The following is a 72,089-nucleotide window of genomic DNA, read 5'->3' as shown; positions in this document are numbered from 1 at the left end:
GTCCTTTTTATTGTATTATCTAAAGCAACTCTGAGCTTTATTTCTAAAAATTTATGTGTTCAATCACTACAAGTTCAAGTGTCTGGATTCTTGAAGATTTGACATATGTTGTACAGGCAGGCATAGAACTGGGTATTAACATTTTAACAAATGTTGCATTTTCTAGTCCAAATACTGGCTTCCTATTTTCCTTCCTGAGGTTTTATTTGTCTTGAGATCATGTACAGTATATGACAGAACAAATTGCCACAGGACAACCGGAGACAGTAATTTTCTTTTTCACAGATAGGTGAGTTTAAAAGGGATCACAGCGGTCATTCAGCCTAATCTTATTTACTGCTTTCAGAAAATGATTCTTGCATCTACCTAGACTGTTGCCCAGATTTAAAGGCTTTTCCTGCCTAAGATTTAGCCTGCCCTCTGGGAGTTATGTTTGATATCTTGTTATTCTCACTTAAAAAAAAAATAAAAGGGAAATTTGATTTCCATTTTGAACTCTGACTTTAAATTTTAGACATTTTACACTTTTTTTTTCTGTTAGGTCATTGAATCCTTCACATAAGTTAATGATCTAAGAAATACACCATAAAAAATTCTTCCCCTATGTCATGGCCCATCCATACAAAAAGTTTATTTGTGTACATCAAAACTATAGTTTTAAGAAATTTGTGCGGTATACAAAATAAGCAGAATTCTAGTAGATTAGGAAGCCAAGTGTACTTCAAAACTGACAATGTCAAATGAGTTAGTTTTTACTATCAACAATAAAGAGTGTGTCTCCACCTAATTTGATGTGAGAGAAAATTGTGTGAGACATGTTTAGTGGGCAACCATGGTTGAAATAATGAACACAAATAACAGACCAGCAAACACTGAAGTGAATATACCCATTTAGAAGTTTAACAATTTCTTTCTTCTTCAATAAAACCACATGGGAACTACGAGTCCTGTCTGAGAAAAGGTAATTTGAATATAACACACAAATTTGAACACAACTAGCACAACGCTGTTTTCAATGATAGAGATGTTCTTCATATGAGCAAATAAAATACTATTGAATGAGAATCCCTAGGTCACCTCCTTAGACTAAAATGACATTAGACCTCCAACATGAGCAGTGATAATACATTCGTTGTATATAAAAAGTTAAGTAATGGGTATCTATAAGGTGGTAAGATTAGAAATTAAAGAGAGTGCAGAAAGTAGCATATAACAAATATCACATGGCCAATGGCCAGAGCTTAATATAGGATCACTCATTTCTTTAGGGAGTTGATTGAGTAATGTGAAAACAAGTAAAAGTTGTCTGCCTTGAATAACCTTTGCTTTAAACCAAGAAGATATACAATTGCTTAGCATTTCAGAAAAAAAAAGTATATATACATACATATATATTGTCTATACATATGTGTATATGTATAGATAGCATTTTCTATCTTATATGAATTTCTGTATTTTGAATTTTATGTCTTTGTTTGTATTTTATATCATATATGCATCACAAAAGCACTTCTGTTGATACGACTACTCAGGGCAGATTTTGTAGAAAGTGACAAAACTCTGCAAATGCTGAGCTTCAGACTCCTCAAACTATTCAGTGTTTTGCAAAACAAGTCAAAAAAGGTTTTGGCTATGAAAATATTTTCCATTGGGGTGGCAAGCAGACACAAAAAATCTTACTGTTAAAGATGAAGAGAAGATGATCAATAGGTCAGTATTAAGTCAGTAATCTAGTAGAGGGAACCATAAGTCCTTAATAGTATTTATGCACTTGGGAGAGTTAACAAAATAAATCCTTCTGCAAGTTGCATGCAATAACTTGAAAATTGCAGGATAAGAATTCAGCTTCAGTAGGATATTGTCCACTACTGAATTGAAAGCTCACTAGCATAGACAAGGTTAAAAACATGCAAACATGATATCGAAAGAAAATCAGTCAGAATTAAACAACTCTTTGCAAGTTGTGCACAGCTACAGCAGAACAAAGGACCCATTATCCTCTGTTTACTTCTTTGAGCCCTTTAGCATACATTATGCACTCTGCTGAAACTAAAGTTGCAGATGAGCAATCTGTGCTTTGTCCCAGCTTCAGGACTGGTGGATGGAAACAGCAGCCTTGAAGGTGCTGCTTGCTACCCAGCAGAATTATATTATATATTGTATATTATACATGGGCACAGGTCTGATTCTTCTGCAAAGATTCAGCCTTGGCTTGGATGATATGGGAGCTGTTGCAGACAGTTGGAATAAGATTCCACCAAGTCAATTTTTAATGAAATGCTAATAGGGTTCAGTAAGAGAGGAGAATTTTTGCAAATATTTTTTTCTATTTTTGTTGGGGTTTGGCAAAGTGTTCAGGATAAATGTTCCACTTTCACACAGACCATCTCACAAAATTTAGGTCTATCACTGTTTCCTCGAAGCTGTACAAGTTTCTGAGTGTTCAAATCTGTTGATCAAGATGGCTGACAGTGTGGCAAAAAGTAACAGATGCCTGGAGTCTCAGTCTGCAGAGATCATCATTAAGTCATAAGCAATTATCTCCAAATAATTTCTGATAGCCTTAGAAAGAGGTTTTATCATCACTTAAAGCAAATTGGCAGGATCTATAAACTGCCAAGATTTAGTTCATCTTCATAAATTTTCCTGATGAAAAATATTCGCAGATTAGAATAAGTACAAATAATTCACTCCCAGTTTTAAAAATTAATATTGTACATACACATTTTTGAGACTGCTGTGTGTTTTTCTGTAGCAAAAAATATGCTTGACACTTTGCTTTAGAAACTCATAATCAATTTATGATATATATAAATATTATATATATATATATATATATATATATATATATATATATATATATATATATATATATATATATAATATCTGTGAGGGTAGTTTTGGCCTTTTTTGGTCTTTGCACTGCAGCAGATGTAATCCCAGTCCCTTTTCTTGTAGTCACTAAATTTCCCAAATATATATTTCATAAATATAGTAAATATACGAGATAAAAATCTTTAACATTTTTCTAATAAACTGAATTATTTCATTTGTTTTATGGAGGACTGGACCATCAGATTTATTTTTCAAAAAATAATATTAATTAAAAAAAATAAAGTAGTGATCAGTATTATTCTGTCCTATTTTTAAAGTTCTGAAATGAACTCCAGCTCTGTGATAAAATTATGAGCTGCCTTGGTTTCCCCTAATATATATTTCACATAGACACACTCATATTTATACTTGCTTATTGATCAGTAATTACACTCAAGCTTTAGAAACATCATTTGAAGGAAGATATAGTTATGAAGGAAAGCTTAGAATTTAAAATGCCTTATTTTTTTCCTAAGCATTTAATTTTCTTCCTCATCTACCAAATAGCCAGTGATATTATTTAGTGAAAAGGACAGAACTAGTCACTCTGAATAAGCAGATCAATACATATTGAAGGCAGATGAGACGTGATTTTAATTCAGTAAGGTATAAGACCAAATATTTTGATCATTCATCATTTCCCTCTACATCCATGTAAAAAATAAGAATTAAGTTTTGTGGAGTGATCAATGTCTTCTGTTCTCACTTCTGATTCACACTAATTTCACCTTTAAGGAAAAGAGGTTAATTTAGAGGGGGAAAGAAACTGTCCAAGAACGATTGGGTGGGGGTCAGGTTGTTACTTGCTATTTCAAATGTATGTTTACCACTAGACTGGTAAACAAAAACCATGCACAGCTTGAACAGATGTGAAAGAACTGAGACGACCTACAGAGGCAACAGGAAATAATTCATGTTAATGTGGCTCCTTCTCATCTCCCCAGCCTCTCTCTGTACCTGTAGTTATTAAGAGAAGCAGAGATTTGGGATCAGAATATACTGTTTCAGAAATCACACACATTGATGACTGGGGTCCAAGCAGGAACCCAGGGTCAAATCATGTCATTTCAGCAGATTGATCAGATACTAATGAGGATTGTCAATTTTTCCAACCAAAAATGTCTATATTTCAACCAAAAATGTCTATATTTCTATAAAGTCTGAGGAAAGGGAAGAGCTGGTATAAGTATCACTGCTGCATTTAGAGGTTTTATAGACCATGAAATGTCTCTGTGCCATTTTTCAGAACACTGTAATGAAATTATAGCTCTTGTCTCCAGGGAGAGGGATATCTAGAGCCATATATAGAGCTATCAAAATGCCATCTGCTAACAGGGAAAGTGTTCCTACCACTTTTATTCACTTATGAAGGGTTTTACTCCTTAAATAGAATGATTTTTTTCTGAGCCCAAATTTGTAGGAGTAAAGGAGGGACAACCTGGCTTGCCATAAGCCATTTGTCACCCCTGAAACTGCATTTACATTTTCCAGGGTATGATTAAAACCAGAATTTTTGCCAGAGACATTTGAAGTTTAAATACATGTTATTGCAGTTTGGTATTTGTGGAGATTACTGGGGTGTATAACCTTTAAAAGTGGAAAAAAGCCAACATTTTCAAGTTGTTTAGATTGTAAGCATTTAAAGATTACATACTCATGTAACCAAAAAAAAAAAGAACTTTATTCTATTTACATAATCAGCCATTAAATATGTTATAAAGAAACCTCTTCAAGCTGATGTTGTGCAATCTTAAAAATTACTGCAGTGTTGCACACATTATGTTGCTTTTTATAACAAATACCTTTAGGCACAGGGCTGCATTAGAAGGGCAAAGGAGCAGAACCTCCACAAGGGAACCCTGGGGTATGAATAAATGGCTTTAGAAGTTAACACACTTCCCTCTCTTTCCTCTTATTCCTAGGAGTGTGGGCAGCTGTGGGAATTGGCTGACATCTAAATATTAGTGCCTTCAAACCATCTCTTTTTGTATCACTTCAGAGGCCATTTCCGAGGTTCCCCCAGCCTGAGAACACAAGTACATGAATCAGAGATACAGAAACACATAAATCATAGAATCATAGAATAGTTTGCATTGGAAAGGACCTCTAAAGGTCATCTAGTCCAACCCCTGCAAGTGAGGTTTCTCAGAGCCTATTACAATCTAATCGTGAATGTTTCCAGGGGTGGGGTATCTAACATCTCTGTTTCAGTGTCTACCATTATCAAAATTTCCTCCTTACAAAAAATACCTTCTTCCTTATATCTAACTTAAATCTACCAATCTTTGGCTTAAAACCATTGCCCCTTGTTCTTTCACAAAGGGCCCTGCTAAACTGTTTGTCTCCATTTTCTTATAAAGTCTCATTGAAACCTTCACTTCTCCAGATTGGAAAATCCCAGTTTTTATAGTCTCCACAGTCCTAGTTTGGACCTGCTTCAACAGAATGCCTTTTCTAGGCAATCTCAAAAAAAATTGGTCACAATCTTTATATACTTTAGAATAATTTCCACTGGAAGTTAAGTTAAAGTCTGGAAAATATTTAGTAGTGCAGGACATAAATGCAGGAGGCAATTTAAGCTATAAATGTTCTTTAATGGGTGTGAGATTAACAGTTCCAAAGAATGCATACAGTAGCTTCCTATTCCTACAAGGAGCTTATGGTCAAGCAAACAGACATTCTCTTTTATATGATCAGAACAAATTACAAGCTGCTGATCTCACTATCAAACAAGTTACAAGCAGGTAGATTTGCACAAAAAGTACTATTTGTCCCTTACTTTTCTTGTAGAAGTTCGGGTTAACCATAGACTGAACCTGTGCTCAATATTGCAAGCCCAAATCTAGCAGACAGTTCATTGCATAGCTCAAGGCACTTTCTGTTTCCAAACATCTAGATTAACTAAGTCAAGCTGACAAGAACACTTACTGATGTATTTTTCTCTCTATGTTGTGCTCAGCCCACAGCCATGGGGTCAGGGAATACTTTCCATTTTGATTTAGGCTTTCTTGCCCTTTTATATATGGTCTAGTTGATCTGTTTATGCAAATTTTTAACTAAACCATGCTTCAACTAAGCTTTTTCCATCACTTCTGTTCCTATTGCTGCTTGTCTTGGACATAAATCTGGTCACAGAGGGCATCCCTTCTACCGGATGTCTGAAAGTGGCTTCCTCACTTACTTGTTACTGTGGACAATCTTGTACCTCCATCTCATGTATTGTTGAAGGAGTGTAAGAGGCAATTCTCTGGAGCCTAAAAATAATCTTTGTTTGATAAATAAGAATTGTATCTTTTCTATAGAATCCTCATCTTCCCCCATTTTTAACCATGTGGGGGTTTTTTCTGTCTAACTTTTCATTAAAAATGTCCCTTTTGTCTGCTTTTTTTTAACACCCACTATGTTTTCAAGAGGACCAATTCTCTTGAAGGATAAAAGTATACTGTAATAAGGAACCATGGGAACAAGGCCAAGGTATTAGACTATCAAATAAAATCTATCTGAGGAGATGCTGAGCTTTTTATTTTGAAAAGGACTGAGCTTTCTTTTTCATTTTGCAAATGGAACTAATCGTCTAAAATAGTGCATCTTCATTACAGTGCAAAGGACTACATCAGAACTCTCCCTAGAAGAGCAAAAGTGACCGTTTGCTACATATACATAGAAATTTGAGCAGCTTTTAAAAGGAGTTTCTCTCTAAGAGATCTTCACCTTGCTGTGGAGATGAGGGTGGATTAAAAGAGGTGAAAATGTTCAGGGAAAATAAAGGATTTCATTGCCAGGCTGTTAACCCCTGACTCTGGTGAATTGCTGTACCCTGCTCATGGCAAAAACTAAGCTTGTACTAAATTATGGGCAGACAATAAAAGGGAAGGTTGTGTCAGTGCAGGCTGCCAGACCAAAGCATGTAAGCACTTGTGTGTACACATCTGTCTATGTTTGTATGGCCCCAATATAGTACTGACTCAAAGGGCAAAGTGTTGATCCTTATGGTGTACATGTCAGGAGCTGGTTTTATAAAATGTAGGGGGAGAGCACTTCAGGCATTCTCTTGTTTAAAGATTTGAATAAGCAGGTTTTTCATTTTCGTAAGATGAATTTGTATCCTACAAAAAGGAGATGCAAATGCAGACGTATTATATCACATCACATTACTGATTAGTTTGTATTTCAGAATATTAATATGGACAGTAGCAAAGACACTGGGTTGTCCCAGTTAGATATGGTGCATATGAATGGCATTTGCCCCAGGATTTAGGCAGGACTTGAAGCTGAACAGCAGAAGAGTTAATTTATGGCACACAGTAGGACTGCAACGCCTGGAATTCTCCATCAAGAGAAGAATCGTTGGAATAATTTAACTTAAGGAAACTGGGCATGCAACATGATCCTGGGGAGCTATGCAATTAATGTTCTGTCTGCCACATTAAAGATTTACCACCGAGATGGTCCATTTGCATACAACATACCCCCAGTGCCAAGAAAAGCTTCACTTGCTTTCACCACCCAGTACGACACCAGACAGCAATAGTGAGATGCTGTTTTGATTCAGTTACTGCTCAGCTGTATATCAAACATGTTAGAGAGGCAGGCCTTGACTTCAACATGTTTGGTTTGGATCAGTGAATTGAGTACTTGCTGAGCTCTGGAATACAAATGATCAACCTATCTGTCCGAGCACTTTCCCTGTTGGTGCCATCCTCTCGCTGCCTATGGCTAATGCAGTAATATGTATGCAGTGCACAGCATCCTCTGTGACTGCCACTTGACAAAATGTGCCAGATCATCATTGTCTCCAGACGAGACAGATTTATTATAATTCAATATGTTCCTCGTGAGCACTTTTTTCTGTCTTATGTTACAGTCTGCATAGCATTCAGAATAATAACTACATGCTCTTATGACATTGCCGCACTGAATTCTTGTGGCTGAAAAAATCATTTCCTTGGCTCTGACAGAAATTCACCCACAGCAATACCTTCCTGTTGCTGAAAATTAATGTGGGATTTCCCTGCTCTATCCCAAAATAATAAGTTCATGAATTAAAGCTAAGCAGAGTGATTTCTAATTTTTTTTAATAAAATGTGTTCAATATTCAAAAACTGGAAAGCCAGTTTTTCTGCGTCGCATTGCAGATAAAAGCCCATTGTACAAGGGAGTGAAATTATGAGATTCTAGATGCAATTTTGTGTGATCTCAAAGTCAAATAAGGCATAACAAGAATCAAGAAAGGCTGGGCAGGACTAACAGCTGTTCTTGCTAAATTAAAGCTACTCTATATGTTGAGACTGTCACTTGATAATAGAAACAGAAGTGTTTACAAGTGGTCCACATAGACTACTCAAAAATGCACAGGTTTCACACTTTCTAAGAGAATGGTGATCTTTTACAGTGAATCAGTCATTTCCGTTGACTTTAGATGCCAGGATGACCTTTACAAAGTGGTATAGACAATAACATTGAATATGCAATACGCCAAACATGAATATTGGCACAATTTGGCTCATGAATATTTACCATCAAGACTGCTGCTGACAGCATCTCAGCAGCCCTAATCTGCAGGCTGGCAGTCAGCCAGGTTTCCCTCTTTTCCCAGACATAAGGAGGAATTTCAGCCCTACTGGCCAGGAGGCAGAAAAGGATCTGGCATCCCAATTTGATTTGTACTCCATCTGTTATAAAAAAATAAATCTCTTATTAGAGGTAATGATGAAAGTAAATTGTCTAGTATGCACCACACCCAGGATTCCCCTGCAAAGCCTGTTAATGCCATAGCAAGCATTGCAGCATCAGGCAAAACTGTACTTTGCATCCCTTTGAAATTGCCCTAAGGCACCAACTGTATTTTGAACAGATCACGGAGATTTTTTTGGGTGTGGGTGATCAAACCCCTTTGTGATATCAGGCCTAGACATCCCTGTCATATGTTCCTGACTGCATATGACACTTGGTTGCTGTGCTTCCCTAACAGTTGTTTCCTGTATCCACCACAGCCATCACCCCCTTTTCTCCCTGACCATGGTTCCCAGCCTGGAATTGATGGGAGTGATCCAGACAGCTTGCAGTTGGGTCACACCACCTTGGACCTTGGCTCAGGGACAACTAGCCACCTCACTGTTTCACAGCTCCTGCTCTTACCCACTTTCTTCTGTCCTTTACCTTTGGTTGATAAACAAGCCACTTACTTTTCCCACTCTAATGAATGTGAAGGGCAATGAAACTGGTGATTAGTTAATTGACTAATTAGTAATTATTAGTAATATTCAAATTCTTTGTCTCCCTCTGAAGATTGTGTTGGGTTTTTTGTTTTTTAAGCACCCCGTCTTCCATCCCCCTACACTGTTCTCACTGTTAACCTTCCTTCACAAGTCATTTTATTTCTGTTATTGATGCTCTTTGATCTGAAGCCCAGATCTTGGGTCGTCAGCTGAGACTGCACTTATTTGGTGACAGAATTATCTGCTGGGTGAGGTGTAACTGAATGCTGGATATTTTACTGAGGCATCCCAGCAAGGTATTTGCCCCTTTGAGAGAGCACTGCATTAATAAGCACCTGTGAGTTCAGATCTGATGGCTCAGTTCAGTTTCTGCAGCACAGATCATTAGCTGGTTATTGCCCATTTTGTATTTGCACATTTTGTTTGTCCTACAAAAGAATCATTCTGCATTGCTGTATTGAATTTCATCTCATATATTAGAAAGCCTTTAACAAATTTCCACAAAATTTTAAAATCTTAACTTGTATCTCTCTCCTCCTCCCTCTGCTAATTTTAACCTGCATTGTATTGGCATTTTAAAGGTTATTTCCTATTATGCCATTCATGTAACAGTGAATTTTACTTATGATTAAGTAGAATTTTACTTATGATTAAGTAAAATTCAATGGGTAATAGATCCATCAAAGTCCTCATTTAATTTCTCCTCCCATATTAGGCCAAAAGCTAAGGATAGCTGCATAGGTTTTTAAACAGCTCTACGCTTATTTCCCACAACCATGTCTTCCTATTTTACATGTGCAGGGTCATGTCAGCAGTCCTACTGAAGTCAAAATAAATCTCATCTCTCATTTTCCTCTAACCTGCTGGACTAATTAATCAGTCAGATAGAAAATGAGACTGCTTGACTGACCAATTTTGGCTTTTTATAACCATATGACTCTTTAGACATACACAGGTAGATCATACCTTTTGTTTTGGCACTTCTCTGGTCAGGGTAGATTTCTGTCTAAAAGGCTAGACTTGTCCTCTTCTTTGGAACAGTTAATTTTTTACTCTTCTCTACTCTTCAGCCATTTGTTCTCTAAAAGTTGTCAAAGGTCATCACTAATGCAAAAAATACACCATCTTGTTTCATTGATGCTTAAAGGGGAATGTCATTAGCTTAGCCATACTTCACATTTAAATATTCTTTCATTTAGTGATTTTACTTGTATTCTCTTTGCTTTACAAATTGGTATTAAGCCTCTAGTTACACTCAATAGTTTCAGTGGTTTGAGAAACTGAATATTTTACTTTTCTCTGTCACTCATGTTTTTCTTACATGTATAATAATAGACCTTAATTGTTGAAGTCCTTCTGCAGTAAGGACTACAAACAACATCAAAGGCTGAGTTAACATTTGAAAGCATCACTACTAACATACCTTCATTTGGTTCAGAATACTCAGAAAATTATATTAAGCTTTCCAGTGCATTGTGAGCTATTTTTTTCCAAGGCAAGTATGAGTTTTAAAACTTAACATTTTAAAACTTGCCTTAAAAACAGTTGATTTACTAAAGGAAGGAAGAAAAGGATTCCACACATCAGGGAAGCATGCAATAACTGGTTCCTAAAGTACAGCTACATTACTTTGAAATCATCAGATGCAACCACTGGATGCAAACACAGCAGCTACTTTCCCTTTTCTGCAGCAGTATCACATTCAGCATAATTAGTAAATCCTGCTGGGTAGCAAGATCTGATTTAAGCTGCCATTGATCTTGCAGTGAGCCTTTCTTCAACAGCCACTCCTGTTCCTCATGAATCTTCTTGTTCCTAGTCCTTCCACTGCTGGACCTTTCCTTGCCTACCCCCAAAGCCTCTCCTGCTACTTGTGCATCTCTGCTCCCTGCCCCACTAGCTGGAACTTGGATTGTAGGTTTTTATTTTCTTTGTTGATTCTCCTGACAGAGCTACCACTGAGAAAACAATATTTAGCACTTTTCTTTCCATCTTTTCATAGCAAAGGCAAAGAAAATAAACTTGAAAGTTGAAACCTTTATGAATTGTATTTTTTTTTCTTTTTAGGGCAAGTCCTTATGGCCTTCTTCCTAAATCTGTACCAAATAATCACTTAAATGGGTGTGTAATGAAAGCAGTGATCACAATGGCCTTACATCACTTATATTTGTCTATTTACTTTTGCCCTAAGCCACATACAACACTCAGAATTGCTGATTTAAAATGGTTGAATCCCTCAGTATACATTATAAAAACCACAAAAAATTTTAGCAGAAATGTCACAAGAAAATAGGTTAGGTTGGACGTACAATAGTTTAATAATTAATCATTTATCATTTTTTTCCCCTGAGAATCACGAAATTCTATTGAAACACAAGTGGGTCTCTGAAGTAAACCTCTGAGGTCAGATATGGTCATATATTACATAACACAAGCACTATTTCTCTTCCCTTTGTCACAATCCTCATCCCTCTCTTCTTCAACTCAGTGAATATTTTTTCTTTTTTTAAAATTTGTCTATGTTTTTAATAATTAAGATGAAACTGTATTCTCCTGCTTTCTCTTACAAAGCAGAGAAGAGATTTCATTTTTATAAGGAGAGATATTGTTGTCCATCTAATAGAACAATGGCCTTGAAAAGTAAACAGGATTTCTATCCCATAGGAAGTGACAGTATTTCAAGATCATCTGTTAAACCAAATTCAGGAGAGAAAAAATTGCATCATTTTAAAACTGATACATGTCAAAACTTACTTTTAACTTCAACATGAACATCCACAGCACTGTTCTGATAAGAAAGAAGAAAACCAACTGAAGGACAATTGACACTCTTAAAGATAAAGTAAATTACAGAGTGGAGAAATTTCTCTTGCTCAGCCTTGAATCCTCAAGAAAGCTGTCCAATCAGCTGGAGAGAGTTCAGAGAAAAGACACTCATGCAGAAGGGGTTAAGCACTGAAAAACATGGTCTCTAAGGGAGGATTTCAGGAGTTATCAGAAAAGAAAAGGTTCAAAGTGATTACTCTGCAGAGATATTTTACATTCAAAGAAAAAAAAAAACAAGCTTGTGACAAAAAGAGGGACTCTTCAGCCTTGCTGACAAAAGGCATAAGTAAATAAATGAAAGGAAGAGCTGCATAAATTCAACCTTGAAAATCTTACTCATAAAGACAGACATTGTATTATAGAGGCAATGAAAGAAAATGCATCTGCACGTATAGAAAACTTGAGCAGAGAAGGTGGTTTTAACAAAAAAAAAAATCTTATCCAGTTTCTAATATCAGTTTTTGTACTGTGTTTGTGCTACTCTTGATTGTCTCTATCTCCACCGCCTTCAAGAAAGTACAACTTTGAACTGAACTGAGATAAACATAGTAAGGATCATGGTTGAAACTCAGTCAAATAAGAAAGCTCATGAACTGACTTTTTCCTCCTGCATCAGAAATTCAATTTATGAACAAAAAATCACTGCAGGGCCCCTGCATTTTAGCAGCTTACCAAATATGCTCTTGTGACTTAATCAGTAATTTTACACAGCACAGACTCCCAAGATCTTTCCAGAGAGCAATGACTGTTCACTTCCTCAGATCTTAGGCCCTCAAGCCCTAAAGCAGTGTGCTGCCAAGATGGGACCTGATAAGAGAAAATAAATAAACTTCACCTCTTCTCTTCACCCTTTCCCAAAAAGCAATCATTCTCTCTAAGGCTCCTAAAAGAGGACATAGAATGGAAAAGCATAGTTCCAACCTTTTGCTTTCAGCTGGGATTTTTTTTCCTAAGAATTGCAAATATTTCCTAGAAGATGGAAATTCCAGTTTCCACTTGGTTTAATATAAACACATGCAATGATGTAAGTAATGAAATAATTATCCATGTGTGCAATTGTTTAAAATTTACCATGAAATTTCGGTTACCCACTTTTAATCAAGTTTGACAAGATTGGCAAGACCTTCATCTTTCCTGAACACTGCATATGTCTTCAAGTCCAAAGTAACTCTGAGGAGCACAGATCAAAATATTTAATTAAATGACATCATAATTATCTACTAGTTAGAAACTTTGTGATGAGTGACTGCAGAGCTGACCTTTGGCAATGGCCTGGGCATCAGCACTTGTTAAGAGATGGATATATATCCAATATCCAATGCAAGTGGTTCAAATGCTCAAAACTATCTGGAATAGCATTTCCCCCAAAACAGATCAGATTAAAGAGAAGAGAATTACAAATATTATTGAAAAAAAGGAGGAGTCAACTAGAAAAGAAGCATTAAAGTGTGAACATTTGTAATGGGGGATAGAGATCTTTACCAGAGTCAGCAGCAGTCAAACTTGGATTGACACTGGGGCAAGCTGCCTCAGCATCTCAACCTAAGCCTGGATCAGGCAGGGCTGCTGCTCTGTTGGACACTATTCACTGCTTACTGGCTAATTGCTCGTCATTAGTAGATCAATAACCTGCTTTGATACTGTTTTAATTTGAACTACATTATTTCAATAGGTTTTCCTTGCAACAAGAACTAATAAAAATCAAGAAATATTTCTTGTCTTCCAATTCACTGAAGCCCTCCATAACCTCTGTTTTCCAGTAGTCCCATACTTAGGGGGACTCCCTTAATTCCATGACTTAACAAGTGCAACACCTGCTGCACTTACCCCTTTTTAGGTTGGAATATAGAAGTTCAGGTGCTAGACCTTGGAAATGCAGACAAAGTTGTTTTTAATAATATCCTCCTTTGGGTGATAAAAATCAAGAAAAATTATGGTAGATTTGGAAAAATAACTCTACAAACCATTGGTTAGTCTGGCATCTATTCATCCCTAATACACCTACACTTTAATTCCAGACTACTTTCGTCTTTTATTTGTCCATCCAGGATGTGTTTCACTGTATCATTGTTAGGCTGTTAGAGAAAATGTTTATTTCTCAGACCCACAGTACCCTTAATTGAAAGAGCTTACTTGAATGACACAAAGCTGTACTAAAACTTGGCACTATGCAACATATCACCCTAGCCATTTTCTTTAATATCAGTAAATCATCTAGTTTGCTGTGTGCATCTCTGTGGGAATGTGCTCATATACTGCCTCAGCTTTCAACAAATTACATTCCAGCACAAGTAAGGGAAGAAACAGTTTCATTTAGAGACAACTTTAAGACATCCTGACATTTTGTGCATCAGATATCTGCTACTAAGATATTATCTGATAAGTAAGGATGACCTGACCACCAGCTAAGAAGCAGGAGAGAATAATGTCATGAGAGAGAATATATCTATTTTTATCCTCCAAAAGTTCTTTCATTACACTCACAGATCCCCCATGCATTCAGTGGGGGTCTTTTTTGTAGACAAGCTGCCTCTATTAAGTTTTTGTCTAGACATTCTAAACTAGACTTAAATTGTGTCTCCATATATTTTAGAAAGAAAGCTTTAGCTTTACATTAATCTCCTCCCCTTTCCCACTTCTTAACCAAGTGCTTCCTACGTTTGAAGCACAACACTGACCATTTCTCAGCCCAACGAGTCAAGAACAGCTGCTTAGCACACCAAAATATAAAATGAAATCTATATTTCATTCATTCAGGTACATTTCTATATATATACATGAAATATACCTGTCACAAAGGCTTTCAGAGCAAAAAATATAATCCTACCAAGCCCTGCCAGTATCACGTCCTTTTCTCCACTGCAGCCTTGAGCTGTATTCCCTCCTTTCTGACCCAGCCAGGAGGAATGTCTCATAGCATAAACCATGGCAGTATTCATCTTACAATGTGATGACCACAAAATATATGTCAAGTCCTCACTCAGTTTAGAGCAGTATCTTCCTCGTGCTTGGCAGGTCACCTTGTCACAGTAACTGCTACATTGGTATGACAGATTGTCTTAGAGTATTTATAAATTTAGAAGAGCACTCTCAGTGGGAGAAAAATTTCAGAATTTCTTTTTTGTTAGGTATTCATTTAATTTATTTGTTGTGGGCTTCTGATACACAATTTTTTTTTTTTATTCCTTTTCGAAGACACCAACTAGAAAGAGATGGAGAATATTGTGAGTCTCTTACAGAATTTAAAGTATTGACAAATCCTTGCTGAACTGGGCAAATGTGAGAGAGGGCTGCAGGAGCTGAAAACACAACAGTGCTGCAGAGTTAGCAGCCACAGAACTTTTGGCAGCACTGACTTATTTGTCCTGTCATCTAACGGTGTTCAATTTAGAGTCTGAGATTTTTTAGACATAACAACTTTGAGTGGAAACAAGTATTATTAGGAGACTAGTGTATATCTATTATAGGACAGAAGTATTAACCTTTCACCTAGTAAACTGGAATACTCTTTAATCATGTATTTTATACTGTATGTATGCCCTCTAATGGTAAATAAGAATAATTCCTATTGTTTTAAATGGAGCAGTATCCACTTTTTCACCCTTTTCTTCTCCCATCTCAGTTACAATGTGATTGAAGACTTCTGACAGACTTATTGCAACTTGTGAGGTTTTGTTGCTAATGCAAGTCCTGCTGCTGAAAAGGCCTGAGTTGAATAGAAGCAGTGCTGTATTGCAGTGAAACAGGCTGTGACCTGAGGGACTCTAATCAAAGGAATCCTTCTAGTAATTCTCAGTGTCACACTGCACTGGGAATAAACCAGCACAGGCTGGGAAATTCAGCATTTCAGCACTGAAACCAAAATACACCTGAGGAACTGGAAGTTCAGAATGACAATATTCTTCTCTTTGTGTAAATTACACCACAATTGCTCCATTTGACTTAATTTCTACTCTAAATTAATCTTCAAAGATAAAGCGCTAAGGTCAAGTTAGTTATATTTAAAGTACAAAAATATTTAAAGCATGAACAATAATTTTTTTCTGCTGGTGTTATTACCTTAAAACTGAAAATTTCTGGTTTTATTATATCAGCCTATCATGCCTTTGTAAATGTCTGAATATTATTTCTGCAAAGGAATCCTTCCAGCACATTATATGATATTACATCATGTTATTAAGAACCCAGTTTTTCCTCTTACTTTCCTCAGTATAAAATTAGGGTTGTACTGTATGGGATTATTTGAGTTTAGCCTCAAAGTTCCAAATTTCTGTATTAATGATAGGGTTATGCATGAAAATATTAAATTAATAATAAATAAATAAATAAAGCTAGTATTTTAATGGTTAGTAAAAATTGAATGGATTTCAGACCAGTTTTTATTCTGAATTTATCCACAGAAGGAATGATTCTCAAATAATGCAACTGAGCCTGAATTCATTGTCTCCTGTATAAATCTGCCACTTTACACATTCTTTAAAATACTATTTCTCACTTACAAAGATAAACGCCATAAATATTCCACCTCTTTGCAACTGAGAAGGTTTAGGAATTATCTATATTATTCAACTGTCTTAAAACTAGATTTTTAGCATTTTAGTGTAGCAATAGAACCAATAAATATTTTCAGATTATTTTCACTGGCATTACAGACCACTGTGATCCATGTCTTTTTTTTTCTTTCTTTTTTTTTTTAAACATTTTCATCCTTAACACATTTTTACCTTTTAAGAACAGTTTTCCTCTTTGGTAGCTGTGTTTTTCACTTCATGATGCTGCCTCCATAACTTCCTACAGGACAGGGAGGACACATGGTAATCTTTTCTTCTGTGCAAGCTGTTGTCCAAACATGAGTTTTCAACACAAATAGAAGAATAAAAAATAAATAATTGAGTTAGATTGAAATAGAGACATGATAAAAACTTCAAACATCAAAAATATTGAAGCACTGCAACAGCCTTAGAAGGTGAGGGAAATCTCTGTCATAGGAAGGCTACAGAGGCAGGTTAGACACACTCCTGGGAAAAGTAATATCAGTGGGCTTAAAAAGCTTTTGAGATAATTCTGTCCTTACAATCTTCCTTTTACTTGTTTTCCCTTTCTCCAGAGTAATTTCTTTCCATATCTTTGTGAATCAGTCACTATTTAGTACACTGTAAAGAAAGTGGAAATGAAAGGGTGGCTAGGTGGATGGAAGAATAAAATAGATGGAGTGTTGTATGCATGTTGCTGGATTTCAGACAATAGATTCTAAACTTGAGAATCTCAGTTAACTCCCGTCTCACAAGATTAGGTAATTAATTTAGCTATGCTTCAAACTTCTCTCTATAAAGTGCCATTATATTCATTTATTTTTCCCTTTTCAAGGAAATTGCATGTTTATATTGATATTTGGACTGAAAAATTATATTGTATCAACTGGGAATGTTTATATTGTTTCACTAACTTTATCATACTATTAGGCATGACAACTAAATACCATAGTAGCTATGCTTTATTCTTATAATCAGATAATTTACAGTTCTGTAAATATGAAATGAATAGTGAGAACTACAGAATTATTTAACTCATAAACACAAAATGTTTGTGTGGAATATTTCAGTATCAAGTTCTGCTAAGAATAAACTTGTTACTCAAACATTGAAGATAATCTGTAGGTCTAATACTTTAGACAAGTTCATTTGTATTTTTTGATCCTTTATGAAAGGTGTGAAAAGACGTCTGACCCGAAGGCAAACAAATCTGAAAGCAACAAACATATTTTCCATCATTTGAAAACAGAAATGTCATTACTGTCAATAAAACCACAGCTGCAGTGAGCGTCTGCCACAGATTTCCTCTGAGCTGAAAAGAGCCAGCTCCGAGTGAGCTGACAGCAGTGGCCTTTCCTGCCAGGGGACCTGGGCTGCTGACATTACAGCTGAGTGCTCGCCCTCAGCCCTGACTCCTCTAATCTGTTGGATTCTACAGAAGAGAATTTCTGAAAGATTTGGAAAAATCAATTATTCCAATGAACCCTTTCAAGCAGTATATGAAATCCACAACAGAGAATTTGCATGTGGGAAAGATTGTACATATAAATTGCACTTTCCACAGGTAAGTTATTTCTTAAAGAAAGAACAAATAGTTTTCAAACAGTAATATTTTCTTTCCAATTAAAATTGTTCAACTAACATCTGTTCATGGAATTTGAGTCAAAATGTATTGAACTGGATGTGAGCCAATCATGGTATGAGCCAGTCAACTTACAATTCATCGGGATTTTACTAATTTCTATTTTCCTGACAATTTAGAATTTTTTTCTCTCTTTTTCTGTCCTGAGAAGCTCCACTGCCCTTTCAGCAGCTGCTTCTGGAGCAAAACCTGCCTTTGACCCAACAGGTCTTGTAAGAATTTAGAGCCAGATTCTAATCTCTGACAGCTGCAAGTATGGATAAAACAAATTGGTTTCAGGAGAACAAGTTATATTTTATGGAAGTAAAAGAATAAAGTCCATGAACTTTGAAAAATATTATTCATGCACTGTCCACCTATATAGCTTAAACTCCTAAAGATGAAAGAATGGAAGATATTGATGCTTTAGAGACAACATTGTTTCAGTAATGTCAGTGTTTTACCATAAGCCTTACTTGACTCCATGTTAGCAAAGGGTATTAAGCCACATTTCTTACTATTCTTGAGTTTCAATATATTTTACATTACATTTCTGTGACCATACTATATTTATGACTATGCCTTAGTTACATCTTGAAAAAACAAACAGTAACCAAAAAAATTAGATCCATAGGAAGAGAAAACGCATCTGTGATAAGCTGGTCTGTGCCCCAGAAATGATCAGCCAACATGAGGAAAAATAAGAAAGAAATCCATATTTTTTTAAAGACATTTCATTCCTCATAGAACTACAGTTAGGGATTAATTCTCATTTAGTTTGATAACATAAAGACACCTGATATTTCAAGGTCTTTAAAGCTGTCATGACCCTTAATAAGACTTAGATAGAATCAAAACAGGTAGAAGCAAAATTTGTATGCATACCCAGCACCTGAGATTAGAGAACAAAGGACCAAAATGGAAACACAACTAGTCTTTAGACTCAAAAGTACATTAGAATGACAGTGAGGAGCAGTGTTATTCTTGTGCTCAGGTCAGTAGTACCCTACCAGCACTGACCCCATTGATTACTGCACCAGCCAACTCTGAATACCAGTCATACACATATTCACCATGCAAAATATAATTTGAAAGATACAAATTCATATTTAATGCATGTGCTAATGATAAATAATTGTAATGTTAGGTTTCTTTGTTCCTCTAGAGCAGTTCTACTTTTAAGAAAGAATGTAAAATATAATTATAACCTGACAGTGAACAAATGAATCCATGCTCTTCTTAGTCAATGTGTGAGCATTAATTCACTTTTGCAATCTGTCATCATAAACATCTACATACGATTATATAAGAACAGCCATACCATAACAAGTTAAGCACTCAGCCTGCTATCTCATGTTCAAAAATAATTAGTAATGGATTCTTAAAGAGGAGTATAAGAAATAGACAGGTAGTCAGTGATATATTTCAGGCTACAATCTCTTAGGTTACAGGTACAATCTCTATTCTGCAGTTTAGGAGGTGTCCACACCAAATTTAATACTCTTCTGTTCAACTACCTTTGGTGGATTTTTTTCTCCACTCATTTATCATATTGTCTTTTAAATCCATCTAAACTTTTGGCATCTTTAGTTTAGAGTCACAAAGAGGTTCACCATTTAACCAAGTGCTATATTTATGGCACAGATTCCAGAGTTGGGCATACAGCCCCCACAGTTCATATAATGCCTCTATAAAATGATTTTATGAGGGTCCTCAGCTGCAACAGTAAGCTGGAGAGATAGAATTAATAGTAGAGAAAAAGGAAAAAGAAAAAAAGAAGAAATGAAATTATTCTGGAGGAAAAAAATTAAAACCAACACAGATAATAAAGCTTGATGTGGTGAAATTGAAAGGAAGAAAAGATGAGTACGGCACAAGCAGAAGACTAGAACATGTTTACAACCTATGGGGAATTAATACAATCCTGAGTATCTGGGTTTTGTTCTATACAGAGAATAATGTATAGCATGTTTTCATGTCCACAGATATGATGGCTATTTTGCTCTCTGAATTAAGAACAAATGTAAATTTTTAGCCTCCCAAAAATCCATAGTTACAAAACACAATTTACATCAAATAGGATTCAAGCAAAACAATATCTGAAGGGGAATGTGAGATTTTTTCATTCAGCTTAATTATTTTACAGCTTCTTACAGTATTTTATGACTGCTATTGCATAGATTCAACACAGCATCAATAAGTATTTGTGCACTTTTTAATGGACACAGCATTAAAATGTAGTCTCCTCTTCTATTTTTTACAAAAATAAATGGTAGTTGGATAAGACCGTAGAAAAATGTGAAAGACCAGAAAAAGAATGAAATCTAATATCAAGGTGCTAAAGCCATGGTTTCCACATGAGGAACTTTTACTGGTACCTATTGTCCCTGGACACAGTTGCCAACACTGCAATTTTGTTAGAGTACACTTGGCTGCCTTTGTGCCTTTGCCAAGCCAGCACATTTCACAGCTATAAATATGTGGGCACCCCAGCATAACTCAGCATTGTTGCCTTTCTTTTTTGTATATTTTGCATCTCCACTCCAATGTCAGATTAAATGTCTTTTTTTGGCAGGTATTCAATCACTGGGTCAGGTCTGCTCAGGGAAACCCAGGATATCTTTCACTTCCTTTGGGGCTGGGGAGGGGAACAAGAAGTTAGCTGAGTTTTTTTTACTGAACCACATTTGTGTGATCACAGGGACTGAGTTGCTAGAAGCATTGAAAACAGATTTGATGGCCAGTCACTGACATACTAATGCAGCTAGTCCAGTCCTGTAGCTATAATGATCAGTTTTTCCAGCATCAAAGGTTCTGTTCCTACAGCAGAACTGGTTCTTTGTCATGGGGAAAAACAGCTTAACTTGCATGGTTTAAATGAAATCAGGATGGAAGCAGTTTATTGATTTACTAATGATGAAATTAATCAATGGGGGAATTCTACATTCAGGAAAAGAACCAGTAACAGAAAAGACATTGCCTGACTTACATAGTGTGGACAGTGCCTGCCCACCTTGTCTGCCCCACTTGCTTCCTGGGGTCTCTCTCCTGTTAGAGAACTTCATATTTCTCCTGTGCTGCTTTGAAAGCTAACTCTTTTCCTGAGAGATTTATTGCTAGTCCCTTGATTACTGTTTAGATACTGGTCAGTTTAATCCAATTGAATAATCCAAATGAAATTTTTCATTGCCTTTTGGCATCATCAGTTCTGGGACAAAGCCCTTTTCAGAACAAAAAGTTTGGAGTGCTCCTCACACACACCTAATGTTTTCATTCACTCTTCCTACCCAGGCCATGTTACTTTTCTAAAATACACCATTGTACCAGCTCAGATTGATTGATTAGTACAGATTTGCTCTTCCATGGGTCAAGTTTAAAAGAAAGTAGTATAATGCCCTGTTTTCAGTATACTTTCATAGCATGGATATTGTCAAACAGCTGCTTTCAGAGAGCAAATATTGCCAGAAAACTGTGCAGAGTATACCGGCTCAAGAAAAATCATGGCATATATTCATTTATAGTCCCCTGGTAAAGATGGATAAAGCTTAATATTTTTTGAGTAATTTTTGGCAGTGCAGCTTGAATTTCAATTAGGCCATTGAACAGATGCAAAGCTTTGGCTTTGTGGTTGGGCATCAACATGGGACTCAACATTTTGAATATTACACAGTTATCTTCCTTGCACAGCATCTGGCAAGTCCAATCATCTGCGCTACTAAGTAAAAAACGGAAATAAAGTCATGAATTTAGATTCCTTCGGACAGATTTCAATTCTGTGAAACAATGACAGTACATATATTGGAGATTTTTTTCCCCACAGGTTTTACTCCTTTATTTTAACTATTTCTTTGAGAAACTGGTTAGATTTCAGCAAGCACAACTTGAATGGTGTAAAACTATTTCTGATTTGAAAAAGATATATAATTCTATTGACCTATTGACTATGAAATTAAATTAGTCATCTGTTCGTAGAGTAACAGTTTTAGGTCTGAGAGGTTGTGGGGGGAAAAATATAACAGATGCTACATTGGCGAATGACATAAGACAGGAAGAAGTAAGAAAATTTTTGTCCCTGAAAGCTTTATGAATTTGTAATTGAAAATGTGAACTGTTGTACTGCTTTGCTTACTATATCAGTATGCAAAATTCTCCCTGAGAAACAATGGAAGCAAGTTCATTCTGATTGAGAAATCATTGATGTATTTTGAACTGTCATTTCCATACAAGACACCTTAGCTCAAAGGATGTACAGCTGGATTGTAAACTTCAGTTTTGAATGCCACCGCATACCTCTCAGTTCCTGACCTCCATGCACTTAAAAATTTAAAAGCCACACATTATTTTAGACACAAATTTGTACAGAAGATTGCACAGTATTTGGAGAAGCAACTGTCAAGCAATCTCAAAAGTGGGAAAGGCTAAAGGAAGATATATTCATATAAAAATGCAGAAGGAAGTAAACACATGAAGCCAAATGAAGACCTAGAAGAAATTCAAGGATTTAGACTAGATAGGGACAGGATTTAAAGAAAAAAAGGACCAGGCTATGCTGGGGATAAGCATTGCAACCTTTAATGAAGCCTACTTAAGTACTTTTCTGGATGTAGCTCTTATATCCCTTTTGACTACAGACTTCTCTAGTGATCAGATCAGCACAATCATCAAGAAAAATATGCAACTGAGATCACTGCAAATGGTTACAAACCACTTGCCTGACACTGCTCCATCTCAGTGAATAAAACCAGCCCATCCTTGAAATGTGGCCATTTTTTAAATTAAAGCATTTATCAGAATTGGAGTATTGTATGAGATACTGATTTCTCACACACAGGGTGAGAAGTATTTTGTCCTTTCTCTTTTCTTCCATAGTCCTGCAATCTAGCAGCCTTTTATAGCAGTGACACTGCATGGAAAATCAGCCTCCCAACTAAACAACCTTTACCAGCTCCCACCACTGCCTGGAAGTGTCCTGCATTGAGGTCACAGTCTTGTGCTCAAAGGGATTAAAAATCCTTTGATTTGTGTCCACTCTTACACAGTGGCATGACTGAGGGCTCTGGGGTGTCTGATTTTCTTTGCTAATGAAAGGGCCACTGAATACAGAAAGTGAAAGGGGGAAAGCACAGCAGCAGCTGCTGTGGGAGGGAAACATGACCCCTCTAAAGTGGTGTTCAGTCCCCTGAGTGGGACTGACAACCCAACCATGCAAAGGAAAGGAAGTGCTGTAGGGAAAGGAATGGTGCCACCACACAGGGACACCATCGTATTTTCACTTGCCACACGGGCATAGCAAAAAAAAGGTTTCATCTGCTGCTTTAGCTGAGTGCATTGGAGTGTGATTTCATTTCTTGGGTGCATGTGTGAGTGCATGTGTGCAAGACAGCAGGAAGGAGCACTTAGTTTGATTGCACTCTAACCATTTGCTGATAATGTGGTTGAAAGCAATTGTGTCTCATAATTTACGTTTTTAAAAGCCTGACTTGCAGTAACTGCTTTAAAAACACTGAACAAGATTAAAAGAAAAAGGTGGGGATTGGAAAATTAAATCTGTAAATGGAAGCTGGAATTGGTAATCTATCATGCAGTGAGTGGGATGAAATTACATACAAATTGTTTTGTATGTTAAAACTTCATGTGAAAACAAAGATCTTGGCTTTTATTACATAGTTACCTAATAGTCTCAAAAGAGGGATGCCTTTCCACAGGGGAGAAAAAAAAAAAAAAAAAAAAAAGTGGTTTGGAGGTTTGCTTGTCAAGTTGTCTGAATATCTGAATACAAGTATTTAAGATTTTTATTGTGAGGGTCATGAGGCAAGAGGTTGCCCCCAGAAGTTGCAGATGCCTCATCCCCCCATCCTTGACAAAGTCAAGGCTTTGAGCAACCTGGTCTAGTGAAAGGTGTCCCTGTCCCCCTGCACAGGGGTTGGAATTAGGTGGCCTTTAAAGTGCCTTTCAGCCAAAGCCATTCCAGGATTCCATGATTCCATGACATTCTCTTTGACTGCACTGTACCTAAGTCACACTTCAGACAGCCGTGGGATAGATAACAGCTTTCTTAGGGACAGGGTCAAGTTCATATATCAGCTTGCTCTGTACAAGACCAAAAGGAAAGACCTTTTTCTTGAGAAAGGAGAAGCACAGAGAACAAAACCTCCCATGAACTGGAACAAGTAAGGAGACCTGGCTTTCTCACAACCCACAATTTTAGGGACGCATATTTTCCTAGAAATTCCATCTTCTCAGTTGCTGTCAGAACAGCACATTAATCATCTCTAATAAATACATGCAGAGTCAATTCTACTGTCCTGCCCACTTTCTTTGCAAATATGGGCTCCTGCATGGAAACCAGCAAAATGATTCTTATCTGTGCAAGACTGCACATTCCTTACCTCAAAAAGGGAGCTTCTAGATGGGAACAAATGGTCTGCACATACACTGGTCCCAGGACTACACATTTCTATTTAGGATTTGTGCTTCAAATGAACACCTCAATGCACTTTTTTTTTTAGAAAAGAAAAAGATATTTAAGTGGTGACACTGAATCTATTTTCAAAACAAAAACAATGTCTATTGTTTCACTGAGCTTCTTATCTGTATTCAGAAAACCTACCATATTTCAGATATCTCTAGTAATATAATTCAGGTTCTAAAAGCTCAAAATATAGAAAGCCTTATGTCTGTACCATTTGAACCTTCCAAATTTAAAAAAAAATTAGTGTTTGAATTCAGAGGCTACAATGCTTAAAAGTTTCAAGGCATATGTTGTATTTCGTTGAAGAAATAAAGTTTAATTATAAGGGAGAAAATATAGGGAACAGAAAATAAAAGAAAGCTGGGCAGTGCTTGTGGATATTGTAATGATTTTCTTCCATTAATAAAAAAGTTTAAAAATTTAATTCTAAAAGGACTAGGTAGCCAGTCCTTTTACTTACTTTTACACTTACTTGGTGTCATATATCTATATTTTGTATTGCTTTTTAGTATTAAGTAATTTAAGATGTGTTTTTAAATTCTGAAATGAAAGCACTGAGAAACCCAAAACCCATAATGGATCACCATTTGTTATGAACATCACCTCAGAAATGCTTAACTGAGATTACAGAAGAGCCTCAAAAAATAGTTTCCTTAAATGCTCATAATTTTGAAACATCTTTAAAAGCAACTTCCTGACCTATGGGTTTCTCTGGGAGGAAAACCCTGAGAGAAAACTGTATATTACACAAGTGCTTTAATCCCAGATATTTCAGTCAGAACCTTTTCCTGTGCTACTTGGGATGCAATTCTCCAAGTCTATTCTTAATGCCATTTTTGTCTTGCACAGATCCCAAACTCAGATTCATAGAACATCCTTGAATGACCAAAGTTCAGAAAATTTCTTCTTTACATTCGGACACCTTATTAATAAAACTTTACTTCTTCACTTTTTAAAATTATAGCAGTGACCTAATAGCTGGACATTTACAAAAATTAGCTACCCTGTTAATTTCATCAGCTATATGATTTAACAACAAGCTGTTCAAATTTAGCAATAAAATCTAGGGTTGGGCAGGGGGGAGGAGAGGGGAGAAAGAAAAAGAAAAAATTAATACCATTCTATCTTTATTTTATGAGTTAATGGATGCCAATAAAATTATGACACATCCACACTTCACACAGGTGTAATATCTCTACAGGATTTTTTTGTCTCAGATGTTCAATGATCAGAGAGGAATACCCACAAGTGAGTGAGGTCTGGGCTATGTTGTCAAAGTACAAAACCTAAAATAATATCCTAACTTTCCTGTTTACTGGGGAGGATGTCCAAGTTTCAAATTATATTGAGTGGCCTGGTACACCATACAGATGAGACAAATACTGCTCCAGTGTTATGACTACAGATTTCTTTATACTGTTTCAGCAGATGGTTTATAGTGACAGCTATTTATCATCCTGACCAATGTTGCCTATTAATTGCCTTTTGTTTCATCACTTTCTTGCCATCTCTACCTGTTGCCTGCTTTTGTGTGTTTGGGATTTGTCAGGAGCATTCCTGCACTGTGCAAAGCAGGTGTTAGTGCTGTTCTCAGTGTAAATCTGCATTCAATAGTCAGGGCTATTTCCCCTGTTCTGGAAAATCAAGGTGGACTATTCCCATCAGCCATGGGTTAATTCTCCGAAGATTCTGGATGCCCATAGGAGAAGGCAGGAGGGAACAGTTACAACACATCTGTGTAATAGATTTCTTTTTTTTCTCTGCAGGCAGACAAAGCAATCAAAGACATTTCTCAGCTCTACATTTGCTCAGTGAGGACAACAGTGGGGAAAGGTCTGCTTCATACGTGGGATCCTTCATTCATTTAATGATATATTTGCCATGGATAGTTTATAAAGGACAAGATTTATTGATGTGTCAAAAGACAGCACAGGACCAACATCACTGGCCACTTTTTCTCCTGCAGAATTACTGGACATTGTTATATACTACATAAAGATTTAGTTTAACATTTTCATCACTCAAACAGTTTATATGTTTGTGTATCTATAGCAGTCAGACCATTGACCATATTAATGACTTTTCATCAGGTTTCACAGTGTGCTGGGGGAAAATGTATCTCCTGCAGGTCACTGCTAATACCATTGCAATGAAATGTATGTAATCACTTTTTGCTGTCAACAGTGTAATAGCAGAGGTGTTCACTCTGTAGATGATCTATTATATTTTTATGGGTCTTTCTGGGAGGTTTTATAGGACTGAACATAATCCAGGTTGCTGAATCACATGAAGCTGGTCTGAGTAGACAACTTTAAGTTTGAAAAGATTCAAAGAAAAGATGTAATTAACAAACACATCAATTTTGATTAGTAAACATGTCAAATAAAAATTACCTGACTAATCTTTCCTTTAAATTAAAGAATTCCCTTATTTAAAATATAAATAAATATTTTATTATCATATCACAACTAGGAAGTTGAATTATTCATTACCATTTTGTATGTGAAAATATTTTTAAACAAATGGAACAATCTATAAACATACTGAAAAATTTTATCCTACTAAAAATTAGTGTATGGCTTTTTTGTGCATATCCTGTGAAGCTTTCTAATCTTGGCACATGTGTATGCTGTACATTAATCACTGCACATTATATTTCAAGATAGGCATTATCCAAATTCTAAAAAAAAAGGGTTTTTTTAATGTACAGACAGGATTGAAGTTAACACAATACAAAAAATATAGAAAAAGAAAAAAGAACAAAAAGGGAAGGGAAGGGAAGGGAAGGGAAGGGAAGGGAAGGGAAGGGAAGGGAAGGGAAGGGAAGGGAAGGGAAGGGAAGGGAAGGGAAGGGAAGGGAAGGGAAGGGAAGGGAAGGGAAGGGAAGGGAAGGGAAGGGAAGGGAAGGGAAGGGAAGGGAAGGGAAGGGAAGGGAAGATAGCCCAAGGAGCATTAGTCCTGCCATGGATGATGTCACCTAAAATAAAGTAGGCAAACTTTGTGCTCTAATATTTTAAAGCACCAGTTTTGCTTATGTTTAAATGTAGTTTATTCAATTTAGTGTAAGCTGAATTGAGTCCCACACACTTTTGAAGCATCAAAAGTAAACACTACTTTGTATAAATTAATTCATCCAATTTCAAAAGAAAAAACCAGAACATAGTTAGGCTCTATTATTTAAAAAGTTCCTTATTTCGAGTTGTCTTCAGCAAAGGTGCTGTAACTGACAGTGCATCAGAGGCCCAGAGAACTTGTTCCCATAATAAATATCCATATGTTCTGCTTTTCAAACAAGAGAAAATGCAGGGACTCCACAATCAGAGTGTGGGGTTAATATTCTCTTCTTTATTTATCCTGCTGAGGGGAGGAGTAGCTTCAGTGCATCCTAATCAAAACTAGTTGGCTTTCAAATGAATGGAGCATGATAAAAGATAATTATAGAAAGATGAGAAGCAGCTGTCAGCCAAAAACTGAATGGAAAAGGTGGCCATTTGTAAAATCAAGAAATCAAGAAGGAAGGCATTTACTGAACTTGGTAACTTTCCACTGGGGTTACCAGGAGATAGGATAGAAAATTTTCATATAATGCAGTAAACGTAGACTTGGATCTGAGGGTTGGGCCTTCTAGGAAAGTGGGGCAGTACAGTCAGGGCAGTGACTCTGAATAAGCTACCAGACTAACAAGGATTATGGTTCATGTGCACATGAACTTTACAGGACACCCAGGGAGTCCAAGGTCTCAGACATACTGAGTACACACCACACAGGTGCTCTGTGCATGAACAGTAAGAGCAGTATGCCAAAGATCTCTTGAATTTACTACATGTTACCTATGAATGTCTCTCCAGAAAATAACAGAAATAAATGAGGAAACTGAAATGCCAGTAATGTGCCATGGTTTTCTCCAGAGTTGCTTTTACTGGAAAGCAGAACCTTCATTGATGGCAGACAGCCTCACCCACATGTATTGCAAGAAAAACTGGGAGAAAAAAAAAGAGGAAACAAGAGTATGGAGGAGGGGAGATAAAGGTGAGAAGGGACATAGGTTAATGTCATAGGTTGGTCCTTGCTGAATATTTGGGCCCATATCGTCTTTATCAGCTACAGAAGGACCAAAGAGCAGAGTCATCTAGGTTTCAACAATGGAATGACAGTAGAAATCTGTGTTAATTCCAGAATTCTTGAATCTCAGTATCCATCTATGGGGTATTTTATACTTTAGTGTAAAGTTAATTAAATCAGTATGCATTTACATATTTTAAGGAACAGCTCAAAGTTTCCAGCATTCAGATAATTATGTTAGAGAATGGTTGGTCAGATGACACAGCAAGCTTATTCTAAGCTTTTCTAAAATAGTTTCACCAAAATTTTCAGTATACTTACTACATCAACCCCTTAGCACTTGTAAAGCAGTGTGGCTGTTTCCAGTCCTATGAACTTGCAGTGATTTATACCAATGAAAGAGTAGGCACTGTTGTAAATTCACAGAGTTCTTTTGAACTCCATGAACTTACATCCTTTATGCAAACCAGTAACCACATTATGCAGAGCTGGTTGTTTACAATCAGTCTGTGTTGCAAATATCAATCAACTTAATGCATTTCCAAGCTAGATCTCAAGTCTAAGCTAATCATCTAAGCCCCTGGATAATGAATGCCAAGAAAGAGTATTTTTTTCCTTGCACTAGGGCATATTTCTTTTCTCCTAATGTGGATTCATCTGATCTGTTTTAGATGCCTACTCTAGGAGATATGAATCTTACCCTAAAACTGCCTATCTCTGTGGAGATTTACAGCCATCTGAACTGATTAATTCCACATCTAGCCTTAAAATAAGGTGACTCACCTTTTGGAGGTGTTTGCAGTTTTTACTGTGAGAATATCCTAGGATATGAATCAGATGAGTAATTTTCAGACACATTTGGGACAGAAGAACTCTTGCCACAATTCCAGAAGCTTTCGAAAAATCAGAAAGCCAAGAGCTCATCAATTTGTTAAATAATTGCTTCTTCTTTCAAACCTACATGCCACCCAAGAGGATACCAGAGTCATTAATTATATGGGAAAAGTGCTCAAAACATTACCTTTAAATAGTACTAAACAGCAAAAGTCCAGTGGCCAGAAGTTCAAATGTACAAAAATATATGGGAAACCAAATGGATATCCTGAGGGAGAAGTACCACTTCATCTTTTCTTCTCCACACTCACCATCAACTTTAAAAAATTTAAAATATTCAGTAAATGTTCATAATTATGAATGACAGAGATTGTGATCCAGTCACTTTAGGCACTCTGTGCTCATTACCTGCTCTATTGAACATATTGAAAATGAGTATGGACAGTGATTAAGCACACAGGCATAAAAACAAAGCCTAAGAGATTTATTTTATTCCTACGATGTGCTCTGATTTAAAAAATAACAAACACAAAAAAAAAAACCCAAAAAAAACACCCACTAAAAAAAAAACCAACCAAAAAAAGAAAAAATCAAAACAAACTCATTATATATAAAAGAAATTAAATTAGTAAATTACATCCCTGTAAAAGATGGATGAAATTATAGTGTGTATATATAGAGATGCTTTTAGGATAAAATGCTTGAAAGTAACAAAAAACAAACAGAAAAAAATAGTCAGCAAAAACCACTGACCCCAGTGCAAGAGAAATTTGTTATAGTTGAAGATCTCTCCCACATTCTCCCACATCTCTCCCACATTCACACAACAAAACCCAGTGTGGTAGGGTTAACACTATCCCATTGCTAGTAATCATCATCAGTAGGAATGCAGTACTGAACAACTATCAGTTGCTGCCTTCTGTAAAAGGCTCCAATAATTTTATATTAAAGAAACATTTTTATGTCTACCCAAAATATTTATAGGATTCTCTCCAGGTATTGAATTAGGAGAAAAAGAGATTTAAATGAGCCATGTCAGAACAAAGAATAACTATTTTATGAGTTTACTGCTCAGCTTATTACTCTGAGCTGACATTTGCTTTACCACCTTGACAGTCTGAAGTAATTTGGTAGATTGTATACCATCACTACTTTAATTACAATGCTTCACTGAGCAGTCACTTGTGCACTTGCTAAGAATTTTCTGCTAAGAAATTGTTCTGTCCACTGCCATCAAGCCATAACTTGAGGACTTAATAACAGCAGTACATGTAGCCAAAAGCTACTCATGTGGAAAGAATGACAACCACTACCACACAAAAAACCACTGCAGTCACATGCAAAAGTTAAATCTCAGGCACTAAACCAATCCAGCAGCCTCTGTTAAATGCCTCTGTTAGATCTCAGTTCTGCACAGAGCCAGGTAGCCTCCTACTGCAGTGCCTCTCCACTGAGGTGCTTGTAAGGACTCATTTACCTAATCTCAGGCCCTCCTGTTTTCTCCACAAAGATTTAACTCATCTATCACACTCCAAAATCCTCCATTTCCTAGCTATAAAAAGAAGAAAATTGGGTATGAGAAACAAAAAGGGTCACTAAGGGAATCCCAGTTGATCATTTCATATAAATAAAATCTTCCTTATGAGGACTCAAAGTAGGTCTAGGAACACTAATTAATAGGTTGCTATTAGCCTTAAAACAGCCTTTACTTGCCCGGTTTCACAGACAGAGAGGCAGAGGTTGTTCATTAACTTGTTCAACATTACAGTCTAATTGTACCACGCACTCTGACTCAGAGTTTTACCAAAAAAATTGTTACTTCCCAGTATCTATGGTAAGGATAGGAAGAACACCAGGAACTTCTAACAACTTGGTCTGATCCTTTATGCATGGAAAAAAAAATCCAATGTTTCCTCATGAAAACTAAAGACTTGAATTTTTCAGTGTGAAGATATGTAGCAATAAAATTTCCTGAGGCTATTTGGATGACAGTCCAGCTCAGTTTGGAAACAATTCAGGAAATTTGGCAGGATATTAAAAAGAAAATTTCTAACTCTCATAACTGTAGGGGGGGAAATCCTTCTCTCATAAACATTGCATCTGCGTAATTAAGCTTGGCGGGGATGTTGTTGTCTGCTCTTGTGACAGAGTTATCAGCAATGGGAGGAAGTTTAAAACTTGTGAAATAGGACAGAGGCTCCTCCTTTACCATGGAATATGCATTGAGAACACACATCACTCTCAGTTTCATCGATTAAACTTAGTTAAATAGAGTTAAGCTAATTTATATTAGGGTACAGGACAGGGAATGATCTGCCAAGAAAAGCTCTAAATGAGGATACAAGTGATGCCATGAGAAAAATGTCTCCAGCCAGAGGGGCTGGAGCTTCGTTTGCTGGCACAAGGACAGTGCAGTGCATAGCAGCTCTGGTTCCAGAGTAAATGAAAACCCATCTGAAGGAGCTTGAGGATTCTATCCCTTTATGTGTCAAGCCTTGCAACATAAAGGGTAGCAATTACATCATTTTCCACTCCAGATCAATTGGGATTTCTCCTATGTAAATCAACATAATTTTCTGTTAACATTTTTTTCCTGCACATAAGCTTATAGGTATTTTAATTTTTTATCAGCTCTCTTCCAAACAGATCCTAATCTCTCAGCTGTTTTTCTTTTCTCAACACATATTACTTTAACGACAATGTTAATTTTCTTGAATTAAGCAATATAGAATTTATTTAAAGAAATTAGATATCAAATGAAAGCAGAGATGAAAAAACCTGCATAAAAACACAGGAATTGGCATTCTATGCATCAGAGTTGTCTACACACATTTTCGTTCCAGCTGGTATCAACTTTTTAGCCATTCAACTTTTTAGCCACTCACACAAAAATACCTCATGGGAGGTATTTTAAAGATTTCCTTTGCTGATTAAAAATCCAAAATATCAAAATAAATAAATGTCTGTAAATAGGCAGACAATAAACATTTATATCAGTGTTCACTTTTTCCTACATAATATCCAATGTAATGTTAAGAAAATTGCATATCAGAAAAACCTCATTCTTACAAGAGTGAATTATTCAAATACAATAAAAAAGTAGTATCTTTGAGGTTCAAGAAGCAATAGCTACACCAAAAGCCTGGTATACTCCTGTATTAATAGGCTCTGACACATTTTCAGCAGGACTCTGCATATCTAGCTTTTTGTCTTTGAACATACATTTATAAATATATTTTCTCCGGTGACACTGAAGTTTTAAGCAACTCAGTCCTCCCTCATCACCCTCTCAAGTGTCCTGGAAAAATTGTTCTGGTTCCAGAACATAAAAGAAATATAAGTGAAACTTTGGACACAAATAGTGTTAGCATCAGCCAGTCCTTTGCTCAGTTCTTTGCAAATTGCCAGAATAGTTCTACCGGGACAAACAACGCTGATGGGCACTGGAGAAAGGCAAGGTGCATATGTTGCCAAGCAGTTGGTGAGTGTAGCAGCTCTGAGAGAGGGATTTCAGTGTCACAAGTGCTGGTTCAGCTCCAGAGCATTCCTGAGGGATTTGCCAACACACTGGGAGGTAAGTTAGGGCTCCAGCCAAATGGTGAAATGTAAATCCTACCATCTGTACTAAGACAACTGTCTTTGGTTTTTAAGGCAAAGTCAGAAAAAAAAAGCATGTGTAACTTAGTACCCTTCTGTATCTTTAAAGTATCATTTATCTTAATTTAAAGATAATTAATAATAAATGAAGAAAATACAGAAGGAGACAACATTATTTTAAAATGTTTTACTACAATTAGCATATGAATAAAAAGTACTAATACAGAAATTCAAGCATTTTTTCCAATTCTAGTTACCTTGAAAAAAAACCAATGAAGTTTGATGGGTATATATATATAACATGTCCATAAACATTTTAAAAACAAAGATATTTAGATAAAGTTCCTAGTTTATTTTAATGAATGGTTACAACTAAATTTTCTCATTGTAAATGCAACAATTTGTCAATAACCCAGAAACAAGAGAAATATTTAAATACTTATGTCTACATTTTGATCTACAAATTAGATACACAAATCACATGAATGTAAAAATACTGCAAAGCATTGTTGAAGATTCCTGTGGCAATATCACTAAAAACACATTTAATGTCTGGACCAATTCCAATAGTGCATTGAAATACAATGCAACATTTCATAGCTTTTTAAAATTAAAACAATGGGTCATTAACACAAGGTTCCTTCAGATTGTCTTTGCAGAGATAATGATAATATCAGAGAAAGCCTGGAACTCTTATCTTGCTTTTCAATGTATTCTAAAAAACTCAGATATATTAAGTAAGGCCATACACTTCATGCAGTCAATTCTCAGTGGTATTTCAGAGGAGATTTATCGAACCAGTAGATTGTTTCCTCTCAGATACCACTGAGACATGCTCATGGAATTCTAAGATGTTTACAGTAAATTAGAAACTAATTAGTTGAACTGAAATGCCAGCACCTGCTCCTGCATTATTTAAAAGAAGAAAGGGGGAAAAAAAATCAACAGAAAAACATTTAGGGTTTCACAAATGGAGATAATACTTCAGGGCCTGGATTTCTCCAGGCCCATTTAATCATTTGAAAAGGTTGTCAGAATTATTGGGTTATGAAACTGAATCAATGCATCTTAGATATTTTTCCTTCCTGCAGCTTTATAGTCATTATTGTATTAAGATTCTGGCAAACAAGGCGAACAATATTTATGGTTCCTGCCATAACATTAAAAATGCATATCCCATTCAGATTTTATGAATCTTGAATTGCAGCAGGAAATGAGCAGTTTAGATGATAATTGACTTGTAAGGATTAGAACAGTTCAGGTTTCCCCCTGTGCAAAGAGGAGGTTCATCTGAGGTCCTGCAGATAAATGATAATTCCTTCAAAACATCACATCTGTCTTTACTAAAAGGTGCTTTTGTTCTGCAACTCTATATTGGGACAATAACAGTTATTAGTAAATCAGATAGAGTAGGCACAGCTAGCCATTTTGTGGTGGCAAAATGAGGGTGAAATACAATCAAATATTAGATACATGTGGTATTTCATATAATGCATAACAAAATAACCTGCCAAACCTAATGAGTTTGTAATTTAATCAGGAAAATATAGTACCAAGTAATTTTGGATGGGAATGTGTACCATCAGTGAAAGAATCAATGTAATAAAAATGCACTGAGAAGAACTATGTTTCACATGGAGAACAGAAGGGGAAATTTTCATAGTACAGGAATTAAGAAGCTTTTCAAATCAGAGAAAATTCCCCAAATTACAGAAATTAGAAGGAAAAAAATATATGCTATTTGATATGCTATTTTGGTTATAGCCATATTTCATTATTCCATTTCAATGAATAATTACCAAAGTATAATCATTTTTTCTTGCTATCATTGTGCAAGAAGCAGAAATATCTTCTTTTACTTCTTTTATATTCTACCTCAGTGTAGGGCACAGGAACCAAACACATACACAGGTGGAGCTTACTATCTCCAACAGAAGCCCAGAAAGCATCCCCATTAATATTAGATTTCATAAATTGCCTATGATCCCTGTTAGCAAATTAAATATTTTCATTTTCCAGCAAATTCCTCTGATCTTTCTTCTGCCCTTTTCTACATTTTTTCTCAGTTTACCCATATGTCCTCTTAAATTTTGTAGCTACTCTAATTGCTTAATCTGACATTCAATCAATTTATCAGATCTAATCTGCAACGCTGGTATGCTTAGAAGTCCCCCAAAAGCAAGAAAACTGGTTTTGTACACCTTGCTGGCTATAAATTCTGCTGTGATTTTCCTTCAGAACCTGTCTTTTAAATCAGATATTAGACTATTACCTTTTTCATTTTAACAAAAAGAATAAGAATGAATTTGAGAAGCTCTTAAGATAGATTGGGTTATTAAAATATTCTATTGGAACATGCTTAAAAATATGTCCATGATTGTAATTTAATTGAACCAGTCCCTTCAATATGATATTAAATTCGTTATGGGTTTCAGTATTCACACACAACAGGTCCTATTTCCCCTATCAGTGAGCCTAATGGAAACACACACCATGCAGGGTTATCCTGTGTTCTCCCCACACACTGCAGTGTTCCATGGAAGCACCACAGGGGATGGAGAGTGTAGATCCAGCTCACAGGAGGCCAGAACTATTCCCACAGAGCCACAGTTTTATGTCAAACAGAACGGTCCCATCAAAAAAGTACAAATAATTCCACATGGCAGGGGTAGGAGTGAGTGGTGGAGGTAGAATTTATCCTTTTGTCATAGAGCAGAAACCTCAGATTTCTGTCACAATATATCCCATGAGTCTCACACACAAAGTCTAACACATGGGCACCCGGGACCCCTCTTTAGAGTCTCTCTACATGTATTATGTGACAAATTTGAAGGAGTTCAAACACCTGAGGATTATGTATGTAATATGCTAACCTAACTTTCTCATGGCTACAAATAAAAGGTTGGGTTACAAGCAGTAGAAGCTTTCAAGTGAGGTGGGGTTTTTTCTCAGGAAAAAAAAAGGATGATGATGAAAGAATGTTTTCCACTGGCTTTTGGTTTTGGAATGTGCTGGTGGCTTTGGAATAATTTTATTTGAAAAATAAGTAATCATTGGAAAAGAAGCACCAGGCATAGATTAATAACATGAACCCTAAAGAAAAAAGCTTAAAGAGAAATGCATGCTGTCATAGAATTATAAAAAATGTGACTTGAAACTGTGAGCAGAGACACAGGCTCTTATTTTTTCCTATTTTCATTAAAATTGAAATTTGCATAAAATTTCTGGAAAAACAAAATAAGGATATGAAATAGACTCAGGCTTATCATAGCATTCAAAAACATATTTTAGCTCAAACTGGAGCTGAACCAAGTTCCAAGCATTATTTTGAAGACTTTGAACTCTACCACCCTCTCAGAGGCTTGCAGGTCAGAGGAATGGATTGACCAGGTGCTGACATTGTTGCAGAGGGATCTCCAGCTCTGAGCCTGTCTGCATTGCTTGGAATCTCCCTGTCCTAATCCCTATCTATCACCACATGCATGGATAAAATCTTCAACATGATCTTTTCACCATCTTTGCTGTTCTTTACAGTTCTTCAAACATTGGCAAGGAGATCAGTTATCTGGTTGTACTTCAAGTTGAGTATTTGCTGCTCTAACAAGCAGGATCTTTGTTTCCTCATCTCCTACAGTGGACACCACCCATGTTGAGCTGGTTACACAAAGCCAAGCCCTCTCCTTACACAGCAGCCTCCTGCAATCTCACTGCCTGAGCACAGCTGCTTACACACATTCATACACCTCTGCATGTGTGTGTCCATCCAGTGGAGGGGACAGGCAGAAAGGTCTGAGAAGTTTTGAATCTTGTTTCCCAGAGCTGTGGAGCTATTCTTATTCCAAATTCAAATTCCAACACTATACTATACGTTTCTGCAGTTATACAAGACTGAATGCCAGCCTCAAGGGCACTTCAAAGAGGCTGTGATCCTCCATTTGTAACACTTTCCATTTCCCAGCAGAGGTAAAGAAACCCTCGTTGGATGAAGCCTGAGCAGCATGCCTGACTGTACCACATGGCCCTTTTGAAACTAAAATATTGTAATTTCCATTATAAAACCAGTTCTGGTTTCATGGGCTGGTTGAAAAAGTAGCCTTATTGGATTGAATTCTAATGAAAATAGCATCAAATGCACTGGAATCAGACAGAAAAAAGTTTGCTCTCTATTTCCTGAAACAGAAATAGCTCTATTATTAATTAATCTCCCTAACTGGAGCAATCACAAATAATCCAGGTTTTTTGCTAATCACTTGGCAAGTAAATCAGAAAACCCCATCATGCTTCATCAGCATATAATAAATAATATAATGCAAGTTTCCCAATCTAGACATGTGTAAGGAGTTTGGGAATGAAGAGCAAACCTTTTAAAATACTTTCAATCCTTGAGCAAGTCATTATTATGATAATGATTTATTTATTATTACTTAAAACATGACTAAGTTATCTTTTGTTTCACATTAACATGTACAAAATTTGCATAGCAATTCCAAGGCACTCTCTCTCAAAATCACACTGCTATGTTTTTAATGTGGGTGGATTAACTGTTCCTCCTCAAGTATTGCTGGCTATTCTTTTTCCAGCTGAAGTCAATGCATTAGTCAGGCTATCACCTCCCTAAACAAACGTAATCTATTTCATGCATTGATTAAACCAGCAGAGCCTGAAGGAACATTTCACCATCCAGAAAACCAAATGGGTGTTTATAGCTTCCATTCATGCTCTTTTTGCATACAGATTGTGAAATTGTAGAGGCGGCATTTTTGTCTCTGACCTAATGTATTCTAATAGAGGGATCAGTCAATTGTGCAAAAGAAGCAAAAGGAATTTGAATAAATGTTTCAAAGTCTAATTATGCCAGTAAGATGCAGTATATTTCAATATAAACATAACACAGGTTCCATTCTGAAACTTGAAACACACCAGCTTTAAAGAACAATTTGCTTCAACTCCTGGACCTCACTGCTGTCACTGCTCCCCAGGTGTCTGGCCCTGTGACAAGCACAGCACACCATGTGCTCTGAGAGGGGCACTAACAAAAGATTAAACTGATTATAATCCTCGCCTGTGGATTTTAAGGGAGGTAAGGCAAATACACGTATTTCCAGCACCTGGTTATTATTATTGAGTATTACTCAATACTCTTGTAGCTACTTATGGCCCGTTTGCAAGTACAACTTAACTCCACTAAATCATAATTTTCTGAATAAAAGATTTTGTCAGCACTTAAGAGTCTTCATTTTCCTCACTTCCAATCCCAGAGGTTTCAAGTAGTTCTGAGCCTAGCTGGGATCACAAATTTTAAAAAATAATAAAATAAACCATGAGTAGGTTTGGGTAGGTTGTTAGGGGTTTGAGGGTTTTTTTGAGGAAACAAACAGCTAATACAAAGAACTACTTTGTCTTGTTTAGAACAATTATCTCCACAGCCTGCTGACCGTGGCTAGGAGTAGTTACTTAAGGGGAGTCACTGGAAAGCTTGTACCTATTGATTCTTCCCCTTCTATTTTGTAAGATTTTGCCTCTCTCAGAATCAGAATTGTCTGAAAAAGACCTCTAAGCTCATCAAGTTCAAGTATTAACCCAGCATTGCCCTGTTCACCACTAAACCATGTCCCTCAGGGCCACATCCACAGTTTTTTTGAACATTTCCAGGGAAGGTAAATCCACCCCTTCCCTGGGCATCCTGATTCAAAGCCTGATCATACCTTCAGTGAAGGTGATGCTAATGACTATAAAGATGCAGTGAAGAAATTCTTCAAAATATCCAATGTAAACCTCCCCTAGAGCAACTTGAGGCCATTTTCTCTTGTCCTGTCACTTGTAACCTGGGAGAATAAACCAATCTTTTTTGTAAAAAATATAATAAAATCCATTTTGAAGTGCAAAAGTGATGGAAACAAAAAAATTACAAAAAGCATTTAGAAGTTAAAAAGCTTTGTTACATTGCCCAGACTGACAGACATAAGAAGATCCTACATCTACTTACATCACCTGAGGAAAATTTAGGTTAATCTATATATGCTGCATGTAATTATGTAACGGAATAATAAAGAATGGATAGAAAAATCAAGATTGTCATGTAATGACACTTGGGAGAAAACAGGAAGTGGAAAGGCTGGACAAATCACAGGATCAGAGCAAGTCTGAAGTTGGCAAAGATCTCTGTAGTTTGTCAAGACCAGTCTCCTGCTCACAGCAGAGTCAGCCACAGCTTTTGGCCCAGAACCCTGCCCAGACAATCCATCTCCAGGGACCAAAACTCCACAGCCTCTCTGGTCCTGCCACCACACACCCCTGAAAAGAACCTGTCTTCACTGCCCATCACCAGGTACACACTGGTGAGTTTTCTCCAGGGTGAACAAGCCTGGCTGTCTCAGCCCATCCTCCTGTGCCAAAGGATTATACCTTAATCAACTTTTTCACCTTCAATGGACTCTCCAACATGTCCTTGTATGTCTCACTAGCATATCATGTTCACAGCTTTGTTCTCATATGGTATGCAAGGACTTTTGGACATGCAAATTAGTGAAGAGATAACAAAAAAAAAAAAGAAGAGCAGCAAACCTATAGTTAAAATGTATAAAAAGGGTTAAATATTCCTGACTGGGCTACTCACAATTCTGCATAATTCCAGTCTTTAGTTATGTTTACTTACTTGAACAGAAAACATTGTCATCTCAACAAAGGGTACTAACATTTTATTTTTGAGCAGCCTGTGTTCATTATAATTTAGGTATTACAGTATGCTGTTAAACTTTCATGAAATACATGTTTGTCTGGAGAGAGGAAAGGTAGCCCTTTGCTTTTCATTTTTCCAAAGCAAAGCAAATGTGTATGATATAAGAGTACTGAGTAAAAAAAATTTCCCTCTTCTTGTATGTATTTTGGTAGTGAATTATGAGAATTTTTTGATAAGAAAAAAATTACAAGTAAAGGCCGTACTGAATTTATTTGTACCAACACATGCAGCTGTAGCTTTAAATACATAGATAAGAAACTAAAAGTTTCTAAACCCTACTACCTACAATTTTATGATGTCAAGTACTAAATCTCATCTATGACATTTTTGAGTGGTGGGAATTTTCAAAGGAAGGATTTTTTTAAATCGTGAACTCTTGAGAAAATCTGGAAATGTAATTTTTCAAATCAGGTTTCCAGAAAATGTACTACATAGGCTTAGAGCAAGTGTATTCTTCAATGAATCACTGCTATTCACACATGGAAATCCAGTAGGTCTCCTCACACAATTAGGCACCTAATTATGTGGAGGAAAAAAAGCAAAACAAACAAATGAGTGCCTAAATAAATATCTGGGATAGAATTGCCCATTCATTTATTGTTCTCATTCAATTTTTAAGAGTGTATTCTTCCCTGTACTTGCTATAAAAATATTAAGCATATGCCACTGCAATGGGCATGCACTTAATATTTCAGTTTATATCAGCAATTATTACTTCAGCGGGAGCAACATATACAATATTTCTCTCATGAAACACACATGAAATAATTTGCCAGAGTATTTGACCAGTCAAATCTGGTTCATTCTGTTGACTGGTATTGATTCTGAACAAAGCAGACAGTGCTGCATTTTTCAAAACCTAGACTCAATAAATTCACAACCACACCAATTGAGCTGACAAACCAGAAGCCATACAATACATTTACATTCACAGCTAGCATGCCTTCTCTGATCTTTTCCCCCCAGACATGAGACTGTAATATGATTTATTCTACTCTATTATTGCTTTCTATGTCCCAGTCCATGTTTTTGCTTAGGGACGCATGATGAATCAACTGCCAGGGGCCAGCACGCTGAAAAAGAGAGAATATGAAGACGTGATAAGGTGAAAATGTGATTACAGCTCCAAACCGCCCCCAAAAGAAAGTCCCTGTCACCACAGCTTACATACCACAATTCAGAAGAATAATATGAATCAAGAGTGAAAAGTCAACCAGAAATTTTAAGCAGACTAGGGAAATAAAATTACACGGTATGTGCCAAAAAAATGAGTCAAAATGGGAGAGAAGAGTAAAAAATCCTGTAAGCTGAGAAAACCTAGCCTGCAATTCACCTAATTTATCAAACATTTTCATCGGCTTGCGCAGAACTGTTATCACAACATTTGCATTTTCATAAACTCCTTTCTAGAGCAGCTGAGAAAAAAAAAAATTAGAAACACAGTTCTGATAAATTTACCTCTCCTTAGCACTGCCAGTTTACTAGAGGCTGTTGCCTGCCCTACTGTTGGAAATCAGACATCCCCAGAGCTGCAGCCAGCCCTGCAGCATGGCCCTGCAGGCTCCCCTTGCTGGGCAGAGGCGTCAGCTGAGGGGAATGGCTGGATGCTCTTGATAACAGAGGCATCACAGGCACTGCTGCTGCCCACAGCATCCTGCCATCATTACCACGCTTTATTAAGAAAAAAGAGAACCTTTCACAGTGCTGTGGAAACATTTCCTGCAGCATGAAGCTTTGCTGGAAGGCATCACACCCAAGTACTGCTCTGCCTCTGTAGGGTTGGACCTCTGAACCTCCATGGGATTACAGTGATAATCACTTTTGAAGGCAGAACAAGACTAAAGAGGGCAAAAGCTCACAATGTGCAAACTGTGTCAGCCCTTGTCATGAAGACAGACAGCTTGGGAAGCTCCTCTCTGTTAACTGGTTGAGTCCACTGTTGTTCATGCTTACCATCAGTAAAAGCCACAGACATGCCAGCTGTCCAAGCTGAAGGATGAAAATCTCTTTCAGACAACTTAGATGACAAAAAGTAGGATTTTTAGTTTGTATCTCCAGTTCTCATTACTTAAAAAAAGTTGTCTTCAAATGGTGAAACTCTTCTTTTATTTTAGATACATTACTTAAGCTGAGGTGAATCCTAGGATCATAGAATATGCTGTGTTGGAAAGGCCCCACAAGGATTATCAAAATCCAGCTCCTGGCCTTGCATAAGACTGTCCCAAGAACCCCATCTTGTGCCTTAGTGCATTGTCACCCCATATAAAAATTGGGTGAGTTGTTCTAACTATAAAGATCAGCTGGTAAGAGCATTTGAATTTTTGGAAGACAAAATAAGGACAGAAGAATCCCAACCACAAGATAGAGCAGATGTAAGCAGAGCAGCAGCCCTGCTGGACAAACCACCTGGAAGTACAGACTGCCCTCAGTGCCTCTAATCCTTCACCTTTATCTGATGAGTTGAAAGGCCTGTGGGTGTTTAAGGGCAAACACCAGAGCAGTGAACACACCTCCCTACATGTGTCCTCAAGACAGGTGACACTGTGTTGTGGAGTATATAAAGAATCAGATCCAGACCAAAATCTTTTCTGCATCTGGATGTGATGATATTGAAGGCAAGCATGCTTTAGACAAGTCAATCAAAATCTACCTATTTTTCATTATAGTATGAGGAGATGCAGCTGATCTTTGTCCTTCTCCCATTCAAGGAGAGGTAGACAGTTTAGGGAAGGACTCTAGTACTTGCCACGCATTTTTCAGCCCACTTATCTACTGACTTATCTAGTGCCTTATGCTAGGCACTCCTGCTCTTCCTCCCTTCTATCAACAAATTTAATCTGACTTTTTTGCATGGCTGATGGGGGTGCTGCACACATCTGCATCTGCATGGGGCACTTCCAGGAAAATCTTTCCCCAGCACCACAAGGCTAGTAGTGCAGGTGTAATGGCTACACATTTTGCCTTTGGCAGAACAAAGTACTCTTGCATTATCTCAGCATAGTATTTCTCTAAATGCAGTACAAAGTGACCACTTATTTTTAAATCATATTTTTCCTAAAGCTGTCCTAATAGCTTCCAATTAAACATTTCCAGAAAAGTAGACCATTTCAACTATGAAATACCTTTGGTAGAAATTTCAAACCTCTAGAAAAGACTAACAAAAGTATCTAAGGAATTCATAAAACCCCAAACTTTTCACAAAGAAAAATGCTACTTTCTGGTCAGCTCTGTTCCATCCTCATCATGCCAGGTTTCATGAAAAATAAAGTTGTTTTCCAATAAAAAGCACTTACCTCAAATCAATATCAAACACTTCACCAACAATAGAAACAATAAATACTTATATAGTTAGGAACCATCTTAAATATTTATATGGTACCTCACATTAAAATGTTTATATTACTATGTCTAGCAATAAAGGGAGAAACCAGAAGTGATGGGAGGCAGAGAACTGACAGAACAGGATAGGTTACAGACTTCTATAGGACTTTTATTATGGTTTGTGAGTAAAATAGTCTGACTTTTCCATGGCATCTGACTTCTGGAGATTAAAACAAAACAGCAATAATGAAAAGTAAGAATAACATCTATAAAATCACATTTACTAAGATAAAAGCAACATTCCTGCAACTGACACGCATGCGGAAAAATCCTGAGTTAGAGTCTAATGTGGTTCAGTTGATTTTCTTCAGTTAAACAATTTACATTGTTCCCAGCAGTATAGAAAGTGTCCTATGATGACCCAAGTGTGTTCCTGTGTACATTTATAATGTATTTAATATTATGCACGTAATATGACTGATAAGATACATGAAGAGTATTTTCTCCCCAAATGCCAGTGTCTGTTGATCTGGAAGCTGAAGCCTCTAGATAAGAAAAAAAAATATGAAAGTATCTTTTAAAGCAAGTAAATGTAATATCTTTGACAATTGAAAAGTATATTCTGAACCAAAAATTTATGTTTGACTAGTTCAGCATAGCCTCGTCTGAAAAGTAGTGCATTGGGAAAAACAGTTCTCTCCTTTCCAGTGTTCTGTCTTATTTTCCAAGGAGGAGTTAGTGCCCTGAAGAGCCAGTAATAGATTATCATATTTCTTTTATGAGGCAAATACAGTGCATCCATAATTTCTGTTGCACTCAAGAAATTGGTTATTAATTTTTATTTAATACTACTAGTTTTATTTCAACCATTAAAACTTACAGGAGAACACTTGCACTCTAAATTTGTCTACTAAATAACTTACAACTGTGCCAGAGGCTTGCCTTGGGTTTAATCACTTTTGGTAGGCACCAGCACAAAGATTTACAGATGTAAACCCCAAAGTCTCTTGTTCACTTGCAGAGTAAACCCACTAAAGTTTGAATGGCTGGTAAATATTTAATGAAAAAATATGCTCCTTAAATTTTTTTATTGTAATATTTCTTTTCATCTGTTGTTCCTCAAGAATAATTTCACAGATCAAAATGCATGAAGTAATTTAAAACAATTTTCAAGTGTCACATTGATTTAAAATATTTCCTCTTAAAAGATTCAATTCTTCAAACTGTGTCATGATTAAGCAATAATTGGAAGATTCTCTTAATGTCCCTAATTCTGCCTTTTAACACTAAGATATATGATGATCCATATGCAGAAGATTAAAGTTGTTTTGTAGGATATGCTTTTGTGAAATTAATCACTGATAACAAATATGCATAATGAAATCTGTGACTTAGCAGAGGCTAAAATTACTAAGAGAAAAATAGGATAGAAGGGCATCTTGAAACCTCTATCCTTGATATACAGTTCTAAGCAATTGACATTTCTTACTTATTGTAAAAATCCATGTCTTTAAATGGTGATACAGCAAGTCCTCACAGTAACAGAGTAGTAGACATAGTAAGCACATTAAGGGAAAAAGTGGAACAAAACTTATTTAAATTTTCAGGGGATATGGTTTCCTCCATGGGTCTAATGTGCAGTTCTTCAGTATAAAGATGTTTTCTTCCAACAACTGCAGGAGAGAAACCTAGCCATATACACCAAAACTCCCTGTGCTTACAGTAAAATCCACAAAGTTTAAGTTTGATTAATCAACTTTAATGTACCCATCTCTCACTTCAGTGACAATCATTGGTGTCAGGCTTAATCAGGAGCTCCAGATTTTGGACATGTGGCAAGGAGTTATCTAGCCTTTTTATTTTTTCCAATACTATAAAGGATTTCTGTAGAGAAAACAAACAAAGAGCTAATATATGTCTAAAAATGAAATTTTTGGCCTGTCTTTATAAATAACCAGTGTCAGCCAGAGTTCAAAAACGTTCACTCATGGGTAAGTAGCTAAAGTGAAACTATCAAGAGCAATCTCCAACCACACCTTAGGGACACAGGATTATACAGGTCTCTAATATTATGTGGATTATGTGGTTTCTGCATCCTGTTTAAACATCCTGGAGCATAGGCAAAGTTCACTGATGTCCCCTTCAACCCATCCTTACATCCTTCACCAAAATGTTAAAAGCAAGACAGTGCAAAAATCACAAGACAGAAAATGCATTTTTGTATGCTTCTGATGGCTCTTTGTGACTGCAAACACAAAGCAATCGTGAAGCCAGAATATCTGATCAGAGGAGCATTATCTGATTGAAGGAATCTCTGGAATATGTAACATTATTGGCAAAACTCCAACATTACTTCTCCAAATTGCTCTGAAGATATATAAAATAAAGAGGAAAAAGCAGGCATACCCAAGGTGTCAAAATACTGACATATTTTTAGCACAACACAATTCTGCTGCTTTATGCCAAAGACCAAAGTGTAATAATTTAAGTTTTGAACTGCCCTTCCTATTTTTTTCCACACTCCTTGAACCACAGCAAACCCTGCTCAGAGACCCATCATTCTAAGACTGACTGGAATCATGAAAACATAGACTAGGGGCAGAAAGAGAGGTACTCACAAATATAAGTGCTATCACTGGGACATCTTTCCAAAAAAAAAATGATGTCTCTTCTGGCAGTGTCAGTTTTCCCCCAGTGTTAAAAAATGCAGTTTCACATCTTTGTAAAAACAGTGACAGAAGAGTTGGTGTGTGAGCTATTGCAGGAGCTCAACCCCCACAAACTGATGGGGACAGACATCATCCACCCAAGGGTTTTGAGAGAGCTGGCTGATGTTATTGCAAGGGCTTTCCATAATATTTTAGAAGTTTTGGGAATCAGGAGATACACTGGAAGACTGGAAGAAGGCCAATGTCACCCAATCTACAACAAGGGTTTAAAGGAGGATCTTCTGTACACACCTTAACAGTAGTTTTGAGCTTTATAGTGACGTGCAGCTGGTTTGGTCTGAGTGCTTTTTGTTTTCTGTCTGATATTGCATGGGATATAACTAACCTTAAAAAAATATGTTAGATTTCATATCCAGTCTTGTCTCACACATTTGATTTGCATCCGAGTGTGTGACCATTCAGGCTACCCAGCTGGGTTGGTCATTATCTCACAGCAATCTCTGTATCTCAGTTTTTCAAGAGGATTTGTCTGCTCTTCATTAGCCAAGGTCAAATAGGACTAATGCTTGGAAGATTTGTACCTCATTAGCATTATCTTTATAGCCATTATTTCACAAGCTAACAAAACAAAAAGGAATTATTCCCCAGTTAGTCCCAAAGATTCCTACCCTTCTCATTAGTATTGGCATAACCCTTTTCTCTAGGGCAGCTCAGAGCTCAGTTCTTGAAGGAAAGGCTGACAGCAGCAAAATTATGGTACCAAAAGGGACAGGCAGAAAACACTCTCCTGATTTATAATCAGATTCCCTTATTGTAACAATCACTTTCTCATTGCTGGACTCCTTAGATCAGCTTATGTAATTTGTCACGTACTAGAAACTACTTCTTGCTCTAACAAAGAAGGGTGTGTTCCCTCCCATGCTTAATCTAGAATTTTAACTACCAAATGCTGTGCAGGATCATTGGCGTGGTGTTTTAATTCAGCTCCTAATAAAAAAATAATATTCCCATTCTGAGTACCACTGACATATGCAAGTATGATCTTTTTTGCACTTCTGAGTGACAGGCAAGTAAACTATATAGTTTCAGGATGAGATGTGACACGGGATCTCACATGCTTCAGATTCTCAGCATGCTTCCCATATAAAACTTGATGATCTTTGCAATTCATTCACGTCTAAATGCATTCAAGAGATAAATATGAGTTATGATCAGCTTTGGAAGAGACAGGCCTAAAAATAAGGCATCTCAAGTGAGTAGAAATTTCTACAGAAATTGAGATAGATGTACTCTCTTAGCAATCAGTGGTTGTTTTGTGGAACATCAGAGGATTTAGGCACAGTTTGCCTTGATTTCTTGATTCTCCTAAGAGGATCCAAGCTGTCTAGATTAAGTTGACATATACACAGGCACAAATAGAAGTAGAAAATAGCTATGATGCTTGGGGAGTGCTCAGATAATGGAGGTATCAGATATTTTTCTACAATTACTTGAAGCAAAGCAGGGGGTTTTAGGTAAATATGGATTCAAAAGTGGAACTTATCTGCTTCATTAATCAGTGAAACAGTCACCTCCAGAGAGAGGTTCATCTGACTTAATTTAGATAAGATATTGTAGCAGAAGATATATCACTCTCTTTAGGAGTTTATTTCATCAGCTGTGAAAGAAGCTTAATCATTTGCCTCCAAATTTTTAGGCATCCCTGACAGAAGACAGAAATCCTCACCTTGGGCACCAGCAAGGGTTTTCATATCACCAGACACAGATGCCTAAGGATCTAATTTCCTCAAGTCTTTTTATGTAGAGAGGAGGAAATGCAGAACACCAATTTTAAATTCCAGTTTTGCACACTTTCTTTGTTGATTCTTTTTTGATTCTTATTTCTAAGAATAAATTGAAGTAATCTCAGGGTGGTGGTATTTGGTCAAACATTTGTGTGAGACACTCTAATAGCGTAGTATAGGTATTTAATACAGCTTCTCTCTTAGGGAAAAAACCCTCAGGGCAGAAATTCTGCAGTTCATTTCTCTTCTTAAATACAATCTCTCAGAAAGCCAAGTGCTAAACTCAGTGCTCTTCTGCCAAGCCATCATTACAGGCTTCTTCTCACCAAGAAGAAATATGCAAAAGGGCTTATAAACACCATTTACACATAACCAGGACTGCAACACCTGCTACTTCTACATCCTGTTTCACCCAGCAAGATAGCTGAGGATAAACCCATATCCTACCAGCTAATTCCTTCATGCCAGTGACCTAGAAGGCTGACAAGTGCAGTGGTTTCACAAGTGAGCCCTACTCACTAATGACCACACACCTGAGCAATAACAGCCCTGTGATAACCCCCTCTTCCAATGCCCAGCTCAGCTTTCAACTCCACAGAGCTCCACACGGGGTTCCAGCTTGTCATTGTGTAACATTCTTGTTGCCACGCATGAAAAACATACACAAATGTTAAAAATAAAGGTCAACGGGAATGCAGGCTGCAGCAGTCAAGGGTTTTATAAAAGCCTTCTCACGTTTACCTTACACAGTCTTTTTGTCTTGTGAGAGGGTTTGACAGATTAAAGGACTTCTGAGTAGTTTCATTCATAAAGTGGGGGAGATGATTCTGTCCTTTTATTATCACCAGAATTTGAAAGAATCCAAGTCACCAAAGGCAAAAGATAGAAAAGACATCTTTACTCCTTAATACATGATCTTTACATGACACAGCATAATAGGCAGCCTGTGGGGAAAGCAAGGAGCCTGCAGCTGATGTGACTGACTGACACAGCCCACACATTGATTTCACAACTGGCAAATAGACACTGCACTTAAAAACCAGACCAGAAAAGTAAAAAGAGGGCATGACAAAATTCAGGGAAGCTGGAATTTCACACTTAGATCTGCTTTTTTTATTTATTTGGTTTTGGTTTTTTTCCATCTTGACTGACTTAAGGTCACCTAACTGACTTGTTATTTAACTATAGGGCTAATTGAAATAACTTTTATTTGACCCTTCTTGCAACCCCTTCAAGGACCATTCAGAAATGGCTGTTCTTCCTTGCAGCTACAAAAATTGTATTAATTCACCCAGGAGAAATGGTTTACACAGCTCTGACAGTCTGTCATGTCCTTATCTGACCTCATCAACTGCTGTTGTAGGGGACTGCCAGAGGAATCATTCAGTGCCTTTCTGATTGATTACAGTATTGATTTTTCTTTCTTCTTCTTCTTCTTCTTCTGCTAAAATAAAAAGTAATAAAACCCCAAACCAAATTATCCATCTTACAAACTGCAAAACCCTTTCAGAAGTTTGTAAAGAAAAGGTTGTTATCCCTTGACAAAAATATGCAGGTCTAGAGTACCAAGGATTGAGCAGGTATTTGGAGTCTGTTCCTCACACTAGATTTTTTTTTTATACAGCACACTCCTCTCCACTGAAAATACACAACAATCATTCTTACAGCAGAATAAATCAGACACTTTTTGAAATTGTATACTCATTACATACTGAAAATAAGCAGATTGTAAAATTGCAAAAAGCATGACACTTTTCAGGTCCATATATCCTTATATCTTAAAACCATTCTTGAATGCAAAGAACTAAAAAAACCCTTTTTTTCAATATATTTTCTTCATAGTATATTATTCCTCTTGGAGAATTTACCTAAAGCTTGGTTATCATTTTCCTCTGTTGAAAGTTCTGCAGTTCTTATATGCACCCTATTTATAGCTCATGCAATTAGAACCATGCAAGATTTTAAGAGTGAGGCCATTAATATAAGCTTATAAGATGCCTGCATGGACCCCCTGCTAGTAACAATCCATCATTTAGGATTTCCATTTGAAAGATGTTCTGACTTGATTTTTTTTATTTAAAAACTATACTGCTTGGTGAAGCTCCACTGGCACTGGGAAGACTAAGAAGCATAAAAGAGCATGGTAAGTGGTATTTTTTGTTGTTATGATAGGATTTAAAAGTAATAGTTCAGGATATTCTATTAGCTACACCAAAAAAAAAAGGTTCAACAAAATGCATGGAGAAAACTCATCATAATTCAGAATGTCATAGCTGTAATCAAACAAAGGACTTGTGTGATTATACATGAAAAAAAATCCTAAATGTCTTTTTATTAAAAATGCTTAAAGGTTGAGAAGGATTAAAGAAAGAGGATGCAGATGTGCATTAAGGAATTTGTTTCTATTCGATTAGATAGGTGCTCTTATTAAAATTCAGTAAACAATATACTACTCCTGGTATTTTGATTTGATGTTTTGCACTGTCACACACTTTATATCTGATAAAGCCTATTCTATCTTTGCATTAATTATGAGATTGAAAAGTGATAATTTTAAATTACTTTAGTCACTTTACATATAAGTAACCAGGTGGGACTCTCTGGTAAATAATAAGAAACGTTGCTTGTAAATTTGAAGATATTGGTGTCGTAAATTTTATAGTAGTGAGGAAACAGGCATGTTAGTTAAGATTAAGAAAGATTATTTTCTATTCCTAAACCCCACTATTAAAAAGAGAAAAATTTTACAGATATGAACATTTGTTGATTTTGTAATCTGTAATGCAAGTCCTAAAAACAATCCCTAACAATAACCACAAATTCTCCCCATGCCCAGAAGAGCTAAAAAAGAGTGATAATAGAACATCAGTTTAAGGAAAAAGTTTACATAAGTATGCAAAATATGATTTCTGAAACCTGTACCTTTTGATAGGTTGCAACTCTATTACTTTCATGAAGCTACAAGATTTTTTATTTATTGCTTGCTGATACAGTTCAAATTTATTTTTCAATAGGACTCAAAAAAAAAAAGCTGTAATTGTATCCAAACTAAGGAATGTAAGAACATAATTTTTTTTCAAGATATGAACATTAGCCAATTCAAGAAATTATTTTTAAAAATATCTCATTAGTATTAATGATGTTTTCTCATTAAACAGACAGTTGTGTCAAATGTGGCAGATTAGACTATTACAAAATGGATGTTTCTACTTTTCACTGGGGGATTAATATTGATTTTACCTTTGAAACCTTAAAAAGTTTGTGATAAACAATCCTTGCCATTCAGAAAAAACAAAAAGAATCTTCTCCAAAATACTCATTTTGGTTAATATATATTCTAGCATTCTTTACTAGCATATGATTAATTTTACCAGAAGACACATGAAACTACAAAATACAGAAAAACACAGCAGTGGCACATAGAATTTTTAAAAACACACACAAAGACAATTAAAATGTCCCTGTCGTTTTCAATTATGCCAAAATATGAAATATTAGTTTCATAACTAGACTCAAGAACCTAAGATGATTCATGGCATTTTCATGACAGCTGATATTTCTTTGGCTGGACCCAGACCAAGATTCCAAACAGCAGATCTGGTCTGAGGATTTTGAGGTGATCTGAGAAGTTATTTGCTTCCACCAGTTTTTCTTAAATGGTTTCTTAAAACTGGCACAGGAAATTGTCTCAAAAGCTATAGAAGAGTGACGGCTGGATAATATAAGCCCCCAAATTAATTAACATATAGGGTGACATATAACCTCATTCCCAAAGGAAGACATTTAAATAGATATATAGAGGACACTAGCCAGGCTTTGGAGGCTAAAATGAATGTTTCCTCTGTTCAGCTTTCAGACATCATTTTTCTCTAACTCGTATTTGCAAGACTACATTTGTAAGGGAGAGAGCTAGAAATAAGTTATTTGGCTAAAAATAGAAAGCCAACTGTATTTCTTTGGTGTTTAAATTACTCATGTGGGCAGGAAGCTGAGCAGTGCCCAGGCAGCAGAGAGCCACCAATGTCCTGGGCTGCATTAGCAGGAGCAGAGCCTGGTGGGAAGGGACCGGGAAGGGATTGTCCCCCTCCACTCAGCACTCCTTGCAGCACTGCTGGAGCACTGTACTGAGCTGTGGTTGCCTGATAAGGCACCAGGGTGATGGACTGGATTAGCAGCAAAGGGCTGCCACTCTGGCAGGGAGATGGGTTTATTCAGCCTGAAAAATGGATTTGAGCAGAGCAAAGAACAGCCCCCCAGCACCCACAGGGAGGTTGTAGGAAGACACATCAGGATCTTTACAGTGGGACATGGTGAGTAGATGAAACCCAAAGAGCATAAAGTGAAACTAGAGAGGTTCAGACTGGTTACACATTTTTCCTTCATGAGAATGGTTAAACCTTGGAAGAAATTGCCCACAGAGGCTGTGGAGCATCTCTTCATCCTTGGGAATTTTCAAGACCCAGCTGGCTAAGACCCTGAAGCACCTGTGTCAGCTCAAGCTGACTCCTCCTTAGGTTCCATCCCAACCTGAACTATCCTAGGATCCTACTACCTTCTACCCTAGGATCAAGAAAGGCAGCAAAGATTTTTTTTTAGACCTGGGTCCAGGACAACCCCTCTACTGGGTGCTACACTTCTGAGGCAGGTATGTGAGATTTGACCTCACCCCTGGACAAATCTCACATACCTACCTCAAAATACACGTGACCACTCCTTTCCTCACATCCCCCCACCACAGGCATATGATTCAGGCATTCCTGCAGTGCCACACAATGCACTGGGGTCTCAGTCCTGCAGCTCCAGCTGCTGGGGCCGTGCCATCAGCAGAAAGCCTCCTGCAGGATGCCCATGCTGGAGCACTGCTAGCTCTGGGTAGAGGAGGGAAACTGTCTGGATTCAAATCCAGGTGCTTTAAAGGGACCTCTTGCCTTAGCCTCAACTTTTACTGGTAGGCTTTCTAGCAGAGGAGTGCATAGCACAGACAGTGAATAAACCCAACCCTGATTGTGCCTTGTTTCCCCTGATGGCCCTTTAAATAGTCAGTAATCCACTGTGTCATCCTGGTTATCTTCAAGGTAGCCTAACTGAAATGCCTGAAAAATCTCAGATGGAAGTGAAAGGACTTGTAATTTGTACAGTTACTCAGAAGTTCATACACCCTGAGAGCTGTACTCTGGTACTATTTTTAGTTATATAATAGACCATTTTTGTCTGCAGAAACAAGTTACTAAAAATTGCACAAAATAAATAAAAAATGCATGAAACAAAATCAAGGCTTACATATAAAAACTGTGTCCAAATAATAGACAATGTTGATCATAAGAGGCTCATGTTTTCACTGCACTGAAATTTTATATAGCTTAAAATTCAGCAAAAAATTCACACTGAGAACCATGTTGTCTGTATTCTCACCATAACAATATTCTTGTCTCCAATAAGATTTATTTCATACACAGACTTCCACTTGCATGAATCACCACCAAGGATTGGATTTTTGCTTTTCTGCTTTCTGTAACTTATTATTTTGATTTTAGAAAAAAAAAAAAATCCCTCCATATTATGACCATGTAAAACTTCACGTAATTATAGCTATTCAAATCACAAAGACATGGCACAGAAAAGGTATCTACAATAGATACCACCTCTGCAGTAAAAGAGGATTGTGATAGAAAATATCTCTCTGATAGATAACAGATAATACTTTCACTTGAACAACATTCATAAAACTATACTTGTGTTTCAAAAACATTAAGAAACCCTCATGTACCAAGTTTTCAAATAAGGCATAAAATCACAGAATATCCTGAGTTGGAAGGGCCCCACAAGGATCATCCAGTCCAGCTCCTGCCCTGCCCAGCACCATCCCCAGGGGTCACACCATGTGCCCAAGAGCATTGCCCAAACACTTCTTGAGCTCTGTCAGGCTGGTGCTGTGACCACTGCCCTGGGGAGCCTGTTCCAGAGCCCAAACACCCCTTGGGTGAAGAACCTTTTTCTAACATCCAACCTAATCTTCTCCTGGCACAACTTTGGGCCATTCCCCTGGGTCCTGTCATCGGTCACCAGAGAGGAGGAGAATCAGTGCCTGCCCCTCCTCTTCCCCTCACAAAGAAGTTGTAACTGCAATGAGGCTTCAGACTTGGTCTGTTCAGACCCCTCTTCTCCAGGCTGGACAGACAAAGTGACCTCAGCCACTCCTCACAGGGCTTCCCCCCCTTTGCCATCTTCATAGCCCTCATTTGGACAGTTTCCATCAGCTTTCTGTGTTCCTTATATTGTGGAATCCAAAACCACACACAGTACTTGAGGTGAGACTGTACCACTTTATCGTTTGAACAGAAATGCTAACATACTCAGTAAATCTAAAATGATACAAAAAGTTCAGGAGGTAGCCAACAAACCCTACAGAAAGCAAGGTGTTTTTGACATTTTTGCATCTCTATGGCACAGTCACCTAAGGAAGGCTTATTAAAAAATTTCTTTTTTTTTTTAATTCCATCATATACATATCAAACTTATGAATATAAAATCATACATGATGGGTTTTCCTATTTTGTTCCCTTTTCCTGTTCTCCCATCTCAAAGAGATCTCAGATTCACAGCTGGAAATTGTATGCTGCATGTTCATCTCTAAAAAAACTAAGTGGTATAAAGTGTCTGACTGAATTGCTATAACACATCAAAGCAGTAATAAATGAAAACATTCTTTATGTGCCTGTTGTTTTTAGCATGGGCAGACCCCCACCATGCTGCCCCTGACACACACTGCCACAGTGTCCAGTAATGTCTAGAAAGATATTTTGGCAATCAGGGGGATACAGCTACACACATTACCATTATCAATTTGAAAGAAGCATCTTGAAAAAAACCCCATAAATCTGACAGCTTTACACCATCTGGCCCCAAAAGAAATTAATTCTGATTAAAATTTCTAAACTGTATCATTTGTATTTGGCTTTACAAGTTAAAATGAAACCTTTTCCATGCTGTCTAAAAAAAAGCACTCAAGCCTTTTAAGTAAAGCACAGAAAGTCATTTTTTTTAAATAGAGATAAGTACATTTCACAATCCATGAGATTTTTTTCTTGGAGCAAAAGCAGTCCTGTAATGTACTACAATTATTGCTACTATCTGCATGTGCTAAAGTTGCTCTGACAGCTCTCAAACAGAAACATGACCTTCTGCTGGAAAACATTAAAAAATGCCACAAACATTACTAAGTATGAGATATTATTTCAGTGGAATTAATTACTAAACTTTAGTTTTTCAGGCTATTCCAAAGAAGCTAGAGAGACTAATCAAAATCTAGCAGTTAAACAAATATTTCCAGAAATTTATAAAGATGGAGACCTTTAAAAGCAAGAGGTGGGCTAGATTCTGCTCTTACTTTTACCAACCACAAGTGTAAATTATCTTACTTCAAAATTACCATAATTGTTGCAGAAGCTGAATAAGATTTTTATAGGGAAAGTTCTTCCACTTTGGCACTATTGCCACAACTCATCCACAGTTCTTGTCAGTTTGATTCACATAGCCATTTACAGCCTACTACAAAACAAAAATTCATGGGGTTTTGCTTACCCATTAAAAAAATGCAAAGTAATATTAAAAATAAGGAACTTGTAGATTTAGTTTTATTGACACCATAACCCAAATCTTAAAGTTTTTCATTAAGTTTTTCTGTAAGCTACTAATGTACAATTTGAACTATTTGCCAATATTTGACTTGTGACTACTATGTGTATGAGAAACATACAGTTGCTGTAGCTACACTTTTAACTGTGGAATTCTATTTATAAAGTTGATTTTAAATTTGCAAATTATAGGGAGGAAGTAGTGAAAACATCTCCCACCATCATAGGCTGCAGCCTCTGCCTTCTATCAGTGCTGCAGCCATAGCATGATTCTGCTGACACTGCAGTTGAATGTTTCTCTTCAGAATTTTATTTTCCATGTTTTTCTCCTACTGTTACTTTCTTCTCAGAAATTCCAATTAAGTTTAAAATGAGCTTCCAACAGAATATGGAATGTGCATGTATGAATGCTGCAAGCAAATCAGATGCTTAGTTACACACAACTAACTTCTTAATATAGGACTCACTTCACCTAGATTGGGCTTGATGGAAAGAATAGTTACTTTTAATGATCTGTTCATTATATCTGCAAATAGACATCTAAAAAAGATAGACTAATTATACTACAAAATTTTTTTTGAATTATTTTTCAGAATCTAAAGATGCTAGAGTTTGTAGAGGTCCAGGTTTGGTCAGCTGAATCCTCTGTATCTTGCCCTAAGAAATGTACCTTATTTGCAATATTCTCCCAGGTGCCTGGGAACCAGGAGACCCCACTTCTCTACCCCTGAGGGAGATGCACCAAGTAAAATTTCTTAAATAGTCAGTGGGATTTGCCAAAAACTTAGCAAATCTCAGCAAAGCGTGACAACAGTTAACTGACTGTTTCTGTTCTAGGGGCTGTGGAAATACATACAAAGAATTACAATTCCATATTCTACTGGAACCATCTCTCCCATGGAACTGTTCAAAAGTATTAATAATACCAGAGGAAAGGAAGGGAAAACAATCCTGTAAATTAATCCCCTTCTGTAAGATTATGCTAAATGCTATACTTAATTTCCTTGAGACAAGTCACAGCCAGGGATTCCAAGGTCACACAAGCAAATCTTCCTGCAGCTTGGTGCCTATTATGTTAATTCAGCAATGTTTGTTTTGTTTTGTTTTCTCCTATTATCAGCACAGTGGATGTGTTCCATTCAAAGCTGTTACTATAGGAACTCTATGGTAACATATAAAATTTTCTTTTATTTTGGATGAAAATATCAGAAAATTGATGGATAAGTTGTTTAGGTAGAACAATAGGGCATTTGATATTTAATCTGCAAGCACTTAATAAGAAGTATTCCAAGTAATGGCACAGTGTTATTATCATATCACTTAGTAAAATGGCAGCAAATTATTGTATTATTCACATCTCGTTGGGTCCATGCTATTATCACAGAGATGCCTTTAAAGATGACATTTAACATACTCCTTTTACACAGTAAAATGGTTAAAAGCACATTCAAATTTTAAAATATTTCTGATCTCTTGACAGCTCACCAAAGCATTCTGTGGGCCCCCCTGCCTCTCCAGTGGTTAACTGCAGCTCTAAAACTTCTTGTAATTATGAACGTTGCAGTCACACTAAATTAGACTGACAGTTGAAATACTGATTACTAAGGACTTATTAAGGACTACTTTGCAACCAATTATGCTGACATTTGACTTGATTTGACAGTTGAATTGAGTGGAAGATTCCTCCAAAACAGTAGAGAAAAATTTAATTTATATCCTCATCATTTTAAGATAATTGTTCAGGGCAGATTCATTAATATGCCACTACAAAATTTATTTTTATCCCCGATTGGAGCACCTATGATTCAAATGATAGACAAATAGTAAAAGCATGCAGTCTTTACCACACCTGAATTCCCTTATATTTGATTTTTGGTGACTGTTACCATGGGACCTCTGGATCAAAAACAGGTTTTCAAGTTGTAAAATATTTTTCCTGTGAAATGATCAAAATTAATAAATGCGATTATACCCAACTTCCACTGCTGTACCACTACATGCAAATTTATTGTCATTATATCATTTCCCTGTTATATCTCAAATATTCATGCAATTTAGTGGATTTCACCTGAAAATTCACTGAAAATCATACTTCAAATAATCATACTCCAAATAAAAATTAGCAGAAAAAAATATTGCCCCTTACTTTAAATTCAACTACTATACATTCAGAGCACAATGTATAGCACAGTTTGGTTTAGAAGAAGGCTGAAAAACATTGATTCCCAAGGAAACATCTTTAATAGAGGTGAGTATACACTTAGGGAAAATCAAGAGAGGAAATTTCCTCAATGAAATCTCTTATGTCAACTGAGGGAGGAAAAAAAAGGAGGCAACAGATCCTTTCAGACACAAAATTAATGAAATATTTTCACAATATTTTAGAAGCTACTGTAGGATAAAAGAAATGTCCACAACCTGTCTCAAACTAATAAATGAATCACAGATATTGTAGGTACAGTTTGCTTATTTTTATTTTCAATTGTTGCCTTTTAGGTTCCAGTACAAAATTCCATAGAGAAGAAAAGTTAAGTGCAATTCAGAAAACCACTCTGCTTCTTAATAGGTACTGATTTCCTTGCATGTTTTCAGGACCAAAACAATTTAATAAGTGAACTGAAATATGAGATAATTGTAAAAATGAACAAAACCCACCATAATTGACGCAATTAACAGAAAATAAAGAGCATCATATAGAATGTATGTCTAATAGTCTTCAGGTTTCAATAAAACCTGTTTTATAAGGATTGTTATTATTTTCTGAAGTCTGGTAAAATACAGATATCAAGCAGCAGGATTTTCTCAAAAGACTACATTTCAATTCTTTCATTTCTTGTCTCAGGACAAGCCCCATAAACACAAGTAAGTCCGTTGTTCATCAATACTAAAAATGACTAGAGTTTTTTCCCAAAACTCAAGGGTCTTAAAATGAGCCTAATCAGTTAAGCTTTTTCACAGCTTCAGCACACAGGCAAGGAACAGGATAGCCAAAGAGGCACAATTGCAAAAATTATTTCCTATCCTGTGTTCAGAAGTCCTTACATCCATTAAGATACTAGCATAAATCAAAAAAGCTGCAAATCCTTCCCTGCCAAAGACATCTAATCCCAGGTAAAGAAATAAATAAATGAGAACAGATCTTTAATTTTCCCAATTCTGTGAAGTTATTCATATCTCTCTCTTCCCTATCTGAACTACAAGAATCACTTACATTTTTATACTTGTCTCAGCAAAGTAGGTGCTTTGTAATTTACAGGGATATTGAGACTATTGATTAGAATTCAGAGAATGCTCTGGTAGAGTCATGTGAAAGAGAAATTCCAGAGATGTTATAGTATTTCCATTACTACATGAACTTCATGCTAGACAGGCTAACTAGAGTCCCTGTGAATTGGCCTGTTTGCCTGTATACCAGGAAAACATTTTCTTATTCACTCGTGTGATTTATAGGATGAGATTATTTATATGTCAGTTGAAAAACATAAATATTCAACTGCAAAGTGAAGTTAAACTTAACTGCAAAATGAACTTTTAAGTTTCTTGGATGTAATCTATTGATGCTCATCTGCAAACACTGATGTGCAAAGCTAGTTTCACAGATTCATCACCATAGAATATTTCCTTAAATGTAGGTTCACACAGGAGGTGATGTGGCAATTCCTTTCCACTGACAGTCTGGAAACACTACCTTCAAAACCTTGGGAAGATACTAAATTGAGGTAGCCATTGTTTGCTTGATCCTAGAGACCAATTGCAAGGCCAGCAGGTAAAATTAGATCACAACTGAAAGCTAAGAGAATGAGATGCTTTGGTTATTCATTAAGCTCATCAGCCACATTGAGGTTGGCAAAATGGGATCTGACTAATTTTTGTTTACCTAGTAACATTTTTCCTTAACTTTGATTAGACATGATTTAAATCAAAAGATTGACAGAAGTCTTTCCAACGGCTGTTGAACATATTTCTTGTATTATTAGTTGTCCTTGATGTCCTGTCGTTCAATGGGGCTATGTCTATACACCTCAAAGAATCATTTGTAAGTGTCTTTGTAGGGAACTTGCATAAATTATACTAACTCCATAGAATCATCAGCAAATACTATGCATTTATTTTTTCATCTTTCTCTGTTTGAATACCAGCTTTGTTGGTGGCAAAGGTGGTAAAAACTGGACTGGGGCAAAAAGGATGCTTGTGAATGGAGAAGAAAATTTAAAATTACATCTAAAAGCTTCTTTACAGATTGTCTGAGCATAAAAATAATTTCTCTCCCCAAGCTCACTAATGTGGTTTGAAAAGAAAGTACTCAAAACAAAATAATTTGGCTTGTGGACGCTGAAAAATCAGCCAGACATTTCAGGAATGCTTCCAGCTTCCTTAGACAGTTTGGCAACTAGGAAATTCTACAGCTAGAGGTGAAAATCAGGGAAAATAAGCAATAATTAAAAGTGGATATGTTGTTTGCTCTTCACAAATTCTGGAAGGGAAATTCAAATTAAAATAGGTTTTAAAGGTGTGTGGTGTAAACAAGAAATGCAACTGTTTTAAAGAGAATAGAAGAAACCTAGTGATTTAGGGAAACTGAGATGATTAAGGGATTAGATCATCTGATATATGAGAAGATACTGAGAGAGTTGGACTTTTTCACCCTAGAGAAAACAAGGCTCAGGATTATTTTATTCATGTGTATAAAAACCTCATGGGAGACAGTAGAGAGGATGGAGTCAGACTCTTGTTAGCGGTACTATCAAAGGACTAGAGGCAATGGATGGGTGTTGATATACAGTAACTTCTACTTTAACATAAGAAAAAATTTTTTTACTGTGAAGGAGGTCAAAAACTAGAACAGATTAACTGCAACAAATAGGTTGTTGACCCTCCATCCCTGGAAATATTCAAAAGCCACCTGAAATATTCAAAAGCCACCAGTCTGTGAACAACCTAGATGACCCTGTTTTGAGAATTCTGGAAAACTCAATTATTCACTGTCTTCACCTCAATTACTGGTAACAGGAATGACTGTTTATTATAGCTTAAAAAATGTCCATGTGCTAGTAGAACCATGTCCTGGTTCTGGCCATGACAGGGTTAATTTTTGCAGTAGCCAGGAGCAGGTACAGCTGGGGCAGGAGGTGATCCTATACCACCTAATGTCATTGCTGGGCAGGCAAAAGGAGTCTTCCAGGGAGGTGTCCCCTGGGCTGGCAAAGCATTCATCGTGAATTATTTGCTCCTTTCTTATACCCTTATATTAGCATTGTTGCTGTTACTGGTAATTTTCTTATCTTTGCTGGTTCCAGTAAATGGTTCTTATCCCAGCCTATGATCTTTATTTACCCTTTTTACCTCCATTTCTCCTCTCCTCCAACCCCATTGGGAAGGATAGGGGAAGGGGGTCAGTGAAGGAGTGGCACAGGTTTTAAGTGGGATCACTACATTAGAGAAAACCATTCCTAAACCAAAACAAACCAAAAGAAAAGGGGGATCAAGAGCATTTTTCAGATAGAAAAAATGACAACTGACAACTAGATAGCCATTAGCTTATATTTAGGAATTTAAACTTCATACTAAAATCTGGTCAGCTGAATAACTCTCTGTGTCCCTATCAGGGTCCCTAGTCCCCAGCTAGAGACTTGGTTCAGTTGGCTGAACAAAATCATCTAACACAACTGAGATTCCCTGGGTTTTTGAGGTACTGGCAACATGCCACTTCCTACACAAGACCTGAGTCCCTCCAGATTGTCATCTGGAGTCTACTTGTGATACTACAGATCATCTCACAGGAGATTTCACATCCGTATTCCTGCAGCTGAGGCATAGTGTACTGCTGATACCCACTGATTATGATTACAGCAAGGTGGAGATGCCTAGCTCATTGGAAGACATGAATGTGGACATGCTAATTCATGTCTCCTAATTTGTGAGCTAAATATTATGGATTCTAAATGGAAGTAAATATCGAAATATTTTGTAAATCTGTGCTTAAGCATCCTAATGTGAGAAATATTTCCTGAATCTTTAGGGTCTCTCTCAGTAAGACTGATTTTATTAAGACTTTTATTTCTACCATTGTATGAATGTTACACAATTAAGACAGACCAAGAACTTCAGCTATAATTTCATATGCAGTAAACAAAATTATACTGTGGTTTTGTACAACTAAACTCAGGACTATTCTCAGTAACCTTATATAAACTTTTCATTCCATCGGAGAACAAAAATGTTGAAAGTGATAAAACTCATAAGCAGGGGGAAATCTATCACTGAGATAAGAGAAGTATGTCTCAGTCACTTCAAAATCTATTGCATCATGTGCAAACGTCTATTTGTCTTATGGAAAGCAGTTTGGAAGTGTAAGGAGATAATTAGGAAGAATGATCACATTCTAGATGGTAAAAAAATGCTTAATCATCTTCCTATTGTCATTATAATTTGCTCATGCATCAAGTTCTAGATGACAAATAAGCTATAGCTTAGGATGCAGTAGTTGCATATCAGTCTATTCCAAGAAGCCATAAAAAAGAGAAAAAGTATCAACAATTTTCTCCACAATGATTACAATTCAGCCATAAATATAAAATAAACATTTCTCATCATTTTGCATTGTAAATATTTCTCAGTCAAAAGATTTATTGTCTTCATTGCTATCATATCTGGAAACTTATCAATATTCTGCCCTTTTCTCTTTGGTTTCTCCTGGTCTGATACTAAAATTCTGCAGTTAAATGAAAAGAGAAGGATTAGGCAGTTTTCCTCTGTTGAAGTCCACTACCTCTGCTGAATCAGCTAAATCACTCCCCCAAAGGTAATCCTTACTTGTAATCCTTACTTCACAAAGGAGGGAGCTTTTTCTTGGTGATTAGTAGAGCTTTGAAAAAAGCAGAAATTTAAACCACTGAAAAAGATATCCTTTGGAACTAGGAGGTACTCAGAAATTGTACATAATGAAGGCTTCACATTAATCAATATAACCAATTAACTTATTTTACAATCAAATTGAAACATTTTTACCAAGGTCAAACTGCTATAAAGCAGTTTTCCAGACATCTTGCCATGCCTGTTGATTTCAGATGCAAAAAAACCTGCAATTTTCATTTACATGGGAAAATAATTATTTGATGCTGTGCACTTCCAGCTACCCTCTTTAAAAGCCTTTGCAACTTCTGACACATGGAATTTATCACAGGCCAGCAGGAGAGAGAGAATTTCATGGAAGCGTTTTGTTAAAGCACTGCAGAGCAAAGCACTCAATGAGGAGAGCTGCACATCTTAGCAAAGTCCACAACACAGCACAGGCTGAGTGACAGGGAGATGTCTTTTTAGCCTCATCCAAAATAGGCATTTTTCTCAGATGCTGAGCCCACACTTAAAACTGTCAAACACAAGGTATTAACTCCATGTACCAAGGGAATCTCTCTCTCTTAAGTAAGGGGTTGCTTAGTGGCAATGGACTTTGTTATATCCCTACACACACCCTATACATGGCTAAATACTCTATAACTAATGCAGCAGTGAGTGTTTGCTGACTGCATTGCTAGCAGCAGCTAGCAGTTTAAATGGTAACCATGAAGTTAGATAGACATTTTTAAGGCAACATTAAAGACATCATTTTCAACACCCTCATTATTTGCCTTACAAAATGTCTTTGTACCATCTCGAAAAACTTCTACATCCAAAAGACATGGCTGTGGTATGGCTATTATGAAATTATCTTCATTTTGTGTTAGCACAAACTTATTTGTTTTTGCAGGAAATTAAATCCAAGCTAGGGAGAGCATAGTGTTGCATTATTCTTGGAAGAGATTACAAGGGGAACTCAAATTCTAGATGTGGGAGGAAGAAAAAACGAATACCTCTTGTCTTTCAGGTCTGGGTTCTTCACAATGCACTCACCAATCAAAAGTAGGAATGGGTAGTTCACGCAGTCATGAACATTGCTACAGTGATACTTGTTTCTTTCACTTTCCACACATCAACACAACAAGGGCAAGAAGGGAGAAGACTGGCTATACAGAAGTGATTTGGGATTAATGAAATTGCCATCTGGTATATTCTGTGTCAAAGAGCTGGCAAAGAATACAAAATTGCCCAGACAAAATCTATCATGGCAGAGCTTCTTAGCTCTTTAATAGGTGTACAAAGTCACTATGGACTCTGGGTACAGGATCTGAAATAAGAACACATACTTCAGTGTGGATAGAAACCAAGCCTCTGAAATGTTTACTAAAAGATGGTGATTTTTTTTCATTATAAGATTCTGTTAAATCTATTAAGTGCATCAATAAACTACCAAAGTAAAAATGTGCAAGACTTTTTCTCCTTAAGGCCATGTAACTTAAGAGACATTTAACTATGCTAAAAGCTATGTTCACAACTACTGCAACCACATTCACATGTTTAGTATCTAAGCATGCAAAACAGTATGTTAGAGAGCTGGGAGCTCTTGGCATGCATAAATACAACTGTGAAAATGCACATGCCCTTTTACAAAACACTTGGCCCCACATTAAAAAAATACAGTAATAATCTAATCTAAATACAGGAGCAACACAAACTTCAGAGAAACAGATTGCCGTCACTCTCATGTAGCAGAACACTACCACTTTCTTTCCTTGATTCAATAAGGTACTGACTTGTTGCAGAGTTATTACAGGAAAACTGTGCACTGTTCAAGAGGAGAACTAAACATACATCTCCTTACTTTAAAGTAAACAGCTCAAGTCCGAGGGCCTTTCAGCAGGGCATTCATCTAGAGCTTAGTTTAAATTTAAATCATAGGAAATCTTAACCAGGAAAAAATAGCAGGAAACCTATCATTTTGTGATAGGTTTTTTAATCCTTTCTGAAATAAATACCTTAATATTCTTTTTACTTAAGATTAAAATTTGATTAAGGTATTTCCAAAAGCACTAGATATAAAATCATTACTGTTTTGCTCAGATTCATTGCTGTCCACTAAGTGCTGTGCAATTTGATCAGTGTGTCGTATACCAACTAATGTCTTCAATTCAACTTTAAGGAATTAATTGATTGTTCTATTTGATGGTTCATGCTACCTGGGCAAAATGTTAAATAAAAACTGTCATAAGTCTTTCATGTTCCTGAAGTCTTAAAATATTTCCACTGTAGCTCTCAGAAGATAGCAACAATAAGGGAGGTGAATAGCAGGTCTTTTTTGCTTATGAACAAGACACTGAGTATTAGCAACTAAGTGTACTCATTGATGTTCAAACTGGAATTTGGGAGAAAACAGAAGGGCTTGATGAAACTGCACTTTTCATTTGGCAAGTTTATTTTAAAAATAAAGCTTACTGTGTTACCAACCAATAGGAACACCAACTTCTCCCTAAGAAAGTTTAAATGCTCCACAGGGGAAAGTTATGTAATAAAATTCTAAGGGAAAGTTTCTTCCAAGCCTGAAAAGTTGTCTCTCATTAATTTAATCTGCAAATTAGAGTAGTACCAAACCCAGCTCTTGAAGCATACTGCCAGCAAAAAACTACAACAACAAACAACAATAAATTTAATGTCTTCATTATGAAGCATTTATGAACCGTTTTAATTTCCCTTGGGCTTGAAGGGGCAGAAAGAAAGGACAATCAGAACAACCAAAAATGTGAACTAGGAGTCATTGTGGCAGGATTATGGGCTGTCTTGTTTCCAGTTACTGCCTGGCACATTTTCGGCTGTTCCTGTGCTTTACTGTGCCCTCTGTACATCAGAATGAGGAAGGGAGCACCACTTTCATTTATGATCAATGCCACTCATACTACAAATGCACAAGATTCAAGATTCTGGTATTCTACAGAGTGATATAAATAGTGCATTAAAGAGAGCATGGCAGGTCCCATTAAACCCTGATAACTCTAGATTTAAAGTCACTTGATGTGCTCCATTATAAGATCATATCTTAATTATAATTTTGCCAGTTTTTCCATGAGTTGGAAATTTTCCCTGCTGAGAATTTTTTTTCAATTTAAAAAAAACATGAATCCATTAAATATTTTTTCAAGTAGACAAAATTATAATTTTTTCCAATGTTAAAACATTTGCTAAACTGTCTTTGAGCAGCTGAGGGCGATTCATGTTTGTAATTTGGTGAGGCAAGTCACAAATTCTTTCTACTCCCATTTACAAGAAAATTTGCCTTTTTCACAAGTTTCAACAGTTACAGCAGCCTAGAAGAAACAGTTCTTCCCTCCTCTTTACTGTCATTTCTGGCCACTGATACTCTTAGCAGGTTGTGGAGACTACAACATGAGAGTAGGAGAGGGAACGGATAGGTCCTGGATAAACAGGAAAATGAAGTAGGTTGGGATCAAATTAGTTCAGAATGTGGAGCATGGACATGAATCCAAAAAACTAGGAAGCAAGAAAACAAATAGGATTAATAAGGAAATGAAAAATCTTAATGAATTTTAAGAGAAATAAACTGGAAATTGGTGGACTGTCTCATTGTTGAGATGGGCTGGCAGGGAAGGGGAAGACGCTTCATTTATTATCTGATTGAGCATCCAGAGAAGGGAAAAAGTTAGCTGGACAAGGGAACTGTGAGGAGAAATTAAGAAATTGAGTAGGAACAAGAAAGACAGTGCAGATGTGTGTCCCAAGCATGCATCCTCTTTCCTGGTCCTTGCAACGACACCTGGGTTTTCTAGTTTTTCCTTACCATCACACTCTTATGCCGGAGTCAGGAATGCATTGTGTAATAAATCCAGTTCAGGGCTCTGCTGGGAAAGAAACCTAGAAACCTATTCAATTGTGTCTCATCCCATCACTATGCAAATCTGAGAAGAGTTTGGCTTTAAACTCAGTGTACAGAGAAAATATTGTATAAGTTTTTAACACTCCATCCCTCTAAATCTTCTTTGAAAGAACAATAATTGTGTTTCACAGACCTTTAAAATCAAATCTCCCTGATGAGACCCATGGCCTTTATTCAGTGGTCTCAAGGTCTCAAGACTTGCTTTGTCACTATTTACCTTGTTTTCGGTTAAGGATATGTGTAAGTTTAATATTTCTGATTAGCTCAAAAGTAACCTAAGTTCTGTTACAAGATTATATGCATATAAATAGAAGAGATTAATCCTTTCCAGTGTCTCTATATATTTTGGTGAACCAAGCAGGCCCTTTGTTGACCCTAACATCCTCTGCCAAGGGGCAGCTGCCAAGGCACAACTCTGTTCTCCTTCCTACCATACAATGATGTCCATGGTGAGAACAACCTGTGTCCTTCAGAAACTGGGTATTTGGAGCCAAGTCAAGCCCATGCTTTATTTTATTGTGTAATAAATCTACTAAGATTCTACTAAGTTATTAGTACAGTCATAGCCAGCAACAGCACATGACTGGCACTGAGTGGTAACAACCTCACCCATATTCTCCTAGAAGGGCTATGCTTCCTGTTTCAAAGGAATAAATGGGTATGTTTCACTTAGGAGTCCTGTACCCTTCAAGGGAAATAGAAAGTTATGGGTACAGAACTAGAGAGCACACACTGCATTTAGGACTGACCACCTCAGATACAGCTGCTATGCTTAGTTTTTCATCCATGGAAAAGATAATAGCATCTCTTCTCTCTGCACAAATACAGGGAAGTAAACTTAGTGATGTCTAGAAAACAGCAATATCACATTGATCAGCAAAAAAGGGAGCTCTAGAGGAGATTTTGAGAGGTGTGAAATAAATGAGAGGTCAGACATTGAAGAACGAAAACAATATACTGAATAGCTGCTCAGTAAGTTAGCAGTGACTGAGACTGGGATCTCATGAAACAATGTGTTCCTATAATTAAGGATGATATAATGTGCACACAGAGAAAGAGCAGTAAAAATATGCAAGACAACCTTATTTCCCTTATTTCCTAACTTTTGGGTCTTTCCTGGCTTCTATTCCTTACAGGCTTCTAACACACTTTTTATGTGTAATACTCTCTGCTAATCCAACACTTTCTTAAACTCAAAGAGCTAGAGCAAGACCTGTAAACCATCTGGAACAGCTGCAAAGCAGATTACTGCCAAGAAATCTGTACCAAAGGATGTCCTATCCCACTCCAGGCCTGCCCTGCATCAGCTCTAAGGCTGCATGACTACAGAAAGACACTAATTAGCAAATAACACTTCAAGCTGCCACCGAAGCCTGCAGTCTTTCCACCTACATCTAAACCTCATTAATATGTCAACATTCAACCATTACTGTGAGACCTTTCATGAAAACACTAATAGCATTACTTGCTCTGTCATTTAGGGTCACCAGCAAAGAAAGGGTCAGCCAAGTATGTCAAAAGGAATTTTCTAAGATGCTCTAAGATCTAGGGTGTTCCTCTGCATCATATTAAATATCATACAATTATGACAATAAAGCCATGAAAAGACACCATATTTCCCTTTTAAATTGTCATGTGAACTTTTTATTAAGCACTCACATAGAGAAATAAAATAGTGAAGGGGGGTTTTCTGATTTATATTAGTAGCCTCACTTAATTTCTAACTTACTGTATATTATACATAATTATTAGTTTAATATAAAACTGTATATAAGTGTGAAGACTACTAAATATATGTATAAAAGAAGGCTACCAAAGCAGTTTGTTCAGACAATTTCACAATGCTAGATGATGATCTGTGACTGATGGATATTATATTGACATAGACAAATTAAAAACATTAATATCAACATATCCTTCATATCCCCCAAAATCCAAGAGCTCAGAGAAGTCTAGCGTTGATTGGATAGTACATAAATCTGCTTATAAATAGTTAGCTAACTTCAAATATAAGTTTTTATCCAGGTTATTCAGACTGATTTACGGCTCATTCCTTGAGAAGGTTCCTACTTGCAAAGCTTTGTTTGTGTGAACTAATTTCATGAACACAGAGAGAAAGCAATCTTTTTCTCAGTCAAGCTTCCCTTAAGTAGAAACACTCTTTTCGCTAAGAAATGTTTATGGCATGCAGGGAAGAATTCACTTCATCTAATTTTTGACAATTAAGAGTTAAAAATCTCAGCTTGTCACCTTAGGCTAGTCCCTGGGAAGAAGCTGGCCCTTTGAAGATTGCATGTGACTTACACATCAATGCAGGGTATTTCACAAACATTGTAGGCATCTGTAGGGCAACAAATAACATAATGAAAAATAGAGCAGCCACAGTGGATCAGCCCAAAAGCACACATAATCCAACATCCTGCCTGTAAAAGTGGCCAAAGTCAGATGTCCAAGGAAGAATACAAGAAAACACAAATGACCCTTGACTTAGCTAATCTTCAAGCCTCTAGTTACCAAGGCCTCAATGACTTCCTGATCTTGATGTTTATTGTGTTCAATAATATGTGTTTAATAATGTCTTTTATTTTTTCCTGATGAAATGCACCAGACTCCCGTTGAACTTCTGTAAGCTTTTAGTACACCCAAATCATGTGGAAAGGATTTCCACAGCTTAGCTAGACACTGAAGAAACACTTCCATTTGTTCACTTAAAGTTTTCCTCCTCCTAGTTTAATGTAAGAACCTTGAGTTCTTGGATTGGAAGGGAAGGTGATTGGTCCTGATACAGATTCTTTATGCTTTTCATGGTTTCACAGATCTCTATCATATTGCACATTAATTTGTTCTGCTAAATCTCCACACTCAGAAAATTAAGATTACTGTATTAACATATATGCTAAGCCTGAATCATGCTTGTTAGCAGGATCTGTGAGCTCAGATGCATTAACTCCCCAGAATGACCAAAACAAGCTTTCAGATAGTTACAAATGCCTGGCAAAAGTATAGTCCCAGACTTTGGGGGAGAATTAAGAATAAGAATTAGATAAAAAAGAAAAAAATACTCTTTGAAGGAGTGATTTTCATTTCTTTTTTACATTGAACTGTTGTTAATATATACAAACAGCTTCCTGTACTGAGATATAGGAGTCAGGTCACATTACTCATAAATCTGTAGATTCAAGACAGGAGCATAACTTCTTAGTTGTCAATATTTTAACAGTCTCTTTCTGACAACTTGATTCTAAGAGGGCACATGATTGAAAAGACTGAACATTAGAAATGTCCTGCTAATGTGAAACTTTCCTCAGTGAAACAAAGCCAGCACACTCGTGATTACTACAACTACATCCATTGTAAAAGATGCCTCAAGTGAGGCCTAGGAGACTGAAGGCTTGCTGATGGAAGGAAAATGTGACTGCTTTTGCTGCCAGTAGTAGCAGTTGATGTGGCATATGCTCTTCTACCATGCAACGTGATCAGAAAAAAGCACAGAGGGCTGCATTTGCACCCTTGGCAGATGTCACTATTTTCAACTGCCAGAACAACTTTTGGCAATCCAAGTGTAAATTAGATTCGCCTTGGAGCTGCTGTAATTCAGGCCAACCCCACCACCAGCCAGAGTGCAAGTACAACAAAACACAAAGGTGGCCTAAAACCACGCTTGTTCTCATTCATTTGTAATGTTGTATCTCAGCTTGAGCTAAAAATCAGGCCCACAGCCTGTGGAGAAGGGGAAAGAAGTGTATTCACTACCCAGAGATCCAGCCTGCTCTTTTCAAATCCCGAAACCGAGGCTATTCTTTGCCAGTGAACACCTTTCCTGTCCATTCTGCACGCTCATTAGCTATCATAACAATAATTAATTAGGATAAGAATACTACATATAAAACATTGTGAAGCTGAAAACTCACTTTTCCAAGAATCATGGCTCTTCTGAAGACATGGGAATGCAGTAGTTTTGGTCATTCATGGCTGGTTTAACATACATCTGGGAGAACAAGGCTTTCCTGGAAAATCTACCTTTCCCAAAAAACCTTAGCAAGCCACTCTTCTTTCACTCAGTGAGAGGAGTGGGATGCTTGATTCCACTGAGACCCAAATATCTCATGTGGAGTGCAGACAACCTGAGAAGTTTTATGGTTACTTTGCTCTCACTTATCACAATGAGCCTTATGAGTCTTATTCTATAGAGGCACTTGGAGATAATTTTGCAAGATTTCACATTCCATCAACATGGAAAAAGCCAAATAAAATATGTCTGTCTCAGGTAGTAGTCTTAAATTAGAGGAGTCATAACAGACTCTTAGAAGCAGTGTGAATTGAGTTCTTCATTCAAGTAAAACAGCTACAGGGTGACCTGATTCACAACAGATCCTGGTTTCTTACGGCAGAGGAATATGTAATTATAAAAAAGCCTGGAAGTAGCAAGGATTAAATAACGTTGCCAGGGCAGCTTGTTTCTAAAGGGCTTATTACAGGCATTAACCACAAACCTGTGATTTTTCTTTTTTCACATGAATTGATGTCATAATGAGGTTTAAATGGAGACTCAGTGTCTACTTTGCCTCCCAAAGGAGAGGGGTTCCCCCTCTAGCCTGGGCACAGTGCCTCCTTCTGCTGTGCTACTTAATGCAAATGTAAACAAAAAGGAGACTCAAACCATGAGAGCTGAATTCATTTCCAACTGGCTGTCATAGGTTTTCACTTTGGTCTCCTCATGGTTCACAAGGGTCCCTTTCAAGTCTGGTTTATACAGAAGATGTTTATATGATAAAAGGGTAAAACCCAAAGCAGAAATACGGTACTGATTTTGAGGTGGAAACAAACCTGCTTATAGAAGCAATCCATGTGAAACATTGATTGTAGAAATCTTTAACACTTCAGTTATTGGAGCAGCTGAGAATAAAGCAGGAAATCTCAAATGAACAGCTATTTTTTCTACCAGCCTTGAAAAGTAATGTTTTATTATAAATCTACCCTTTCCAACACATATTGCATCCCCTCAGGGCTAGCTCCTGTGTAGGCAGATTAAGTGGTTGCCTATGGCAGCAAAATGTTAGGCATGGCAAAATGCTTAGAGACTGCTTATTGTGTGACTGTAAGCTGGGTGAAACAGACATTTTCCAGTGTTTTGAGGGCTACAAAAACCCTTCAGACACCACCAGTTTCCCCAGTGCTTCCATATAAAAGTCAGCAATAAAATGGCCAGTTTCATATAAATGAAACCAGTTTGGGAAATTACAAACTCAGTGGCAGAGAATAGCAAAAACCTGTACCTTTTAATAAATAGATAAGAATATAGAGAAACCTGATGCTGTAGCATACTAATTAGTGTGTTTTGTACTCTAACCTTCAATAGAGTCAGAACTCTGTCATTTGTGGGTCAATATATTGGGAGCTACAAGCTCATCACTTTGAACTTCTAGCCATGAGGAGCATTCAAGGAGCTGCTGGGTATTTGAGAAGGCACTTGCCAGTCCCAAAGTGGAATGAACAAAAGTACATGTATGTTTATGCATGCTTAGAATCTGACCACAGAGACTTTTACTCACTACACTCCCTTTAAAAGAAAATTGAGTAGCTATAAATGAAACACATTAAAATATTATCTTAGCAGAGCAAGTGTTTAACACAGAGAAAGAACAGCCAGAGAAGAGAATGCAGCAACAGGGCAGGAGATGATACATTGTTTCCAGTGCTAAATCTGTTTTTCACAATACACTCCACCACCGCTCTTCTTGGTTTATACCCTCCATCAGAGCCAGGTCTGGGTGGTTGTGCTGAACCAGACTAAAACACGAGCCTTCAGCAATGCACTGAACTCACCACTCCTTACACAACAGATTATTCTACACTGCTACATACTATCTATGTTGGCCATGACTTTTATTCAGTAATTAGGACAGTGGCAGCATCAGGCAGAGCAAGTTACCAAAAGGGTCCTTCAGCTATGCCATTTAAGACATGTGGGACATTCTTGCTTGACAAATATAAATGCAAGGTGTAATTGACTGCCACGAATCAGATATGCAGGTAGTGTCATTGCTGAGACTGGAGCTCCTGTCAGTATGTTCCTGCTAATTCTCTGGGAATAGCTGACTTGCCTGGGCACAGATACTCATGGCAGCACAGGGCTCCATGCAG

The sequence above is a fragment of the Agelaius phoeniceus genome, chromosome 5 (assembly GCF_051311805.1).
Source record: "Agelaius phoeniceus isolate bAgePho1 chromosome 5, bAgePho1.hap1, whole genome shotgun sequence".
In the NCBI taxonomy this organism is placed as follows: Eukaryota; Metazoa; Chordata; class Aves; order Passeriformes; family Icteridae; genus Agelaius; species Agelaius phoeniceus.
The sequence above is the reverse complement of the archived record's forward strand: the minus strand, read 5'-3'. Positions refer to the sequence as shown.